Source organism: Ursus americanus, chromosome 8, assembly GCF_024610735.1.
Source record: "Ursus americanus isolate L20-20 chromosome 8, mUrsAme1.1.p, whole genome shotgun sequence".
Classification (NCBI taxonomy): Eukaryota; Metazoa; Chordata; class Mammalia; order Carnivora; family Ursidae; genus Ursus; species Ursus americanus.
This window is the reverse complement of record NC_142134.1, coordinates 12,853,402-12,925,490: the sequence shown is the minus strand read 5'-3', so window position 1 is coordinate 12,925,490 and position 72,089 is coordinate 12,853,402. Positions and strand designations below refer to the sequence as shown.

Here is a 72,089-nt window from a genome sequence, read left to right as displayed (position 1 = left end):
TATATATACACACACACATATACACACATTTTTAAGTGAATAGGTAGATATGTATATAAAAATATTTTTCTGATTTTCATAATTAGTAATTAGCTCCTGCAAAGTAAAATTTCAAAATTGACATGTGCCAAAGTAATATTTAATTTTTATAGCTTACAAATCATATACATGTTTAAGAAAATAATATTTTTCACACTGTTACCAAGGCGGAAAGGAATAATAGCAGATAATTCATGTTCTAGTAATTATGGAAGAAAAGTTGTTTCTTATAGAAAACATTAATTTTCGGCAATTAATCCAACCACATAGTGTTATTTATCCATTAAATAAAGATTTCAAACTTCTTCAAGTATTTATTAAACATGTACTATGCTCCAGGCATCTTGCTAGGGACTTGAAGACACAATATATGTCAATTAGATTTTGTTACATAATAAACTACACAAATACTTAATGGCCTCAAACAAGAAACCTTTATTCTTTCTCATGAATCTGTGGATCCGTTGGGCAGTTCTCCTGATATGAACCAGCTTGGGCAATCTCTTTGGTCAAGTAGTGTATCTGCTGGGGCTGGTTGGTCTAGGATGACCTCATGAACACGTCTGGTCACTGGCAGTGTGCTTGGCCTTAGGAACCACATCTGACAAAACTCCTTTTAGCTCTCTGTGGTCACATCCTTGAGAAGGCTAGCCTGGACTTCTTTATAGGGGCCGATCACAGTGATCCCCGGCGCAGCAAAAGAGGAAATCCCATAGTGCAAGTGCTTTTCAAGCCTCAGCTTAAGTCATATTTGCTACTGTATCGGCCAACACAAATCATATGGCCATGCCCAGAGTCAGGGTGAGAAGAGAGAATTGAGGGCCATTGCTGCAATAGGCCACCATAAATGGTGCGCATTATCAAAGGTGACAATTATAGTAGACTCTCTCACAGCAGTAGCAACTGGACATTTAATATTGCAATACACGTGAGTGACATTTTGAAGAAAAACCAAAATACAAATTAAACTTTATAAAATGGCTTTATTTCAAAGAAAGATATTTTTCAGATAAACATGCTATTAAGAGTAGCTTCTGTTTATTGGCTACCAGGTGCTTGGCATACATTTTGCAATTTCATATTTACAGAAAGTCTGCATGTAGCAATTATTACTACTTCTGCATAGAAAGTAATTTGAGGGTCAGGGGGTTAAGTTACTTGCCCGAAGTCACAAAGTTATGTTATGAAATTTGGATGTAAACCAAGGAGCTATAGTTTAAAGTCTGTGTTTTCCTTATCTCTTCCTCTGTAGTGGAAAGAGTTTGAGAAAGCCAGCAACTGGATGCATTTTTGACTACACAGACTTTCCTCATGTAATCGACATTTTACCTCCTAAATTTCTCTAGACTCATTCCTCTACTGTCCGTCTTGCCCACCAGCTGCTTAGTTCAAGCTGATATCTTTTACCCGGATTATTACAGCAAGGAACACCAGAGATGTTTTTTCAAAATTTAAATCTGCTCACGTTCCCTTTTTTACAACTCTTTAATGGCTCCTGCACCCCTCTTTCTTTCGCTGTATCTTAGTTACAGAAAATGCCACAAGACGCTGCAGTGTCTGGCCTCTCTAACCTATGTGCCCCAGACACAAGCCTTCCTTCAGCAATCAATAAATCCGTCAGTTCAACCAATAAACATTTTTGGAATGACCATTATGTATCTGTCCATGGGATTTGGTATACATCAGGAACCCAAACAGACAAAAATTGCTGCCATCAACAGAGCTTCTGTTCTCGCTGAGGAGTCAATCAATACACAATAAGCATTATATTTAAATAAATTACAAATAATATGAAAAAGTGATGTCTTACAGGGAAAATAAAAAAGAATAATAGAGCCAGATAAAGCTCTATTGAAAGATGGATTAGAACAGGATATAGTACTGTGGAAAATAGACTTCCCTGAAAATGGAGAGCTGATGTATGAAGGAGCTGGCTGAGGAGGTAGGTGGTGGAAGACGGCTGAAGGGTTACACAGGTAGCAAGGTCAGCATGTGCAGAGAATGGCAGAGGCGAGACAATGTGATTGACACTGTGTGGGTGAGGAGGAAATTGCTCAAGAAAGGTCAGAGGGGTAATGGGGGCTGCAGACCAGGCCCTTCCTTATGTGGTTAGTTTCTACCCCCATCCAGCTCTCTGCTCAAGGTGACTTCCGCTGGAAAATCATCTTGATTAAGTCGAGTATGTCACTGTACTGTAGGTTCTTACAGCACTATGTATTTCTATTTTGTATTGCAGTTTTGTTTTACATTTTTGGCATGCTTATTTTGTAATATTTTGACTTTCTACAAAGCTGTAAGCTCTATGAGGACTCGAGCTATTTCTGTTTGTGCTTGCCACAAACACCATAGTACAGAACACACTGTCAAAAACTCTTTGCACAAAAAAAAATATGTACGATAAATTGCACTGGGATAATCAGTAATGCTTAACATACTAAGCACCTGTTGTGGAGTGACACAACAGAGAGAATTTGAATGAATCACTACCATATGCCGGGCCTTCATTTCTTCCATGTTAAATGGGCAGATGGACTGAGCTCTCTCCAAGATCACGTGAGGGTATATAATCTGGTGATTCTGTGAGAAAGGTTTATTTTATTACCTTCTAATATATTAAAGATTTAAGATATCGCTACTTGTTTCAATGCATTTACAAAGAGATATTACTTATAAATACACTTGGTTATGGGCTGAATTTATCCCCTCCAAAATTCCTATGTTGAAGTCCTAACCGCCAGTACCTCAGAATGTGACTGTATTTGGAGACAGTCTTAAGGAGCTAATTAAGGTAAAATGGAGTAATATGGGTGAAGCTTAATCCAGTATGACTAGAGTCCTTATAAAAAGAAGAGATTAAGACACAGACAATACAGACCAAGGGATGACCATGTGAAGGCACAGCAAGAAGGCTACCATTTACAAGCCAAGAAAAAAGGCCTCAGAAGAAACCAATCCTGCCGGTACCTTCATCTGGGACTTGTAGCCTCCAGAACTGTGAGAAAATAAATTTCTGTTGTGTACATCATCCAGTCAATGGTATTTTTAATGCTAGCAAACTAATATGCACTTTAAAAAATGTTTTGTTAAGGGGTGCCTGGCTGGCTCATTCAGCAGAGAGTGTGACTCTTGATCTCAAGGTCATGAGTTCACTCCACACTTTGGGTGTGGAGCCTACTTAAAAAAAAATGTTTTGTTAAAGTTTATTCATCCTCACTTGTGATTTACAGTGACCTCTGACCTTCATTTGCCATACCCGTGTTCCAACTGTATTCTTATCTTAGGTACCAGCTAAAAGAGAATTTTTAGGGAACCAGCGTCCTTCCAGTGGGGAAAATGAAACCAGCAAAATTAGTGGTTTTCCTAAGACTTCTGAGTCAGCCAGATTTCTCTATGCATTACTACTGGCCAGGTGAACCAGCCAATCCCCTGACCCTAGTGGACAATATTTGGAACAGTAAGTTCACAGGTCCTTAATGCTTTATAAATATATTTTGTGCAAGAAACTTAAGAGAAATAAAAAGAAGTTCGGCTGCAACTATAATCATTTTATATTTTTAGTATCTTCGGTATGAGGTAATGCAAAGGTGGGATTCCATTCTCTTTATGAATCCAGCAATAATCCTCCTCAATGTAGTTTGTAACAATTCTGGTTATTTGAAATAATTTAAATCTTGTATTTTGAATTTCTCTTATAGTTGGAAATATCTTAACAGTAAAATTTGTTCAAAGTCAATTGTGGATTATTCTTTCACGGTCACTATTCTTGTTTCATATTTTTATCTGAAAATGTTGAATAGTATGAATTATTTTCAGCCCTAAAATGAAATGTAGTTCTTTTTGAGTTAATTTCATTCACAGATTATTATGAATAAACTACGTTTTTATTGACATTAAATGTGATTAGAAATCATTATTTGTTTTTGAAACAGTTTAAAACTTTCATTTTATTTCAATATCTGGCTACTGACTAAGAATCTCAGTACAAACTATGTCACTCTATTTGTGATTAAAACTCTAGATTTTACCAATATCACTAACTGTTAGCACATTAATAATAGCTTCTATTTAAAAGGAAATAATCACTTTTTCTCAGCTCCCTGAGAGGATTTGGAATGTGTTTGGGCTGAACTGCCTGGCAACTGTATGGAGTAGTAGTAACCTGTATCTGCTTATATGTTTTATAAAGGTAGAGTTTTCATCACTGCCCTTTAGAATAGTCCCTGATCAGTGTGTAAACTGTCATCCGGACCACTCCTCCAGGTTAGGGACTATGAAAACTAGCTTTTGCCACTCATCTCTTATCTTGCTGAAGCTGCGGTTCCTACTTTTAAGTATACTTAAATATATTTTATTCACATTGTTGTATTTCTAAGGATATCAGTAAAAGTCAAAAGATTTCTAATCTATATCATCCTTGTGTTTAATAGTGACATTACTAAAAAACACACACTTACATGGAAGATTAATTTCATTAGCCAATGGAAATGTATTGCTGCTGTACTTGTTATAGGTTAATATCTGTTTAGAGCAACAATTCACATTCATTTAATTCAAAACTATTATGATATCCTAGGTTGCATATTGATCTTGAGGGAAGAATATTTTATCCAGGTTTATCCTTAGGATACGTTTACTCTTTGCCATTTTGAGAAAGCTTTGATTGTGGTCAGGTCCCTTTAATACAAAAAAGAAATGATAAAATTCATGGTTTACCAACTAGAAAAGAATGAAATATATGCACTGAAGATGGAGAACATTTTCAACCATCCAAGTGATAAAGAAGAAAATGATTGGTGGGGCGCCTGGGTGGCACAGTGGTTAAGCGTCTGCCTTCGGCTCAGGGCGTGATCCTGGCGTTCCGGGATCGAGTCCCACATCGGGCTCCTCTGCTGGGAGCCTGCCTCTTCCTCTCCCACTCCCCCTGCTTGTGTTCCCTCTCTCGCTGGCTGTCTCTATCTCTGTCGAATAAATAAATAAAATCTTAAAAAAAAAAAGAAGAAGAAAATGATTGGATTGACTCAAGTTTAGCAGCCAGAAATTGAAACTGAAGGCATTTATGGGTTTGTTTTTGTTAGGTTTTCCCACCGTCTTTTCTCTCTTTTTCTAGTAAGAGCGCTAAGTTTCATTTCAGGACGTTGACACAACTGAATTGTGTGTGATCTTGGTAAGACTTTAAATCAAGCCAAAGCATGGCACTTAACCCAAGTAGGTGAATCCGACTGTCCGCTGGTTTGTGGAGTATCTCCAGCCATTAAATATCGAGAGGCAAACCTCAAGAACAGACAGGAAAACATATTTTGAAATCGAGATGCTGTGAAAAGAAGTTAATAGTAGTGGTAGTGCCATAGACTGAATGTATTGCCCCAAAATTCATATATGGAAACCTAATCTCCATGTGCTAGTATTGGGAAGTGGGACCTTTAGGGGGTGATAAGTCATGAAGGTAGAGACGTTATAAGGGATTAGTGCCCTTAAGAGACCCTTGAGGGGTGCCTGGGTGACTCAGTCGGTTAAGGATCTGCTTTCAGCTCAGGTCAAGTTCCCAGGGACCTATGATCCAGACCCACCTTGGGCTCTCTGCTGAGGGGGGAGCCTGCTTCTCCCTCTTCCTCTGCCTGCCATTCCCCCTGCTTCTGTGCACGCACGCGCTCTCTCTCTCTCTCTCTCTGGATCAAATAAATAAATAAATACTGCGTGTGTGTGTGTGTGTGTGTGTGTGTGTGTGTGTGTGTGTGTATACATTATCTTTATATATATTATATATGTATTATGTATATACATTATCTTTATATATATATATATATACGTATATATATTTATATATATATATAAAGAGAGAGAGAGACCCTTGACTCTGCAGACATGTGAGGACATAGTGAGAAGGTGGCCGCCTGTGTACCAGGAAGCAAGCCCTCACCAGGCATAAATTCTGCTGACATTGTGATCTTAGACTTCCCAGCCTCCAGAACTGTGAGAAATGTTTGTTAAGCCACCCAGCCTATGATATTTTTGTTTTAGTAGCCCAGACTAGGATAGGTGGGTTAATTATAACTGTAGAATTCATAATATACCTGATTAGAGTATTATGGATGAGAATGTAATTCTGTATGGACTTCATTTTGTTTCTTCTCAAGGGACTAAAGATATTCTTGAATTGCTGGGACTAGAGCCTCAAATTGAGAGCGGAAAGTTTGGGAGCGCCTCCAGCACTGTGCCCCTAGCGGCAGCCAGTTCCATCGTCCCAAGCCCATCCTCCTACTCACAGCTGTCCGCACGTGGTGAATAGAGACGGGCAGCTGTTAGGGAACAAGGTGGCGGGTGCGTGGATAAAGATGGAGCTATACTGGAAGGAATGTAATCAAATCACTGTTTGAAGACTGTGAAAGAAATACTGCAGGGAACAATGCAGGAACAAATTATTGGCTTTTAGAAGGTGCTGTTCATCAAAATCTACAGAACTTGGGTTCTAAAGTTCTCTAATATTAGAGTAATCTACCAAGGGGAAGTATACTGTAAAAATAGATCTGCCTGAATACACAGACTATGGTTTTTTTTTTTCCATTATATGTGGCTGCTTGGTAAAATTAATTTTTTAATTTTTTTAAAGATGTTATTTATTTATTTGACAGAGAGAGAGTACAAGCAGCAGGAGTGGCAGGCAGAGGGAGAGGGAGAAGCAGGCTTCCCGCTGAACAGGGAGCCCAGGGCTCGATGCCAGGATCCTGGAATCATAACCTGAGCTGAAGCAGACACCCAGCAGACTGAGCCACCCAGGCACCCCTAAAATTAATTTTTAAAAATTAAAAATCACCTCTGATTATAGAAGCTTACACTATGTGAACATTATCATCTATTTTTTAAGAAACATGAAAATCCACTAACAATGTGTATTATGGTAACTATCTACTCTGGACTACTGAATTTCATAAGAACCACAATAACCTAGATAATGAAAAGAAAATGGAAATAAAACCAGAATCCCTAATCTTAATAAAGCATGAAACTGTCTGTAATATTACAGTATTCCAATGGCCAGCTGTGGTTCCCAGAGCATTTCTTGGGTATTTAAAGTGAGATTGGGGCACCTGGGTGGTGCAGTTGTTAAGCGTCTGCCTTTGGCTTAGGGCGTGATCCCAGCGTTCTGGGATCGAGTCCTACATCAGGCTCCTCCACTAGGAGCCTGCTTCTTCCTCTCCCACTCCCCCCTGCTTGTGTTCCCTCTCTCGCTGACTGTCTCTCTCTGTCAAATAAATAAATAAAATCTTTAAAAAAAATAAAATAAAATAAAGTGAGATTAAAAAGCAGCCACAGGTCTTCACACAGCAAACTGGAGAAGGCACTCTAATGTTCAGCACTGGCAACATTTTCACTGGAGGTAAGACTTGTCAGCCTTCTCCTTCTGAAAGTATAGTACTACAGAGCATGCCTCCCCATCCAAAGTCCTCCTAAAGAAATGACTGTCCCAACAGGAAGCCTAACTATGTTCTAAAAACTTCAGCCCTGTATATGTTATTAAGTGGAAGGCTTATACCTGCGTTTTCGTTTTTCAGTTCCAAATAATAGCCATTGATTCCCCTTAGCTTAGTATTATTCAGATTTTTACCATGCGTTATGATTCATTGCAAACAGCATGGATGGTGTGTGAAGATCTGATCATGCTTCAGTTAGGCACTTCTGCAGTTAATAGGTTTCACACATAGTTTCAAATTTGACTTTCAGCCTTTCCAATATCTTCACAAAGACTGAATACCAAGAGTTACTGCTGTAGTTGTCTTTTTTTATGCTTTTATCACATAACACTAATTTGTCACCCCTTGGGTTCCCGTTCCTTTTATTTGGTTCGTAGCTTGACCATATTTTGTTATATTTATCAGAGCTCAGACTCCATCTGCACGGTCTATTTTCTGATCCAGTTGTGTTGTACCCCTTGCGGTACTTCCTCAACTCAAGACACTATTATATCTTGTAGCACGACCCTTTCATCTAGCAAATGATCCTTTATGATTTTATACTTATCAGTAATGACATGCTCCTTTGTTCTGGAGACTTTGTTTATTATGTGTGCATTTTCCACAGATATTAAAATAATTGCAAATTTCTTTAACATTACTTTTTGGAAGACAATTCTTTTTTCTTTTTTTTTTTTTAGGAAACAGAAACATGAAACCTGAATGGGTTGGTTGTCTGTTAAAGGTGCTAGGCCAAGGGTACCGGGGTGGCTCAGTCTGTTAAGCATCTGACTCTTGATTTCAGCTCAGGTCATGATCTCAGGGTCCTGAGACTGAGGCCCATGTCAGACTCCATTCTGGGTATGGAGCCTACTTGGAATTCTCTCTCTCTCCCTCTGCCCGTCCCCACCCTCTTTCTCCCTCAAAAAAAATTTTTTAGGGGCGCCTGGGTGGCACAGTGGTTAAGCGTTTGCCTTCGGCTCAGGGCGTGATCCCGGCGTTCTGGGATCGAGCCCCACATCAGGCTCCTCCGCTATGAGCCTGCTTCTTCCTCTCCCACTCTCCTGCTTGTGTTCCCTCTCTCACTGGCTGTCTCTATCTCTGTTAAATAAATAAATAAAATCTTTAAAAAAAAAAATTTTTTTAAAAAGGTGCTAGGCCAGTAAGGAACAAACCCGCTATTGAACATCAGTGCTACTGTCTCCTACACTCTGATTCGTTGACTACTAATATGGCTATATAGTAAACTCAATATATTTCTGTAAAATAGACTCCATTATTTTCTCTCAGAAAATTTCATCTAAAGTTCAAAATTTAACTACGGCTATAGCTGACAAGGACAAATATCCAATGCCATTAAGAAAACATGCAAATGAAGTGAAAATGAAAAAAAAAAGTTTTAATTAAAATATGAGAAATGGATCATCAACTAATTTCCCTTGATTTTTCAGACTATTAGACGCTGGACATTAAGTTGTTGAGGGTTTTTGTTTTTGTTTTTCTCTTTAAAAAGGGTGGGGAGAATGCTTTGGAATTAAGTCCCCTGTTCTTCAATCATATTGTTCTAGCCACAGTAAGGGAGAAGAGCCCGCTACTTTATTAAAGGCAATGGAAATAACTCAGACCTGGCTTCTATTTCCCCGCCATTTGCTAACTTTTAATCACACCATATAACTTCCCATTCCGGCTTGTGCATATTTAAGATGAAAGAATTAGAATATTTCATATTCTAGTCCTAAAACTCTGTGATGACATGACTTCACTACATTCACCTTTTCTGTTTCTTCTTCCTTAACCTTAACTCTCCAAATATTTCAATTTCTTTCCAACCCATTAGTTAGCTTTATGACTATTCTTCAAATTTATAAAGTTATATAATTTTAAATTAAAAGTAATGTATTATTGTGTGTGCCCCTCATTGGTAGAGAAAACCCACTTTCAGTAGGTGTGACACTTAATACTGCATTGTTCAAAAAAAACTAATAATGGAGGATGATCACCTAACTAACCTGCTTATATATCTAGAAGGTGGAGGTCAGATTCACTAAGCAACTGATCAAAGTTTTTAACTAATTGTTGGCAGCATAGAGAATAGAGTCCCTGATCTTTTATATACATTGATTACATTTTTGCTATACATTTTCCCTCCTTTAGAATCATCTTTAATTTGTTAATATTGTTAGGTTAGGTTTTTTTTAAAGAAAGTGTCCCTACTCTATTCTCAGACTAATGATTCATGGTCAGCTTGTTGTGAATTATGACCCTGAGCCATTTTCTGCCAGATGTATGGGATATTTTTGTTTTCCTCTCCACTGGAGAGTTCCACAATTGTCTTTAATGAACTACATTCTGTATTTGATTCTGTATCTGTATCTTGTCATTCAACTATAGTTTCTTCTAATCTTTTTACCTTACTTAATCTTTCTGGGCCTCAGTTTCCTCGTTTACAAAATAAGGGACTTTGGGTGGATTAACTCCTGAGGCACTCTTTACTTCCAAAACGCTCCCTTCCAAGTTGGGACTAAATCAATCTTTGACTCCTTAATGCCACTTTCAGGTTTAAAGAATATGTTCTGTATTTTATCATCCAGACACCTGATGAGAAGATAGACCAACACCAGGCCCCAAATCAACTTTTCCGGGACACCATTTGTCACATTCTCCTAAGTTGACACTAATGCATTGACTGCATCCCTATTGCTCATTTATTTTCTCTGCAAGTGTTTCCAGTTTGAGGAACATTTGTTGATGTTTTACAAAATTTCTGAGGTAGATTAATTTTATTTTCTGTACTTTTACTCATTAAAAGCTTGCTTCTTCAAATCGCTGAGGTTATACAGATTCATTATTTTCTGAGACTTTAAAAAGATGGAAATGTTAGGTTAGTTCAATTGTTAAAAAGATCAATATTCTATTAATTCTAAGAACACCAAATTTATCTAGTATTTAAGATTCAGAGACAAATGAACTATAATTATTGTCAGAGGTTTACAAAGCTTAAATTAATCTCATAAAGTAATTTAGTTTTATTTTGTCTTCTAGAACCTTAATAGAATTAAACAAGCTAGATGTTTAAGCTTCATTATTTTTCTACAAATAAACATTGTTATTTTCCAGTAACTTCATTCAGCCTTGCTATAGACTGCAATACCGCACTTGCCTCCAGTCCTTTCAAAACATTTCCTTAATTAATTCAAATCTGTTTTGTTCCTTCTGTAAAATCTCTTTGAATATAATGTGCTGTTCTGCTTCCAGGATTCTGTTTCTATTGTCTCTAGAAAGAGACTATGATCTTAACTTTGCCAGCAGAGGGCACATACACTTATCCTTCTTTGTTTCTTCTAATCTCCAAAAAAGGAATTTTAAAAAAAAGAAGAAGCAGCAGCCACATGTGAGGTTCTCTAATATCCACTTTATTTGAACTGAGTCTAATTTAAAAATAAAACACCACCACTACCACATTAAGATTTTTGTCTTAAAAGTCTGATGCTTGAATGAAAACCAAAAGACACTCAAGATACTGCTGTCACTGAACCAGAATGTTGGTTTAGTATCTCTGTTCTTGCTCTATAACATTTGGCCAGGAATTTCACTACTCCTTTTGTTCTGATCATATTTTGATCTGGCCTTTCTGCTTTTGGTATTCAATTCTGGTCCTAGAATTAGCAAAGAAGTAGTCAACTAATATTTATTTACATGTTTATTTATTTGTAGAATTAGCAAAAATTCTAACAACTGATTATCTTTTAGCCTGGTTAATATAAATACATTTCAGAATACTGAATTTAATTGGACAGCTAATTAAATGTTTCTGAGAGAACATTTTTAAAGACAAATAAGTTGGAGCGGAGTCAAAAAATTAGTCTGTTGACCATTTTGGTAAATGACTTAAGAATATTTGTGAACCTTTTAATCTTCTGGCTGCTTCCAATGAACTGATGGAATGGTAGCATTTTTTACACTGTCAGCTAAATGAGCACAGAGGAGCATCTATAATTTCAATATTATGCAAATGCATCATGTAATTATATAATTGCAGATATGTTGTGCCTGCACACATCAAAAGGTTGTGCTTTTAAAGTGGAAAAATGCTGTTGAAAAGCAGAAGTCAAAGACTGATGTGTTAATATCTATCTCTAGCAGCATAAATTTTAAGTATTTTATATAAGCCACTGTGTAGTCTGACTTATACCAAAACCAATCCGAAGAACTCACAAATGGAAGCTCAAATGTTATATCAGCTTTTTAAAATTCTAATGCCTGAGGTCAAGATGACTGATAATATTTACAGGTTTTTCCAAATGTTAATGTGTGGAACAATAGTTACCATGATAGACAAATACCACATGATATCACTCATATGTGGAATTTAAGAAACAAAACAAATGAACTTAGGGAGAAAGAAAAAAGAGAGGCAAACCAAGAAACAGACTCTTAAAACTCTAGAGAAGAAACCGACGGTTGCTGGAAAGGAGGTGGGCGGGAGGATGGGTTAGATGGGTGATGGGGATTAAGGAAGGCACTTGTGATGAGCACTGGATATTTTAAGTGATAAGTCACTAAACTCTACACCAGAAACTAATATTACACTACATGTTAACTAAGTGGAATTTAAATAAAATTCGGAGAAGAAAAAAAAGTCACCATGATATTTTATTATTGAGATGTATAAATCAGTACACTTTGGGGCTTATTTTAAAAACGTTATTTGAAACTTAAATATGAAAAAATAATAATATAAGTACAGGGTTCAGTTCAAGGCTAGATTTTGCTATTTTAAAAATATTTGAACATCAGATAATTAAAGTAATTATAGTAAGCGGAGAGACAAAGTTCTAGACAAAAGAAGTAAAAACACTCTGAGAATATGAGAGTATTTCAGTTCATAAGGAGTGTTTTTTTTTTCCCAAATAGTCTTTTCCAACTGCGAATAAACTCCAATACTCCTTCCATAATAAATTGTTTTTGTTTGTTTGTTTGTTTTTTCACACATAAAGTCTTTTCCAATTAAGTCCAATCCTTACTGCAACCCTAACGGTAAAGCCACTGAGATTACAACTGATGATAATGAACATTTTATCAAGTCTAAAAATCTTAAGCAATTAAAATTTTTGACAGTTTTTAAATTTACATATTTATGTATAGCTTTAGCTAACATCTGCATATATAATTATAGGTAATCATTATTAACTATTGATTTTTAAAAAGACATAATGCCCTGAAACGCTTAGTATTTTAATGCTTTTGTCTTTCTCTCTCTTTGATAAGCAAGAGACTTCAGACAGTCTTAAAACATTGAATCTGTCTCACATCCAGGATCTGCAATGCTGAATAGAAAAGAGAGAGAAATTGTAAGAACACAGAATAATCAGGAAGGTTGAGTACCTCACAAAGAAACAGATTGTGAACCCTGAGTACATATGTCATGCATGGTTTCCTACTTAGCTGACAAAGGTCAGGTTCAAACAATGCTTCTCCGGTACCAAAGCTTGCTTTTCTCTCTTTGACCTCCTCTCTTCTTTTTCTTTCTCCTTTCTCCTTTTCTTTTCTCTTTCTTCTTCTTTCGTCTTTCTTTGCTAAACTGGATTTTAGCATCACAGTTTGCTGAATTTATATCTAATGACAGCTATATTTCATTTTAGTCTAAAACCTCACCAGCATTATTGAATATTAATATGTTAGCACTATGGTATACATTGAGCAGCAAGGTCTAAAGGTGGAGATACAGGATCAGAACTCAGTGCTCCTAGTTTTTAGAAATTTATATGATGGAACTGGATAAAGCAATCACTCTTTTTTAAAAAACACTTTATTTATTTATTTATTTATTTATTTATTTATTTATTTGAGAGAGAGAGAGAGAGTGCATGCTCAGGAACAGGGGGAAGGGCAGAGGGAGAGAGAAAATCTTAAGGAGACTCTGTGCTGAGTGGGGAGCCCAATACTGTTTTCAATCTCAGGACCCTGAGATCATGACCTGAACCAAAATCAAGAGCCAGTAGCTCAACTGACTGAGCCACCCAGGAGCCCCAGTAATCACCCTTCTTTTAGTCTCAGTTTACTTCAGTTCCCAAAAACAAAACCTTGCTCCTATTTATATGGCTTAGTTTAAATTGGTTGTATAACATTTTTCTTTTTTAATTTATACTACTCTGACTTATACAGATATTTTCAAATGTGCAGCAATTGACTTCTCTCTTAGTAATAAGGAGGTAGAAAGAAACTTGTGGTTCCTTAAGGTATGAACCTACTGGGGTTTTTCCACCACGTGATTCATCCTGAAATAAAGAAAGGGAACTAGAATGTAAACATTGATTACTGCACCAATTAAATGAATGCATTTATCATTCTAACCATTAAATTTATTTTTTTTACAAACTGAGGGCTTCGGGGGGGGGTGGGGGAATGGGATAGGCTGGTGATGGGTAGTAAGGAGGGCACGTATTGCATGGTGCACTGGGTGTTATATATATGCAACTAATGAATCCTCGAACTTTACATCAAAAACCAGGGATGTACTGTATGGTGACTAACATAACATAATAAAAAACATTAAAAATAATTTTAAAAAATAAAAAAATTTTTTTTAATTATTTTTTTAAATTATTATTATTCACACTTTCTTTTCGACCTCTCAGGATGTGTGAACCAACAATTTGAAGTAGATAAATCAAGTCAATTAATACCTTTACCTTAGAAGAGCTTGAAAAAAGAATACTTTCTTTAGTTGCCTGGGTAACTTTTCTATTAAGCATATTATTCTGAAGTATTGCTCATCTTTGAAGGGAGTGAACAAAATGGAATATAGTTATTTTGTCCTGTGTCGAATCTGCCTTAGTGCTAACTAAGCCTGTTGTACTGAAATGCTTGTTTGGTAGCCTCTATGGGACGATTTTGTGCTCATGAGTTAACAGTACAATATATGTTATAATTACAATGTGATGAGAATCTTTACAAGAGATGACATGAATAAATGAGATCAGTTTATTACTTTCCTTCCTAAACAATGTCAAATAAGAAAAATGTGGGGGAGAATGGGATTGTGATAAATACATAAATAAATACCAAATTTCTTCCCTCAGAGTCATCCACTTAATGGCTTTCAGAGTCCGTTGCAAACACATGGAAGAAGGCAGAGGAAGTGCTATATCCACTGACAAGAATTTTTGTTTTTAAAAAACTTAATTTTTTCTAGTTAAAGAAATGGAACCGGCTGAAGGCAGAGCCAGGCATACTGGACGTCACCAGCTATAGATGAACATTCTGATGGCCGCGCATTCATGGAAGTCTGCCATTTAAAAGACAGAGTGTATATCTTGACCGAAGGGTGCTGTTGGTAGTGTTGGATGGGAGGTGTGATGATAGAATCTAATTAGGTGGTTGCTAGCAGGTTGGAAACAAAAGGAAGATCATATCTATTCAGCAGCTAAAATGTGCTAATACCAAATTAGATGCTTAGTCAATATAACCACTCTGCATGTGGTAAGTGCTTATACCTCGGAGAAGCAGTTAATTATCTCTCCTCAATGTACCAGCCTCCACTTGAAACCCAACTTTAGCCATAGAGTTAATGCCATATTTGAGGAAGATGTGAGTTTTTCCCCTTTATGAAACAGAATCAATCTATTTCTTCCCCAGAGAGTGATATTTAATCACTCCCGTGTTATTAGGCTTATGACTGGGATTATGATTATTATTCTCATTTGCCTTGGAGGCTTTGTGCTTTCAGAGCCTTGATAGCAAATCTCATACTCATGTAGAAAGGTTCACTGATCACCAGTTCTCCAGCACCCTTCATCACGTGGATTCTGAGGAAACTTTCCGGTATTTCTTATCAATGAATGGTCTTAAATTGTTTTTCTTCTGTACAGAGTAGATGCAGGCCACACATAAACACATTTCAATGTTTATATATCTGAGTCAAACTTATAAATTTGATATCTAAAAATGACACTGGTCAAGATTGTTGGTCATTTTTTATCCTGATTTGTTTAAATTTTAAAAACTGCTGGAAATTATTTTAAGAAAATGAGTAATATTGTCTGATGTCTAAGAATTTATGTATACTTTCTTTTAAGGAAATCCAAGTGCTTTATAGGCAATAAAAATGTCAATATTCTAAGGTCCATATTTGCTGAATCACTATTGAAAAAATAATTTGTTAAATGAAGTATATAGGAAAACGTATTATAAATTTTGTCAGTAAAAAGTTTTTCTTGGATATGTCTTGATATCTTTTTAGTTTTTTTTTAATTTAACAATTTAATTAATATTTATTTTAGCATCTATAAAACAATGTGCTGGTGAATTTAGGCATTTGGGGATATTAATATCTCAGTATTAATCACATTGTGCTAAGTGTTTTACATATATCTCATTTTTCCTCAAATAATCCTACAAGATAAATATTACTATTATCTGTTTTGTTGATGGGAAAATTGAGACAGAGGTTAACTAATTTACCAAAGTCACAGAGCTTACAAATGAATTATCCCAGATTTGAACAGAAGTATAACTCCAGAGGCATTACTCTTCGTAGTTTTAAAAATGAATCCACTCCACTCTGGGGATGCCTGGGTGGCTCGGTCGTTTAAACATCCAACTCTAGATTTTGTCTCTGGCCATAATCTCAGGGTGGTGGCACTGAGACCTGAGTCAGGCTCCGTGCTCAGCTCGGAGTCTGCTTGAGATTCTCCCTCTCCCTCTCCTTCTGCCCCTCCCCCAGTTCACCTGCACACAGGTGCATGCTCTCTCTCTAAATAGATAAATAAAATCTTAAAAAAAAATGAGTCTACTCTGGTCCCTTATCCATCCAGTGGAAAAGATTTCTATTCCTATTCCCATTTCCTATTGTTTCTTAAAAAGATAGAGAGCTGTAATAAACCAAAACCAAACCAAAACAAAACAAAACAAACAAAAAACTTGAAACATATTCACTGATGGTGTAACTTGTTTGTTACACTGTCTTTGGTAAGTAGTTTAAAAAAGTCATTGACTTATCCTAAAAGCGAACAAACAACAGCAACAAAACACATACACTTTTCATGTTATTTGGGAGATGTAATATAGAGCGGAAGTCTGCTTTAGCAAGAACCAGGACTGGCTACATGAATTCGTGGTACCCAGGGCAAAACAAGAACAAAAAAAAAAAAAAAAAAACTATGGAGTTCCTTATTCAAAAATTATTGACAATGTTAAGATAGAAACAGCTGAGTATTAAAGCAAGCAAGACTGCCTAGGTAACATGCTCAGTGAAGCCAGTCTTGGCAAGAAACCAGCATGGCTCATAGAACACCTTGTGCTGCATTATTTGCATTTGAATTTCCTTCCAATAACAGAGTGACCCGTGAGCCAAAAGAGATTCCTTGGAGATACAAGAGGCTGTGAAGAAAGACTTTTAAGGTTTGCCACTCCAAATAACCTTCATTTTCTTTTTTTTCTTCTCTTTGTTTATGTTTGTTTGCTTCAAAAATTTACCTGAAAATAGGGATTTCAAAGGGCAGTACAACTACTCTAAACACTAAATCTTATCTTGTGCTAACCCCTTCCAGCCCTGATGGGATCAAAAGTTGGTTTCTGATATCATAGCTAGAATGTTACACATTTCAGACAGTCAGAATTTTGCCAAGCTTCAAGGACTGTGACTTTATAAACAGCAAATGTGTTTCGGCTTTTCTTTTATATGGCAGTTTTGTAGGTAACATACACAAATTAGCTAATTAAAACAGATAAGGTGATATTTGTTAAATTATGCATTGCCAGGAAGACTAAACTAAATGACTTCTAAGATCCCCACTACAGTCATAAGATTCTGTGCCTCTGACAGTAGAACATTATCTGTCTGAGATGAGAACTGAAAATAGCACTCCTGTGACAAAAAGATGTTGAGTATGTGGTAATGTCCTTGATTCTAGAAAATGATTGGGCAGGTGACTATATCCCAATTTCCTCCAAATTAGGGACAAAAAGATGGAGATAAAAATATATTTATTGCTGGCAAAGTAGTAAATGTGCCTTGACCTGCTATTCACCCTTCCCACTCCCAACTAAACCAATACCCTCAGTTATACCCAGAGCAGGTGAACAAATGCTGCTTCCCCCAGGAGGACACCTTTAGGGAAAGAAGCAGGGCAAGATTTCATGCTTTTGCAGTGGAGCTGATCTGAAAGAGAAACTAGGAAGGGCTGGGAGGGCACTTGTTTTCCCTAGAAAAGTAAAGAAGGAATGGGGGGGGGGGGGATTACATTCTAATGATTCCAAAAGGGCAGAATTTCCATCTCATTAGTTTGTGGGAATTCTGGAAAAACAAACAAGAACATGGCCTTCCTTCTCATTCCCTGCTATACTAAGGTTTGAAAATCAATTTTTCATTGGAATTAGGATAGTTTGCATGGACCTAAACCCACAGTTACTTGGCACCAGCAAATACTGTGCTGCCTGAATACATGTGTTAGATGTAGGAGGTTGTGTGACATCGAGGGGGTGCAGCGGGGGGGGGGGGGGGGGGGTGGGATGCAAACTTTGGCATTAGACCTGGGTCTGAATCCTGGCTCTCTAATTGATCAGCTGCAGGGCGTTTTGCATTTTTATGTTCCGTGTCCTCCCTAGGCCTCAGTGTGTTTATTTTTAACAGTAGGGTAACATTTTATCCTTTATTAAATGTAACAAGGTTGGGTTTCTATACTTCTCCCTTCCTCACTCTTCAGTCTAGGTTCCCAGTTTGCAAAAATTTAGCTTATATTTTTGCCTATTGAGATTACTCTTCAAATTTATCACAAATATATTCCCAAGATAAATGGTAGAATTTCTAACGTCATAAATTATCTAGAAAATTAAGGAGGGGAAAATACTACATTATTTGAACCATCCATGAATCACTCACTTTTCAGGTGGAAGATGACAATGTTTTCAAACAAAAATGGATTAAAAACTTTCTTAAAAGGGCCGAATAGTAAATATGGCTTTGCCAGGGTTTTGGTCACTGTTAACTCTGCCAACGGTACATAAATGAATGGACACACCTGTGTTTCAATAAAACTTTATTTACAAATTCGTAATTGCCTGATCCAAGGTATATGCATTAAGTATATTGAAAATAAGATAAAATGTTAGTTGTATTAGCTTGCTTTTCTATCAGTGAAAATCTTCTTGAATACAGTGTATGTAAGATATGGACACAGAGAAAAATTGTTATATAGCTGCAAATACTGCACTGAGAGTATGTTCCAGAGTGTCTAGATTCATCTCTTGCATGTGTATGTCCAGTTTTTCCAGCTCCATTTGTTAAAGACTATCTTTCCTCTTTTGCATTGCCTTTGCTACTTTATCAAATATCAATTGACTACATTTCTGTGGGTCTCTTCCTTGAATCTCTAGTCTGTTCCATTGATCTATTTGTTTATTCTTTCCCCAATACCACACTAATTTTATAGTAAGTCATGATTGAATACTGTAGCTTTATATTTTAGGTTTGAAGTCCTCCATATTCATTCTTCTCCTTAAATATTGTGTGCTGTTCTGGGTCTTTTGACTCTTCATATAAACTTTAGAATCAGTTTATCAATATCCACAAAATAACTTGCTAAGGTTTTGATTGGGATCTTACTGAACCTGTAGATCAAGTGGGGAAGAACAAAACCTTAACAATACCAAGTCTTCCTATCCATGAATATAGAATATCTCTTCATTTATTTATTTCTTCTTTGATTTCATTTATCAGAATTTTGTAGTTTTCCTCATATAGATCTTATACATATTTTATTAGATTTATACCTAAGTATTTAACTTTTTGGTGTTAATATAAACAATATTGCATTTTTAATCTTAAATTCTATATGTACATTGTTGGTATATAGGATGATTGACCTTTTTAACCTGGTACACTGCAACCTTGCAATAATTGCTTATTATCTGCAGGAGTTTTTGATCAATTCTTTTGAATTTTCTTCACAGATGAGCATCTTTTTTTTTTCCTTCCCTATCTGTATATCTTTTATTTCATTTTCTTGTCTTATTGCACTAAGGTAGAATTTCCAGTACAATGTTAAAACGCAATGGTGAAAGGAGATATCCTTGCCTTTTTCCTGATCTTATAGGAAAGCTTCAAATTTCTTACTTTTAAGTATGATGTGAGCTGCAGAGTTGTTGTAGATATTCTTTATTGAGAAAGTTCTCTTTTATTCCTACTTTACCGAGAGCTTTTATTATGAATGGGTACCGGATTTGTCAAGTACTTTCTTCATCTATTGATATAATCATGTGATTATTCTTCTTTAGCCTGTTGATATGATAGATTACATTTATTGATTTTTTTTAATGTTTAACTAGCCTTACATAATTGGGATAAATCCTACTTGGTTTGGTTGATAATTTTTTATACATTTTGGATTTGATTGGCTCACATTTTGTTGAGGATTTTTGCATCTATGTTCATGGAAGATATTGGTCTGTGCTTTTCTTTACATGCAATGTCTTCGCCTCGTTTTGAGTTAGGAAATATTTCTTCTGTGTTTCCATCTTCTGAAAGAGATTGTAGAAAATTGGTATAATTTCTTCCTTTAATATTCGGTAGAATTCACAAATGAACCCATCTGAGTTTCGTGCTTTTTGCCTTAGGTTATTAGTTATTGATTCAATCTCTTTAATAAATGTAGGCCTATTTAGATTGTAATTCTTTTTGTCTGAGTTTTGGCAGATTTTCTCTTTCAAGAAATTGGTCCTTTTCATCTAGGTTATCAAATTTGTGAGCATAGCTTGCTCATAGTATTTCTTATTATGTCCATGAGATCTATAGTGATGTCCTCTCTTTCATTTCTCACATTAATAATGTGTGTCCTCTTTCTTTTTTTCTTAGCATGGCTAGATGCTTATTGTTTTTAGTGATCTTTCTTTTCAAAGAACCAGCTTTTGGTTTTTTTGATTTTCTTTACTGATTTCCTGTTTTCAATTTCATTGATTTCTGCTCTAATGTTTATTATTTATTTCCTCTGCTTACCCTAGATTTAATTTACTCTTCTAGTTTCCTATGTGAAAACTTAGATTATTAACTTAGATCTTTCTTCTTTTCTAGTGTACGGATACAATGCTATATATTTCCTTCTAAGAATTGCTCTTGCTCCATCCCACGAATTTTGAAAATTTGTGTTTTAGTTTTTATTTAATTTAAAATAATTTTTAACTTTTCTTAAGTGTTCTTATTTGATTCCTGTGTTATTTAGAAATATGCTATTAGTCTCTAAGTATTTGGGAATTTCCTAGCTATCCATGCAACTGACTGCTATTTTAATTCTACTGTGGTCTGAGAGCAGACATTGTATGAATTCTATTCCTTTAAATTTGTAAAGGTGTGTTTCTGTCCCAAAATGTAGTCTATTTTGGTGAATGTTCCATGTCAGCTTGGAAGGAATGTGTATTTTGTTGTTGTTGAATGAAGTAGTCTATAGATATCAATTATATCCAGTTGAATGATGGTGTTGTTAAGTTTGGTTATGTGCTTATTGAATTTCTACCTGCCATATCTGTCCATTTATGACAGAGGGGTGTTGAATTCTCCAATTATAATAGTGGATTCATCTATTTCTCCTTGCAATTTTATGTTTTTGCCTCACATATTTTAATGCTCTGTTGTTAGGTGCATACACATTGAAGACTGTCACATCTTCTTGGAGAATTGACCCCTTTATCCTTATGTGGATGTCCCTCTTTTTCCCTAAAACTTTTCCTTGATCTGAAGTCCGCTCCCTCTTAAATTAATATAGCTGCTTCAGCTTTTTTTGATTAGTGTTGTCAACATATGTCTTTCTCCATTCCTTATGCTTTTAATGTGTATGTGTCTTTATATTTAAAGTGGGTTCTTTGTAAACAACAGATAGTTGGGTCTTGTTTTCTGATCAACTCTGACAATCTGTCTTTTAATTGATGTATTTAGATCCTTAACATTTAAAATAATTATTGAAACACTTTGATTAATATCTACCATATTTCTTACTGTTTTCTATTCTTTGCCCTAGTTCTTTGTTCCAGTGTTTGTCTTCCCCTCTTTTTCTGTCTGTTTTATTTTAACTGAGCAATTTATATGATTCTATTTTCTCTCCCTTCCTAGCATGTCAGTTATACTGCTTTTCTTACTTTTTCCCAGTGGTTGCCCTAGAATTTGCAATATACATATGCAACTAATCCAAGTTTACTTTTAAATTTCACTATACTGTTTCACATGTAGTACATATACCTTATAATAACAAAATAATTCTAATACCTCATTCCTGTCCTTTATATCATTATTGCCATTCATTTCACTTATAGTACGCATACATAAACATATATTATATATAAGGTATGCACATACACATAAATAAACACACAAATAATCAAATATATTGTTGCTATTATTATTTTGAACAAACCAAATCTGTTAGGTCACTTATGAATAAGAAAAATAGAAGATTTTATTTTACTTTCATTTATAATTTCTTTAATGCTCCTTTTTTTATGTAGATCTGAGTTTCCAACCTATATTGTTTTCCTCTTCTCTGATGAACTTCTTTTAATATCTCTTACAATGTAGTTCTACTGGCAACAAATTCTGTCAACTTTTGTTTGACAACATTTTTATGTCTCTTTCACTTCTTTCCCTCTAGCTTTATTGACAAATAACATTGTATAAGTTTAAAGTGTATAATATGATTATTTGACATCCATATATATATATATATATATATAGTAATGTGATTACCATATTAAGATTAGTTAACACATCCATCATCTCACATGGTTACTTCCTTTTTTGTGTGTGTGTGGTGAGAATATTTAAGGTCTTTCTCTTTCACTTTTGAAAGAATTTTACAAGATATGAAATTCTTAACACTTTAAATATTTCACTCCACTCTCCTCATGCTTGCATGATTTTTGAAGAGAAGTCAGATGTTTTCTTATTTTTGCTCCTTTATAGATAAGGTGCTGGGGGGTGGGGGTTGTGGCTACTTTCAATTTTTTCTTTTTCTGTCTTGATTTTTCTCCACTTTGAATACCATATACTCAGGTGTAATTTATTTGGCATTTATCCTACTTGGCATGTTCTAGAATTCCTGAATCTGTGGTTTCATGTCTGACATTAATTTGGGGCAATTTTCCATTATTGTTTCAAATAATTCTTCTGTTCCTATCACTCATTTCCCTTTATGGCATTCCCATTATATGTGTCTTATACCTTTAATAGTTATGTCTCAGCTATTGAATGTTCTCTTCAATTATTTTCTGTCTTTTTTCCTCTTTGCTTGTCAGTTTTGGAAGTTTCTGTTTATTCTTAAGATCAGAGATTCTTTCCAGAGCCATGTTCAATATTCTAATAAGCCTGCCAAAGACATTCTTCTTTTCTGTTACCATGTTTTTTTTATCTCAAGCATTTCTTTTTGGCTCTTTCTTAGAATTTCTATCTTTCTACTTACATTACTTATCTGTTCTTGCATGTTGTCTACTTTATCTATGAAAAGCCTAAGAATATTAATCTGATTTTTAAAAATTCCTGGTCTGATAATTCAACATTTCTGCCACATCTGGTTTTCATTCTGATGTTTGTTCAGTTTCTTCAAACTGTGTTTTTTGTTTTGGTTTGGTTTGAGTTTTTTTTGTTGTCGTTTTTTGTTTTTTGGTTTTTTTTTTTTTTTGTCTTTTAGTATGTAATCTTTTTTTGCTAACTGGACATGATGTACCAGATAAAAGGAACTGAAGTAAATGGGCCTTTAGCGATGTGGTGGTCAGGAGTAGGGGAGAAGGACTATTCTTTAGTCCTATGATTCTTTTGCAGGATTTTAGTGATCTCGTGTCCCTGAAACTATGTTCTATGAGCTTCACAAGTACTCTCAGTATTGTTCACTCCCTTAGATAAGGGGGATGTCTAGAATTGGCTGGTGTTGGATATTTTCCATATTTTGGGTCAGTTGGTTTCTGATAAAATCCCAAGTTAGACTCTGGTAAAAATAGTGTCTTTAGGGAAGGCTTTGCTAAGAAGAACATAATGCTCTGATGTATTTCAAAATTTTGTCTTTCTCCTTCCCTTGCCGAAAGCAACAGGATTTTTTCTCTGATCGTCACTGTGAGAGCCCAAAAGAGCTATGGGTACTAAAACTCACAAGTGCGAGAACCCTCCTATGGCTGGGTCTCCTTGGAGTTTTTAACTCAAAGACTTGTCCACTCTGATCCTCTAGCAATTCATCAATTACAGTTTAGTTTTTCCTACCCCAGCACTGGTTCCTGCAAAGGATTTTACTCAGGGATTTCTGCTTCACTACACTGTGATTCTCTATATCCAGCCTGTCTGTTTCTCTAATTTGGGGGACAGTGGTTTCCCCTGTGACCTCGCTTCTCTGGCACATCTTAAGAAGACATGTTGATTTTTCAGTTTGTTGAGCTTTTACTTGTTAGGACAGAGTGACAACCTCCAACCTCTTTCCTTGTTGAACTGAAAAGCAGAAGTCTAAAAATAGTTTTAACTCACAAAGCAGGTTTATTATGACAAAATTTAAAATAAAAGAAATCTGAAAACAGATTTTTAAAACCAAATGGCTCAATGCCATCCCAACTTCAAAATCTTGAGATTTCATTTTCAGTTGAATGTCATCTGCATTTGTTAATTTGCTTTGTATCAGGCTTATTGTGGCAATATATAACTGTATTCCAACATGTAAATCTAAAATCTTCTCTCTCTAGTGATTTATTTTGCTGCTTTTCTTTAACCAAATAATTGATCAAATATATGATTCTAATTGATTCTAGAGTATATTGGTTAAAATAATTTTCAATATTTTTTATTAAAGACTATAACACTATAATTTCTAAAGTTTCTTTTTCTAAGAATTTAACAAACATTTTTACTTTATGCTCAGGTTACAATTAAATGTGCTAAAAACAAGAAACAATTTATATATGTATTACAATTTTTAAAAACCTAGAAATAATTTTAGTAAGTACTTATCAAAGCACATCTCTGAATTATACACTATAAAAACTATAATCTACATGATAGACTTTATATTCAAGTTTAAAAAGTATAACCTTATAATTTACATAAAACAAATTTTTAAAAATTGAAGTAACTTATACACAGTATCTTACACTGTCCCTTTCCCTTACCCCCATCTAGGGAACCAGAAAAAAAGTGGAAAAAAAAAATGCTTGCGGGAGACAGCAATGGTAAGGATCTTTTGTTCTTGTTTTATCGAAAAGAAGTCAAGACCATTTCCTGCCCTTGTTCATATATAACTATGCACATAAATACATACAGCCAATAAAGCAGCTGTGTTTTCTGTTTTCTCTATTTACTTATTATTAAATACTTCATCTTCTTTGAAAGATACTTTTTGTATTAAGAGGGTTGGGTCAAGCAGGTTTAGGTATTTTCAGTAATAGTCTTCAACAACACACAGTTCTTTGAAGGGAAGGAACATACACAACTGATAGAACAAGCATAAAACACATAAAGAAGAGAAGATGTGTCATCACCATCATGAAAAACCTCTTTGAATGGCAGTGATGAGTCTATAAAATATGAGAAAAGCAGAGTTCCTATTCTCTAGTAACATAGCAGTAAATAACAGAGGTTGTGCTTTAGAAAAATCCTTGATAGGTGACTTGGAATTCTTAATACAAATTCAAGTATGTCTGATGGCTCTTAAAGGCTCATGTGAAATAACGAGAAAACTATAATTCCATTATCTGGGAAAATCCTGTTTAAATTAAGTAGAACATTGTGCTTTGCTTTATAGTTTACTCAACAACTTTCAGCTTCTGAAGCGTGGGGGGAAGGGTTGGATGGCAAAAGAGGTATAAAAATACATAGGTCTTTTGTCCACCCCTCATTGATCCTTCAGGTTGCTCATGATAATGCATTTATATCTTTGTCCTTGGCTTCATATGCATCCACAAAAGCTCTAAATCTCCCTGATAATCTTAATTAGGGGCTCTTCAAAAATAATCCTCATTTTAACATCCATCCAACTGAAGCCTCTACTGATAAGTACTCAAACAAAAAACGTATGTAAGAAAATATTTTTATATTTGAAAGGAGAATAACAGTTTGTAAAAGGAAAGCTGAAAACTCCTTATTGACAAGGAAATGTTATACAATGTATATTAAGGCAGAAATTTTGATGTACTTTGAATCATTTAGAAAATTACTGCATGGAATGGTTTCAGGATGAGTTGAATAATGGACGTAAGCAAAGAAAAATAGAGCTGAAAAGTGTTTATTTTTGGAAAAGGCAAAGAAGAAACATAAAATTTTACAGGCAAATGTAAATTAAAAAGTCAGGTTTTCAACATATTCAGATTTATAATTTTGAGTAAGAAAAATTAATATATATAGCTAATAGAAGGATAAAAGATAGATGAGATAGATAGATAGATAGATAGATAGATAGATAGATAGATGATAGATAGATAGATAGTCAGCCAACATGGTCGGTCATAGCCAAATATCCTGCAATGATAAAAGAACAATGTAGGGATTGAAGTCTAAACAATGTAATATTTCTTTTTTTTTTTTTAAGATTTTATTTCTTTATTTGATAGAGATAGAGACAGCCAGCGAGAGAGGGAACACAGGCAGGGGGAGTGGGAGAGGAAGAAGCAGGCTCATAGCGGAGGAGCCTGATGTGGGGCTCGATCCCATAATGCCGGGATCATGCCCTGAGCCGAAGGCAGACGCCCAACCCCTGTGCCACCCAGGCGCCCCCAAACAATGTAATATTTCTTATCAATGCCCTAAACATACATTTATGTTAGGTTTCCAAGAAGAAAAGTAATTATTGGTTTTCAATACCTATAAAGTGAGGATATTAATAGTATAATCCCTAACTGGAATTAAAAAGTCTCTGCTTCTCTCTTTGATTTGAAACAATAGACAAATTACTAAGGCTTTTGGCCATACAATTTCTCCATTATGGAAGCTGATAATATTGACTTTCTTGCAGAAAATATGAAAATTAATGAGATAATAATCCTGATTCTAAGGTTGAGATAGATGTCAGAAAAATGTGACATTACTTACTATAATGAGGAGCAAAATGCTGGTTCTATAAAGGAAGCAAATCACCTTTGCTCAAGTGAATGAAAAACTACTGACCTATCATCTAAAAATTCCCTCCAATCTCCTACAACTGTGGAATTGTTATTTTTTAAGGGAAATTCTCTGTATAATTTATTTCCTTTTCTTAAAAGATAAAGTAAATTAGAACTAAAGCACATACAGAACTATTTAATGAGTAAGAACCACATATCTTCGGGGCGCCTGGGTGGCACAGCTGTTAAGCGTCTGCCTTCGGCTCAGGGCGTGATCCCGGCGTTCTGCGATCGAGCCCCACATCAGGCTCCTCCGCTATGAGCCTGCTTCTTCCTCTCCCACTCCCCCTGCTTGTGTTCCCTCTCTCGCTGGCTGTCTCTATCTCTGTCAAATAAATAGAATCTTTAAAAAAAAAAAAAGAAACACATATCTTCAACTAAGCATTCCTTATCACAAAAGACATTATTACATTATTACTTGTAGTCTCATGTGTGCCTAATTGCTCTAATACCATTTAATACACCACTGCCAGTGGTTATTGACAGGTAAATAACCATAGTGCATCACTTTCTTTTGAATAAACAAACAAATAAATAAGTGAATAATGATAAAACCCTAACACCTACCTGGGACATAGCAAACACTCTTAAAGTGATGGCTATTATACTTGCAAGGCACTGTTCTGAATAATCTGTTAAATGTTTTTTTAAGATTTTATTTATTTATTTGACAGACAGACAGAGAGAGCACAAGTAGGGGGAGTAGCAGAGGCAGAAGGAGAAGCAGGCTCTCCGCTGAGCAAGGACCCGATGCAGGGCTCGATCCCAGGACCCTGGGATCATGACCTGAGCCAAAGGCAGATGCTTAACTGACTGAGCCACTCAGGCGCCCCTAATCTGTTAAATTCTAAGAAATATTTACATATACTCTCTCATCTCTTTCATTGAACCTTCCAATAATCCTATTTGGGAAGTGTTTTATTATTGCCATTTTATAGATGAGCAAACTAAAACATGGGGAGGCCAAGTAACTTCACCAATGTATTAGAGTTCTTCAGAGTAACAGAAGCAATAGGAGATGTATGAAGAGAGAGAGAGAGATTTATTCTGAGGAATTGGGTCACATGATTATGGAGGCTCAGAAGTCCCAAGATCGGCTGCCTGTAAGCTGGAGACCTAGAAAAGCTGATATTATAACTCAGTCCAAGTCCAAAGGCCTGAGAACCAAGGAAACCCATAGTATAAGTACCATGTGAGGTCAAGAGAAGATGACATGGGATGTTCCAGCTCATCTGTGAGGCAAAAGAACAAGGGGCAAATTCCTTCTTCCTCCATCTTTTGTTCTTTTTCAGGCTCTCAACAGATTGGATGTTGCCCAGTCACACTGGGGGAGCAATTTTCTGAGTCCATGGATTCAAATCCTAACCTCATCTGAAAACCACTGTCACAGACACACCCAGAAAAACATTTAATCTTAGTATCCCATGGCCAGGCAAATTGACATATAAAATTAATCATCACAACCAAAGTCTCCCAAATAACTGGTAGAACTAGGATTTGAACCCAGGTACTCTTTACAAAGTCTGCACTCTTAACCCTCATGATCAACTGCCTTTGGCATGTATAACATATAGTTTGATTCAGCATCTTAATGTAATCTGTTAATTTCTGAGATTTAGCAAATGTTAAATATGTGAATTTAGAAAAACATTAATAATACATGAACCACATAATCTTTTCAGAAATATCAGGCTCACTTTGATGTCCATTAAATATTATTTAAAATGTTATTAAATATTTTGTTATATGTTTACAAACTGAATAATTCAAAATATCTTTACATATGTAAGAGAATTACAATTTACTATGAGAAGATTTGAATAACATTTTTACAGAAAGATAACCTCTGTGATTGGTTTAAAATACTAGTAGCAGGGACGCCTGGGTGGCACAGTCATTAAGCGTCTGCCTTCGGCTCAGGGCATGATCCCAGCGTTCTGGGATCGAGCCCCACATCAGGCTCCTCTGCTAGGAGCCTGCTTCTTCCTCTCCCACTCCCCCTGCCTGTGTTCCCTCTCTCACTGGCTGTCTCTCTCTGTCAAATAAATAAATAAAATCGTTAAAAATAAAATAAAATAAAATACTAGTAGCAAAATCATTTTCTACAAACTTTTTTTGGATATATTTCTATGTGGAAAATATTTGAAAAATATGGCATAGAACTTGATGTCCCTCCCCCAAACTGCCTTCTTGTATGTGTTCCCTTCTTCTAGACTCTAGATCTTTGAGGAACAGTTTAAAACCTAATTATAGGGGCACCTGGGTGGCTCAGTCAGTGGATTAAGCATCTGCCTTCAGCTCAGGTCATGATCCTGGAGTCCCGGGATCAAGCGCCACGTCTGGATCCCCACTCGGTGGAGAGCCTGCTACTCCCTCTGCCCCTCACCCCTCATCCCACTTGTTGCTCTCTCTCTCTTGTTCTCTCTCTCTCAAATAAATAAATAAAATCTTTAAAAAATTAAACCTAATTATAGACTAAACATATTATTTTATAATTTGCAAACTACCTTAAATGTTATAAATTATAAATTTACATTATAGAGAAAGGAAACAATTATACAGACATTATAACAGCATACAAAAATATTTGCCTTATAATTGCAAATATTGTTCTGTTATTCTGACAAATTGATTTTAAACTACCTCTGTTATCGACTATGGTGTACCATTTTGGTCAGTTTTCACTAAATATAGCATTTCAATTTTTTTTAGATTTTATTTATTTAGTTAGTTATTTGAGAGAGAGAGAAGGGAGAACAGCAGAGAGAGAGAGGGAGAGAATCTCAAGTTGAGCTCAGAGCCCAACACAGGAGTCGGGGTCTTAACTGACAGCCATCCAGGTGCCCTATAGTACCCCAATTTTGATGTGCTGGTTTCATTATATCTTCTCTTTTGCCCATATTTTTATCTTTTCTCTGTTAATACTGGAAAATGAGAAAAGTGCATCCACATAGTTTTTCTTTAACACAATTATCTAGATATGGGGGAAAAAATGACCCTTAAGTGCCAAATTAGCTCATCTTGCCTTACCCATAGTCTGGTTGAGGTGGGGCACCTGTAGCCTATAAACCATCCTACCACTGTGCACTGAGCATGTACTCTGAGCCAGGAAATGGAACAGTCAAGCCAATACCTTGTGATCTGCTTCTAGCAAGTTTTGTATTGCCATATAAATTCTAGGTTTCGCAGCTACTTCGGAGAGTTTGAGGAAGATCAGTTGTATGAAGGATCAGAGAGAAATTCCTGAATGGGATTATAAGAGGTGAATATGGACAGACAACACATCTGTACAGATGGGGGAAATGAAACACAAATAAGTGACACCTAGCATAGTAGCTATATAATTAAAATATTAAGGTCATGCCTATTATAATGCATTTATTAAGCAGCTACTAAGTGCCCTTTTTTTCCTCAGCAGGTGTTATGAGATATCAAGTGCGTACAATTTTGTTTGTGAAATGGTTTCCTTGGATACATACATTCCTGACAACTGATTTGAATTTAAATTCATGAACACAATCTAACCATATTCCCTTAACAAATTCTCTTTCCCAATCTTTATCTAGTTATTAGGTTTTTATAATCCAGTGCTTATGGAAACCTTAGCACAATTATTTTTATGGCAACCTAATTACAGTAAACAGCATGGCCTCATAGTCGGATAATACAGTCTCAAACTTAGCTTCTCCATTTTCTAGCTCTGTGATGATCTCAAAGAAGTAAAACAACCCTCATCTCAAAAATATTGCTAATAATAGGTACCGCATCTGGTTGTTATTAGAATTAATAAGAATGCACATGTAGTGAGCCCAGGAAGTATCAGTCCCTCCCCTACCTAAATATTTCAACACGGAATTCAAGATCCGCTGTTGGATATTTTATGTATTTTGAAATACATGTTTTCTTGGAGCAGCAGCCCAAGAAATAAAAGATGTGAGAAAAATCCAGAGGAAGATGCAGGGCAGTCAGAGAGCAGTCAGCTTTCTATTCTGGGACCAGCGAGAGGTGAGCAGTAATAGTCTCTTCCGCATTGTGTTTTTGCTGAAGAAATACTTAGCATAAAAATTGTCTGGATTAAGGCAGATACAGGGCTTCCCTTACGTTGCTCTTGGGCAGAACTGTTTGAGTGGACTTGGACGTCCCAGTTCTAAGGAGATTAAGCCAGTGGAAATAGACCTGATCAGGCACTGGTTATCTCCCTGTAACCAGTAGGACAAGCCTTATTCATTCAGTAATGCAATTTCTGACGACGTTCATTTTTTCCAGTTTTACTTTAAATTGATTTAAGTAACAAAGTGATAATCATGGGCATGAGCAGAGAGATCTTCGTATCCAGGAAAAAAAATGTAAAAGCTTAGCCACAGCTAATGTTGGGCATGGGGATTTAGGGAAAATCTGTGACCCAGGAATTCTGAGGATGACGTCCATCCCAAGGCAGCCAGCATCTGCATGATCACGTTTGAGCGCAAATACCTGTAAGATTTGGACGGTCTTTAACACCAGCTTCTAGTATAGAAGCTATTGAAATCAAGAGAACTCATGTTTTCCTTATCTTTCCAATTTAAGTCGTCCTTAAATGGGGGGGACGGGGGAAGGAATTGTTTACTCCTTAGCATCTGTTATTTTTTTCTGCCCTAAGCCTTACTCCCTAATAAACAAAGGGGATTTTATTGACCAGTTCATTTTCAAAGAAACTTTAAAAGGCATTAAGCAATCAATTCTCACATAGTGTCCTCTTTGGGTCTCTTAGTCACTCTTGTGTCTGAGAAGAGCTCGAACATACTCATTCAGGATATAGACAGTATTGCTTTATTTGCTGATATTTACCAATTCAGTAGGATTCAGGGATATTGTGTCCCATACAGGATGTTTTTTCTACTTTCCTTCCTCCTTTCTCTTTTTGGTTTTACTATTTTAAATTTTATAATGGTTAATGTTTACTTATGTTCATATATGTGTTGTCTTAAATTCTTTGGAGAAAAGGTAATTCAAAATCTCACAAAGAAATTAATATGCTTACAGAGATAGTAACAGAGGCAAGGGAATAATATTGTTTCTTTTGACCAATGTCTTCCTTTCAATGATAATGACATTTTTGACAGTCAAGGTCTTTCATTGTAAGCACCTGAGAGTAAAGTTTATATTGTTAAATTTCCTTCTTTTTGACGTGAAATGCATTATGTGAGGAAAACAATGGCTTTATTTCCATTGCCTTTCTAGTTGAGGTTATAAACCACTTATTTCAAGGTATCTGTGTGATGAAATACACTTAATCATTTATTAAAGACTCACTTCAAATTCTAATTCCTATGTTTCAATAAAAGTACATCATATTCTCGAATTTTCTCACTTTATGACAAACTATGAAATCTTAATCAAGGAAATTATTATAAATACAAGTTGTATTACTAACTTATTTTAAAATAAAATGAGTCAATCACAGAAATACAATTATCGTATGGTTTTACTCTTATGAGGAATATAAGAAACGGGAAGGGAGGGGAAAACAGATTGGGATGTAATCAGAGAGGGAGACAAAAAAATGAGAGACTTTTTTTTAAGATTTTATTTTTATTTATTTATTTATTTATTTATTTATTTATTTATTTATTTGACAGTGAGAGAGAGAGCACAATCAGGGGTGCGGCAGAGGGAGAAACAGCCTCCCTGCTGAGTATGTGGGACTTGATCCCAGGACCCCAGGATCATGACCTGAGCCAAAGGCAGATGCTTAACCGACTGAGACACCTAGGCACCCCCATGAGGAGCTCTTAACTATGGGAAAGAAACTGAGGGTTGCTGGAGGGGTGGTGCATGGGGAGATGGGGTGACGGGCTTAAGGGAAAAAAAACTAAACACACAGAAAAAAATTAAAAAAGAATAAAACACAATTTTATTCGGGAAGCTATTGATAATTAAAACAGCAAGTGGCCTGATGTGCTTAGCTATCTATATCTCGTTTTCTATACTTGTATATTTATATTCTGTATTTTTATTTTACCAAAATATCTTTTTCTCTAGATCCCCAAAAAGCCAACAAACTGCATATTACAATTCTTATCTGTAGAGAAAGAAACTATATCCACAAAAGAATGAATAATTTTGCTGTTATATGTGAAAAGCGACTACTATATTACTGAAGGAACCAATTACATATCTCTGGCTTTCTTATAGTTACAATTTACCTCTTTCAAAAAAATGATGACTTACCATCTTCTTGAAATAGAAAAGGAGAAATGCCAAAGACAGTGCTAGAGTAAATCATCTTTACTGACTTCACTTCTAATAACAAATAAATTGGATTTGAAAGTGATTTTTCAACATGGCATAACATGAGAACTTCTGATAATGTTGGAATAAATTCATCTTAAATACAATTAAAAAGAAAATGTAAAAGGAAAGAAATTGTTCCAGGTTAACACACCAAGGTTGAGATTAGGTGGTCATGAAGGAGGTAAAATAAGCATCAGGAGAGGAAGAACTCAAGTTGGGACCTATGGCTCTGGTTCTGTTTAATAAGCATGTGCACCTTTGCAAAAGTATTTAATCCCTCTAAGCCTTTAGCGTCCCCATCTGTAAATCTCTATCAGAGTTGTTTTGGGATAAATACTTCTATATAATAAAAGTCTTGAAAATTATACCTATGGAAATACAAATTACTGATTTATTTATTCATGATAATGTTCTCTTTTTACCTTTGTATTTTTTTAGAAGTAAAATTGAAGTTTTAGTACTGCAGTGAAGTTATTAGGTGCAATTTCCTTAGAACAATTGACTAGTTCATATCATTATGTTGTTTTATCTGCTGTCTTTCTGTAATGTTCCTTTACAAAATTTAATTCCGTTACTGCTCTCTGATATTGCTACTCTATTATCATAGTCCTCATTAATGCATAATTGCCCTTACTCCTTCTCCATATTTCTTTTTTGCTGGAGACTAATGTAAAATTGCAGTTCATTAATTATACCATTATAAAAATCCTTGTTAATTTGATTACTTCTTGCATTTATCTATGGACCTCCCTTTTCTTGATTTTCTCCCCTGATCTAGTTAAGTTTATTCCTTACTGTCTTCATCTTTTTATCTTATAATTTTTATGCAACCAAAATCAATTAATTTTAAAAAGAACTGGGTATATCTGTACCTAAATATATCATAAAAATCTTGTATGCTGCAGGTGTTTATATCAGGAGTAATCATATTAAATAGCATCCATAAGATTCCAAAGGGGATTTAAGAATGTAGGGGAGTAAAAAGGAAGATTTTAGAACATGACATGTACCTAAAATTCAGATTGAAACTGAAATAACATGTGGACAAGACAAAAGAGAGAAAAATCATCAGGAGAGGGAAAATACACAATAAACTGTCTGTACTGGGTCAAGAAGACCTTCCAGCTAGAATATTAGCCAGATATTTTCCTTTCAACCAGATTTTTGTTGCTGCTGTTGCATAGTCTGTAGGACTTGGCACTACTTTCATGACATGTACCAAAAGTGAAGAGAAAGTCCGCCTAGAAAAATGACTCATTTTGACCCCCTACTTCAATTCTCCCTCCCTCCACCCTCTGCCTCTGGTAACCACAAGTCTGATCTATTTTTCTATAAGTTTGTTTTTTGTTTTTGTTTTTGTCTTTAGCTCCCATATATAAGTGAGAATATACCATATTTGTCTTTCTCTAACTTATTTCACTTAACACGGTGTCTTTAAGGTCCATCCATATTGTCATAAATGGTAGAGTTTACTTATTTTTATGGCTGAATAATATTCCATTGTGTGGAATATTCTTTATCCATTCATCCATTCATGGACACCTAAGCTATTTCTAGGTCTTGGCTATTGTAAATAAGGCTGCTATAAACATGGGAGTGCAGGTATCTTTTCAAGTTAGTTTTTCATTTCCTGTAGGTATTTTCCCAGAAGTGGAATTTCTAGATCATAGTAGTTCCATTTTTAATTTATTAAGGATTTTCCATATTGTTTTCCATTGTGGCTATACCAATTTACAACCCTACCAACAGTGCACAAAAGTTCCGTCTTCTCCACACCCTTACCAGTATTGGTTATCTCCTATATTTTTGATGATGGCCATTGTAATAGGCTTGAGGTGATATCTCATCGTGATTTTAATTACTGTTTCCCTTACAAGTAGTGATGTTGAGCATCCTTCATGTATCTGTTGGCATTTTGTGTATCTCCTTTGGAGAAATGTCTAGTTAGGCTCTTCACCAATTTTTTAATTGAGCTAGTTTTTTGCTATTGAGTTGTATGAATTGTTTATATTTGTATACTAACCCCTTATCAGATACGTGGTTCACAAATATTTTTCTTCCCATTCCATAGGTTGTCTTTTCACTTTATTGATGGTTCCTGTTGCTATGCAGAAGCTTTTTAGTTTAATGTATCCCACTTATTTTGTATTTTGTTGCTTGTGCTTTAGATGTCATATCAGAAAATCATTACCAAGATCTATGCCAAGGAACTCATTCCTATGTTTTTTTATGAAACATTTGATTGTTTGTTTAGGAAAATAAAAGATCATTGAAATCGGTCCTTAGGACTGTTTCACCATACTTAGCCGTATACCTTGACTTTTGGAGATTCCCAGTAGATGGAAGACTGCAGCATGCATTGACAATTCTTCTTCCTGACACTTCTGTGAATTTCTTGACAAACTTCCACTCCTGAGCTTTCTGTCTTTCCTACCAGCCTCTTACCAATTGCCCTGCCAGATGGTTTGGGGGCAAATTTGAAGGTTTGGGGATAAATATTTGCTCACTTCCCACACCCACTTATTTTTCCCCTTCTTTATTTTATTTCATTTTTTTGAAGAGTTTGTTCATTTGTTTGTTTGTTTTAGAGAAAGCAAGAGAGAGAGAGCACACTGCACATCAGGAGGAGGGGCAGAGGGAGAAGGAAAGAATCTCAAGCTGACTGCACACTGAGTGTGGAGTCCAATACCAGGCTCGGTCTCATGACTCTGAGATCATGACCTGAGCTTAATCAAGAACCTGAGGCTTAACCAACTGAGCCATCCTCGTGCCCCTCCCCTTCTTTATTTTAAAGATAATACAGGCGGGGTTTTTTTTTTCTGAAAATGTAATAAAAATGTGTCTGCCACTGTAAATTCTGTGAAATAACTTGGTTTAAATGAATTATGGCAACTAGTTCTTTAATATAAGCTTACAGTAAATCTTCTCATCGTTGGAATAGCCATTTTATGGTTTGTTTATGCTTGTATCTTTACATAAGAGTATCTTCCTAGATTTAGAAAACCCTTTTAAATGGCTATCATCCATGCATGCCTACTGTACTTCATTTTTCTATCAAAACTAGGCTTTTAGTAGGCTGTTTTCTGATTAGGTTTTAGTGGATAAAGTCACAGTTCATGACATTTATGCTTTGTATTAGCTTCTGGAGGGTATGGTAACAGAGAAGAAGAGAGTGTTGCTGCTATTATTATTATTGTAAATAATAACCAATATTTACCTAACATTGCATAGTTTCGCTGGCACACGAATTATCTCATTAAATGAGACAAATGAGGAAATTCACAGTTAATAATTTCAACTCATGAATGAGATAGTTTAATTTTTTTTCTCATTACCAGACTTGAAGAACATGTCTATTAAGTTCATGTTCATTATCTGTGAGGATTCCAAATGCAGTTGGAATGAGGTATTGAAGTGAAGAAGAATGACATACCGTCACGCTGTGTGATTAGAAAACAGAAAATGATTTTGGCAACAACATTTAGTCATGAGAGATTGCAGGACAGCAATAGATAACCGAAGTAAGAAGCTAGGGAAAAAAAAAAAAAAAACCCTAAACTTTATAAAGCAGAAAAGCATTAGAGCATTAGAATAATAAATTAAGGTATTAAAACCTCTTTAGAACTTGCTTAATATAAAAACATGTCTTGAAAACGTTTACACAGATAGATATGAAGATTTGATTTGAGCTGCTTAAGGAAAGATATATGATGGAAAAAGTCAGTCTTTATCAACCAATATTAACTAAAATTAATTTGATGCTTCCTGTAATATAAATCTATAGTTATACATTTTCCTCTTAACTCTCTAATTTGAAATATCTGCTATGTCACCACGCAATATAATTTGTGTTATTTCAATATCAATAACTGGGAGATAAATATACCTTTATGTAATTGGAAGCAACGATATCCTTTTTGAATCTTTTTATACCATCCTCAGACCCCACACCCCAGTCCCCCCGCCAAGTATCAAAGAATATAAGATGGAGAGCTTGGAATTCCTTAGATAAGTCCTTCGAATAGGTAAACAGTCTGCTGGAATTTGGGGGTAGGAACCAAAGATATATATTATGTAAGAAAATGGAGGATTTATTGTTAGCGGGATTTTTTTTGGTTGTTTTTCTTGTTTCTTTGGGGGGCGTGATCTGAGGGAGACAGAGAAAAAAAGGGAAAGAATGTTGAAGAAAAGAGGAGGGAAAAATACATATGAATAAGACAAGGAAGAGAAAAAGATAGAAAGAGAAACAGTATAATAGCAAGAGTACAGAAAGGTACCAAACAGACTGGTGGAAGGATAAAGCATGGGTTTTGAAAATATCTAAGGAGATTTGAAGAAATGATATCTCAGATTCAATTTAGTTTGTGTTACAGCCATGTACATTTCCAAGCCCCAAAACTTCAGTGGTCTGTTGTGCACCCAAAGACTTCCCATGCGTGTACCTGTGCAAGCATTTGTGTACGTGTGTAAAATCAGAGAGAGAGAAACGGGTAGATGTATTTTGGAAGATGACTTTAGAATATTAGTAAAAATAAGAAGAATACCAAGACAATTGAACAAAGTGATGAACATTATGTAATTTAATGCTTTCCTAGTCTGGTCCCTTATGGAAGAAGCCAGCATTAGATTTTGGGTTTTGATTCATAAGGGAAAACTAGATACTATCCTAGTGTAACTTTGCCCATTAAACACTAGATAAGGTTGGCTGATAAGTGAGTTTTATCATGTTTAGAACGCTCAATAACTTTACCAGAACTTTTCCGCATTTCCCGGGACCAGGGGTTGTGGCTGTGTATGTGTGTGTGCATCTGTTTTAGGCTGAGGCAGGTGGGGTTTAATAAATTCTTATGGCTACTTTTGGTACCAAAGTTCACTTTCAGTGATTTAGTTCAGATCTCTCTCGATCCAGAAATGGAATTTAGCTCTTTTCTTCTATACTTTTACTATGGGACATGAATAAAAAGTGGTCAATTCTATCTGGGTAGTTTCTAATTTGAAATGCATTTTGGCAGAAAGGCCTGAAAAAGCCAAATAGATCATTCCTTAATAATGGGATTTCTCTGACAGCTTGAAGTAGAGAGAAAATAAAGAAAAGGGAAGTTATCAAGATGAAAACTAATTTATCTATAATTCTAACCCCACTGATACGCAAATAATTCTTTTTATTTTTGCCTGAATGGTCACTAGGTTTCTATCGAGAAAAATATTAAGCACCTATTAATAGTTTTTGTGTTCTCTGCATGGATATAGGAATAATCACCTTTGAGTTAACTTGATTCTACACATAAAAGCAAACAAATAAACACACAAAAATCCCATGGGTTTACTCTTGATTATTTAGTTCTAATTGTATTCTGTATTGAGGGGAATTTCATTGCAGAGTGCAGACTCCTTGCTAACTAGTTTGAATATAAGGGGATTTATTCCTGGCTCTTAAGTGGCCTACAAAATTTGGGGGAATGCTAAAGAAATTGACTCACGGCTCAACTTTGAGGAATGAGTCATAAAGTCATAGAGCTTCCAGGATAGGGTCCTAAGGCTATACAGCAGAATTGATCCATTCAGGAGACTATTGACCTTGAAATGATGGGAACCTGCGGAAATAGGAAGTCGATGAGTACATGAGGCAGCTATTGCTACAGTTTCTGTCTGCAAAATATATCGCTATTACTATAGTATGTATGAATAAAATGGATGCCTCCTGCTGTTCCCCTTTCTTCCAATTCCACTTCTTGCAGGTAGGTCTATTGGTAGAAATTAAACATACAGGGAAACCTCAGGAAGTTGGTAAGGGTGCCCTTAACTTTTCACCCTCTGCACGCTTAAAGGTGGTTGGAATACTGCATGAGCCAGTTCATGGTACCAGCCACATATTCTTCTTGATTGTGGCCTCAGGGAGTTATTGGGTAATATATTCTATAAATTAAAATATTTAGAATAACCAGCACTTATGAATAAAACATGAGAATAAAATTTGAAAATCCTTACTAATATTAGGGAAGAATAGCATGTAAACTTGAATAACATGGATTTATAGTTCTCAATTAGTGTTGTTGATTCTCTACAGGGACATTTGGGAATGTATGGGAGTGTTGTTGGCTATCACAATGACTGGGGAATGGTATGGGCATTTGGTGAACAAGGGCTACAAATACTACATGGAACACTTCATAAAATTTCATAAAATAAAGAACTACCCTACCTTGAGTTCCAGTGGCCCCCCTCTTCAGAAATATTGGCATAGGTAGTCTCCAAGTAATTTTAATAGTGTACATTATCATCGGAAAAATTTGCTGATTTGAATTCATCTCTTTTGGTTTTTTCTACTCGTATGAAAGGGGCATGTACCCAGATGAATGTTTCTTGTTGTTTTTGTTTGCTTGTTTGTTTTTCCCAGATAAATATTATTATGAAAATAGATTCCCAAAAAAGGGGCTATGAATGAACGGGATTAACATTTTATGAAGAAAAGAATTATTTGATTTTACCAAATAGTGTTCCTCAAATTATGTTACCCTTATCAGCAGCATAGCATCACCTGGGAACTTGATAGAAATGAAAATCTCTGGCCCCAGACTACTGAATCAGAAATTCTGGGGTTGGGAGCCAGCAATGTGTGTAATCACAAGCCTTCTAGGTCGTTTTGATATACTCCAAATTTTGACAACTGCTAGCATAAAAACATCAAAGAGTGAATGTTGTAAAAGTTTGGCATATTTAGGGAATTTGGGTTTTCAACTGCAATGAGTGTGATCAAAGGAGAAAAACATCTTACATGAAATTGGCCAGAAATTTATATAACTGGTCCCTCTAATAATGATTCTTCCTAGGCATGATGTCCAAGAAGATATAGAAAAGAAAAGATTTAAGACATGACCCACACTAGGGAATTACACCAAAGAAAACCCAAAAATGGTACGTATTAGTCTTCTGTGGCTGCTGTAAAAAATAACCACAAGCTTAAGGGCTTGGCTTTATTATCTCACAGTTTCTATAAATCTGAATTCTGACTTGGGTCCCCCCAGACTAAAATCAAGATGTCAGAAGGGCAGCAGTCCTTACTGAGGGCTCTAGACCGGAATATACTTCCAAGGTCATTCCTGCTGTTGGCCAGATTCATTTCCTTGAGGTTGTAGGACTGAGATCTTCACTTCCTTGCTGGTTGTCAGGAGTAGGCCACCCTTCACTCCCAGAGCCTCCCAAAAGTCCACGCATACAGCCACCTACATCAAAATCCTTCTCACTCTTGGACTCTGCCTTCTCCTATTGATATTCCTATTCTGCCTTCCTCTCCCACTGTCTCTATCTGACTCTAGCCAGAGGAAATTCTCTGCTTTTAAGGGATGATATGATTAGATTGGTACCTCCTAGATAATCTAGGTTAATCTCTTTAAGGTCCATAACTTTAAATACATCTGAAAAGTCCTTTTTGCCATGTAACATAACATATTCACACGTTCCAGGGATTAGGGCCTGGACAACTCTGGAGAGCCATAATTCAGCCATTACATGGAGGAGTTCATTCATTCATTCCTTCAGCTACAGCATTATCTGTGCCAGGCTCTGGAGTGCGAAAAACAATTAATTCCATAGTTACCTATTTCAAGGATATTACCATCTAGACTGTATAGAAGTAGATGAGTGAATCCGAGAGTGGCACTATATCCTACTGATGAGAAAATGGTCATAGTGATATCAAATAGTAACAAGAATCTCAAGCAGCAGAACTTCAACAGTAGGCATTTTCCATTTAGAAAATCTTTCCCCTTACAAGGTTCCAGGTAGGAGATTTAGTAGCAACTAAGTCTCCAGAACGGGTGAGGAACAGAAGGCAGTGACTCCCATCATTAAATCAGAATAGAGTTCTAGTCCCTCAAGCAGGACTGAGGCATCATGAGTAAAACTTCTGAGAACATAGAAATAGAGACCAAAGTCAAAAAAGTGGTAGAATCCAACGCTATGGTAGTAAAAAGAAGAAGCACACCGGAATTTAGGGGAATCATGCATATACACAGGATAATTCTGGGTGTTTGGTCTCACCGGGACCAAGGAGACTTGGGCAAACACCTGAGGAGAACAGTGGTCATCAATGGGCCACTATAAACCCTATCTGTTTAGGGGCAATATAAGCTCATATCGAAACACTGCCACAGGGTTCTAGAGCGGGAAAGGGCTGGAGATTGTGTTAGGAGGCCATGAACTCGCAGAACTTGGACAGTCCCTGATTATATTCTATGCAGATTCGGTGATTCTCCGTCAAACTGGAAGTTGTTCTCCATATTTTAGATAACAGATACAAAGATTACTAAAACAATATGTCGGGTGGTAATGGGAACTAAGAATTTAAGGTTTGGAATATAGAAGACATTTTTGGAAACAGATTCATGTCACATGGGCCAATAGCAATTAGTTGAATTCAGCATTCTTTAAGATGTTATGTTTTTAAATATGTTATATTAACTTATTTTCCTTCCTTCTTTTCCATTTTAATATGGATCGTATTAATATTTTTTTACAATAATCCCTTGGAGAGAAAATTATTAGGATAGTTGGGATCTTTAAAGGCTTTTAATCTTCACTGAGTTGAGTAGAGGGTGATATAAGATGTGTCAAGTCCAGACACCTTACTTTTTGTCCTGCTCAGCACATTTTGCCTCCTAAATAGAGCAAATGTATCCCCCTCCCCCAAGAAATGGAGCATTTTGCATGAAAACAAAGAGAGACTAAGTGATTTTCAAAAGATGACTTTTTCAGTGAGGAAATAACAGCTAGAATGCCACTGTACAATTCCTCCCCTCTTAATGTTCCTCTCTCATTAAAGTAAAACACAGAGGAAAGAGATGAAAGATTTATCATATTTATATAGGCAAATTTTTACTACTGGTATAAAGTGAGAGAAAGGAGACAGCCAAAGCAGGCCTTTGGGGAGAGCCGCTGATTCAGGAAACATTGAGCATTTTGGCTGCTTCTGAAAAGTGAAAATGAAAGAGATGAGTTGATAAGGGAGACCGAAAAGTTCTTTGTGTAGAAATGACTTGCCTTCAAGACTTTTAAAAGTCACATTTATCAGAGTTTTGAGAATTTTTTTCTAATGAGTGAGATTGACTTTTAAAGAGCCATTGTTAGATAGATAGATAGATAGATAGATAGATAGATAGATGATAGATAGATAGATAGATGATAGATAGATGATAGATAGATGATAGATAGATGATAGATAGATGATAGATAGACAGACAGATATGTTGGTTATTGCTTCTATTTTAATTTTTTATTAGGAATCCAACCACAGTAGCAGTGTGGAGCTTGTAACAATCTAAGCTGATTCAGGTAATTGGAAGTCAACCCTCAGCAGGGTATTAGCCAACCCTGAAGCTGAGGCTCAGGTTTCCATGGCTTTGGGGATCAGATCTCACTTCCAGTTGTGTTCATGGTCACCATGCATTATGCAAAGCTAGTGGTATCTGGCTGTTCCGATGGTATGTTTAATTGTGTATGTTCACATTATGGTTTTATTGCCAATTAGCTTCTGAATCATTACGATATTATTGGGGAGCTCAAGATCATGGATAATGGGGACAGAGGTTTATACATGGATCTTGGGCTCACTCCAGATGTTACCTTGCATAAATTACATTCCCTTTGATTCAGCAAGAACTGCAAATGTGTTGGCTTGTGGCAAAGCTAACTGCAGGTGGCTTCAACATGAGATATAGGATCCGTATAATTTGTATTTTTCTGTGAATCTAAAGTAGATTAACTTTACCTCATAAGACCACAGAGAAGAGAAACCTCTAAAAATTATTACAAAACACTTGTGCTAAAAAGCTATGTTGCTATGGAAATGCTAACTAATGATAACTATTGGAATAGAGCTTATTTGAGGGACTAAAGAAACCTCACTGCTGGCAAAATCCAGCATGTTCTTTTAATTGTGCTAATATTATACAGAAGAAGTAAGCAAAGACTTTAAGATGATATGTTTTATTTAACAGGCTCACTGACATGATTCTCTTGGGTCTTCTCATTTGAGATTGCCTCTGCTAATTGCTTTAACATTTTCCAAGTATGTTACTGAGACAAGAATGCCCAGTGCCCAACCCATTGATGCTTTGTGGCAGGTGAGCCAAAGCTGCATGAGACATAAAATCACAGCTGGAATATATTGCTCTTCTTTGTCTAACTCTAATTATTTTATCTTAAAATATAATGTTCGAACATGAAAATATGACAGTGTTAGTCTCTAGGAAAAACCATCCAACATTTCCTATTTTTCTACACGTTTAAATGAAAATCTGAGAAGTTGCATTATAGTTTTGCTATTACTAATGATCATTATTAATTCTGCAACATACAAATTATGGGAATTCTACCTTTCTTTTAAATTTATTTAATTCATTTGGTTGATCTCCAGTCATATAAGTCCACTATGTTGTAAACCAGAATACAATAATGCTGGCAAAGGTAATCTATGGGGAATAGATGGGCCTTAAGATCTTGTAAAGACTGTGCTACCAGTAATGCGTGGAGGAGATAGATAATCCACTGAGAAATATTGTTTAGAAAAATTAAAAAGCAAGCTTAGATATTTCAAAATATTAATGAGTGCCCTTTACATGGTACAGTTGATACAAATTTGTGAATCGCCTATTTACTAAATCATCTTACCATTTTTTCTGCCAAATATAACATACATATATAATTAGCATCACCTGCCATTACATTGGTACCGATAAGTACAAATTATTTGCAAATAGAATTATTCTCCATTATAAAAGGCAAAGATCCATCTTTCAATCTCTCTCTCTTTCTCTTAAATGACATGTGTCTTTTATTCAACCAATTCCTTGGAATATATCACTGTTATGGGCAGAATGTGCCTCCCAAAATTTATATATTGAAACCCTAACCCCCTATATGATGGTATTTGGAGATGGGGCCTTCGGAAGGTAATTAGAGTTAGATTGAGGTCATGAAGGCAGGGCCTTCATGATGGAATTAATGGCCTTATGAGAAAAGACACACGAAAGCTATATTTCATCCCCCACACCCCTTAGGCCCGCACTGTCTGCCATGTGACGAGCAGCTTGCAAGCCAGGAAGAGAATTCTCACGAGAAGCTGACCATGCTGACACCCTGATCTTGGACTTCTAGACTCCAGAAGTGTGAAAAATAAATGATTTTGTTCATAAGCTTCCCAGTCTATGGTGCAGTCCAAAGGACCTAGATACAGCTCAAGCTAAAACAATAATAGTGTTCATTTCTTACTGCATATAGATGGGACAAGAACCTATTCAATCCAAGCAGTTTTTTTGACTATACTTCCCCTGCTAAGGGCATATTTACAACCATAATTCAATGACTCAGTGCTTTCATTCTTCCATGTATTTACTCAGCATTAATGTTTTACCATGAGACAGTGTACCTTGCAAATATTGCAGATATTTTAATACTGTAATATTCAACAAGACACAGACTCCTGCACAGGTATTTTGAAAGGTGGCAAAGGGCAAAATTTCTAAGGAGTCTAGCTATAGGAAATACCGGAACTCGAAATTTGCTTATTTTTAGATGACAAAAGATACCACGCAAAACAATATTTTAAAAAAATTATAGCCATGTGCTTTTCACTACTATTATAAAACTGTTAATTACTTTGCAAATTGACTACAATATCATGACTAAGTGGAATAATAAAAAGAAACAATGAAACAAACAAGTTGCCTAATAAGGATAATTTATGTGCATCTAGACAATTTATTATACTTCCATGCATTGCCATTCTTGAATTGAGCAGCATTTACCTCCCCAGAGCTGAGACAAGCTTGCGATTTTTTAATCAGAGGAAACTAGCAATTTTACTATTTCAACTAGCTTATAATATATAGTCATGGGCTTTTTGTTTTGTTTTTGTTTTTGTTTTTTTGCCACAAAGACCTGACTCCTAAACTGTGTTATCTGTCATGGGCATGATCACGTGGTGGCAAAAAATAACAACGCTTTCATATATGTGCAGCTCTTTCTGCATTTTTTAGAAATTGCAAAGAATTTCAGGTTATTATCTATGAGAAATTTAACTAGGCTAATTGGCTACACAGAACAAATTAGTGTGAACCTCATTTATTTTATACAGTCACGCAAAATTGAAAATGTCTTTTTTAATGATCTGACACAGAAAGGAGGAAAAGTATTACTAGGGAATTTTTAATGTGACATATAACCCACTGATATTTTAATTAATATTAAATCTGTATATCATATATATACATATTTTATATATATGCACATACGTTAAAATAGAATGTTGGCTAATAGCGAATGCTATGAAAAAATACTAGTTTATTCATTATAATTTGATATAAATAATTTAATTCTAAATATATCTGGTTTATTGAATTTTATGCTTCAAAGAAGTGTTTTCATAGAAAACCCTTTATCAAGCTTCTGTTTAAATGCAACAATTTGTTGGGGCGCCTGGGTGGCACAGCGGTTAAGCGTCTGCCTTCGGCTCAGGGCATGATCCCGGCGTTATGGGATCGAGCCCCACATCAGGCTCTTCTGCTATGAGCCTGCTTCTTCCTCTCCCACTCCCCCTGCTTGTGTTCCCTCTCTCGCTGACTGTCTCTATCTCTGTCGAATAAATAAATAAAATCTTTTAAAAAATAAAAAATAAAAAAAATAAATGCAACAATTTGTCAATAATCTGATCATTGGAAATAATTTTCCTTTCTTAATAGTTATTATTGTCTTTAATAATGCCGTGATCTAATAAATACAGAGAACAAATAATCATTATTGTTTTGTCCTTAATTAATAGTAAAATTACAGTGAAATATGAAGAGCAGTAAATTGCTGGAATTCTGTATCATAAGACATATTTTTAAAGAATTACGGTTTTATCGTTTTCACATGGATATCAAGGGTGGGTTAACAAAGTCCTGAGAATAAATGTCCTGAGAAAAACTCACTTAACAGATAAGAGAGAATGATTTATACAGTATCCAATTTATCATTGCTTAGTAATTGTTAGTACTATCTTTAGATTTTATTTTCTTAAACAGGTTAGATGTGCTTCTGGCTAACACTACTACCAAGTCTTTTTTTTTTTTTTTTAAGCTAGCTGTGTTGCCAGAGGTTAGAAATAAGTTCCAAGGGAAGAAAAATAGATGCTTTAAATTCCACTCTCAAAACCAGCTCCTTCTGACAGCATAAATGAGAACATATTATTCTTGCTTCCCTAGGAATAAAAGAAATTTTCTGGCAACTAAAGTCAGGAGCTTAAAAGGTGTATACTTGATATAGGTAAAAGCTATAATTTAAGTAATATGTACAATTTCTAGTCAAATCCTAGGAAAGTTATTGTGGTTAATTTAAATATTGCCTAGAATATATAAATGGCATCTAACTTAACACTTACAAGATCCATTTCTTTAATCCTTCCTTAGAATTTTGAGATTGACAAAAGGAGGTCTATTATAAGGCTTACCGCTGCCTACCACATATTTTCTCCCTAAGACTTGGGTGAGAGATGCATTCATTCATTCTTTTTTTTTTTAAGACTTATTTATTTATTTCAGAAGGAGAGAAAGTGCATGAGTGGGAGGGACACAGGGAAAGGGAGAGAGACTCTCAAGCAGACTCCATGCTGAGTGTGGACCCTGACGCAGGGCTTATAAAACCCTGAGATCAAGACCTGAGACGAAACCAAGAGTCGGTCGTTTGACTGGCTAGGCACTCAGGTGCCCCTCAGTCATTATTTTAATAAAGCTTTAATGAATACATGCTTTATGCCAGGCATGAAGCTAGGTGCTAAGTAGACAATTCAAAACAGACACAGTCTAGAGCTAAACGGAAGAGCTGGATACTAAACAATTCACAATACAAATACTTAACCGCAGTTATTATAATGCTAAGAAGGAAAAAATACAGCATGAGAAAAATGGCAGGGAGATGACTGGTAGTCAGTGGGATGGGTTTCAGGAATACTTTGTCCCTTCGCTTAAACCTTTGGTCGTATTTCATACCGCCATTAACTGCTACCTCTTTTCTCTCTGTCCAGATTTCTCTATCATTCCCAAACTTTACCCTAATTTTAGTTCTAATTTTAACCCTAAATCTCTCTACCTGGCCCACTGCCATGGCCTTCTAACTGGTCTTCCATTTTCCACCTCCTATCCTTCTACCATCTTTTCTTCACACAAAAGCCGGGTCATCTCAACCCTCTTGATTAAAATCCCTCAGGGGCTTTTGGTTAAATTTAGAAAAAAACTTCTAAATCCTGGGCATATGATGCCTCAGGTGCACTTCCAGTATTTTGTTTTGTTTTGTTTACCTGAGGATGGGCTTATATGCCATAAAATAAAACGGCTCAAATGTGGTTAAGAAACGTGCCCTCATCTAAAAACCATCATCCTGTACGAATATAGACACTCCGCCCTTTCTCCCTTCAGGTTACCAGTCATCAAGTCAGACATTTAGCCAAAGATGGAAGAAAATTTGTAGGTCACTGACAGACTTTATTTGGCTTTCCAAATAAATTGCTACTATTTTCTTTCTTTAGGCCCCCAATTAATTTTAACTCATGAACACCTAGGCAAATACTTATCGTCGTGGGGGCATATATTTGTTCAATACAAGTTTCTATTTTTCTCTTTATCTACCTACATATCTATCTCTTATTCTGGCTGTCTCTCCAGTTAATATGTCCCAACACAGATAGATACCTATCCATATGGATAGCGTCTGTAATTAAAGGAACAACGGGATGCTTAATTTGGACATTGTAGTATAGGAATCCTAGAATTAAAATACATTTTCAAAACTAGACATGCAAGAATCAATAAAAGGAAAAATTTTAGAATTCCGTTTAGTACCATACCTGCCAACAAATTTCTATATGCCCTCAGTCAATTCATATAACTTCTCTAGCTTAATTTGCTTTTTTATAAAGGAAAGGAATAAAAGTAAGGTCCCCTTCCATCCCTAAATTCCTGACTCCAGGAAGTGGTTTTCAAACTTATAAAATGTAATTCTTTTAAGTGAAAGAGTATTTTCATGAATGCTGATAGTATATTTAAATTATTTTAATGTTGACTAAATGCGTGTAAATAAAAATATGGACTAAAACTCCTTTTTCATGTAGAACTTACACATATTAAAAGTGAAAATAATTAATAAATTAAATATAGATAAAACTACAACTTTTACAAAATTAGATATAAGAACTTCTTCTTCTTTTTTTTTTTTTTTAGTAGGCTCCACACCCAGTGTGCAGCCCAATGCAGGGCTTGAATTCATGACCCTGAGAGCTCAAGACCTGAATTGAGATCAAGAGTCAGATGTTTAACTGATCGAGGCACCCAGGTGTCCCAAGAACATAAATTTAATAGGCTACATAACATTATTTTATTATATTTATATTGTTGGGTTTAATCATGGAAAGACATATTTACTTGTCTTATATCTCACTTTTTATTTTTATGATTTTTGATCATGATGTACTGTGATATACTAACCTGGTTTTTATTCTTTTTTTAATTGAAATTATATAATTGCATATGGTAAAAATGACTGAATTAAACACAATTGGGATCAATTGTATTACAATTTTTATGAAAGAATGAGTTAGAATTGAAATGGAACCCAGAAAGAAGAATCTGCCAAGGTTTGGTCATGTTTTTTCATCCAGTAACGTTCAGAATAAAGAAATCTTAAATCAAAAGGACATCAGTAAGCTAGTCACTAGAGAGTACACTTGTTTTAGAGTACAAATAATTCTCCAGGCTTTACCTGTGACTTAAATGAAATGAATCCTAATGCCATCCATCCGTCTTTTTCTCTGATCATATTCACAAAACAATATTTTGATTACTAACTTAAAATTCCTGGTACCTTTACACTGAGGAGGAAATGCTCTAGACAGCACACGCAAATATTTTAGTCCCTGAGAAAATATATTCCATAATAAAATGTAATCTATGAGGGCAGGAAATTGTTCTTTTTTTCCTTCAGCTTTATTGAGATATAATTGACATATAACATGTAGGTATATACTATGATGACTTGACACATACACACTGCAGAATGATTATTATAATAAGGTTAGCGAACACATCACCTCACAAAATTACCTTTTGTGTGTATGTGTTGTGATAACATTTAAGTTTTATTCTCTTAGCAACTTTAAAACATCTGTTATGGTGGTTTAACTACAATCACTATGCTGTACATTAGAGCCCTAGAATTTCTTAATCTTTTTTTATTTTTTTAAAGATTGTGTTTATTTATTTATTCGACAGAGATAGAGACAGCCAGTGAGAGAGGGAACACAGCAGGGGGAGTGGGAGAGGAAGAAGCAGGCTCCCAACAGAGGAGCCCGATGTGGGGCTCGATCCCGTAACGCCGGGATCACGCCCTGAGCCGAAGGCAGACGCTTAACCGCTGTGCCACCCAGGCGCCCCCAGAATTTCTTAATCTTATAAATGGAAGTTGTGCCTTTTACCAACATATCTCCAGCCCCTGGCAACCACCATCCTACTCTCTATTTCTGTGAGTTTGGATTTTTAGATTCCACATGTAAGTGAGAACATTTAGGCTTTGTCTTTTTCCTACTTATTTTACTTAGTATAATGCCCTCAAGGTCCATCCACATTGTCATAAAAGGCAGGATTTCTTTCCCCTTTATGGCTAGACAATATATATTATATATATATAATATATATAAAGACTGCTAAATGAACAATATTTTTAAAAGAAAACAGTGAAAGAAAAAAGAAAGTTTATTTTAAACCAGAAAAAAAAACCCACTTTATATGAACCATCTGGTTAAATAATAATATATATGTTGTGTATATATAAAAGTGTATGTATGTATACATACAACCATTCATCCACTGATGGACATTTAGGCTGTTCTTATATTTAATTTTGTAAAAGTTATAGTTTTATCTATAATTAATTTATTATTTTCACTTTTAATATGTATAAGTTCCACATGAAAAAGGAGTTTTAGTCCATATTTTTATTTACACACATTAAGTCAACATTAAAACAAAATAATTTAAATACACTATCAACAGTCATGAAAATACTCTTTCACTTAAAGGAATTACATTTTTTAAATTTGAAAACTACTTCCTGAAGTCATAGAAATTTAGGGATCTGGCAAATAGCAAGATTTCATTCTTAATGGCTGAGTAATATTCTGTTGTGTATTTATACCGCATTTTCTTTATCCATTCATCTATCAATGGACACTTGGGTTGCTTCCATACTTTGGCTATTGTAAATAATGCCACAATAAACATAGGGGTGAATATATCTTTTGAATTAGTGTTTTCACTTTGTTTGGGTAAGTACATGAGGGTTTTCCTTTTTACAAACTTTTTGGCATTGTGTTAATTTAGAAAGACAGTTAAGAGATTTGAAATTTGGTTATAAATAATTAAACAGATGTATCTTGATTAGAAGGACAGTTTCATTAATTTTAAAATGCTCAATATCTTCTCTTATGTTTTAAGAGCAAATATATATATATTTGCCCAAACTATTAGCTATGGGTAAAGCTAGACTGAAAAAAAAGCTAAAAGTAGATACCTTGTTTATTTTGCTGTTCAGAAACAGAAACACATCTTTTTAAAATTTTTCTTTTGTCTCTTACATATGTTCATTCAACCATATTTGTCTCACACACACAAAATCTAACCATCCACATATCACATATTGTTATATAACTTGTTAACTTTTGCCTTCACTTGTACTGAGATCCTGTGGACTCTTAAATTATTATGTGATAAGCTATTAGAGGGCTGGAGACCACTGTCTTGGTTACTAATCACCTGCCATTGCTTTCATGGAAATAGGGGACTTCGCTCATATTATATATTCTTGGGGAGAAAAAAATAGTCAATCTTCATCTCAAACAACTTTTCACAAATGTTTTTGTTTAGTCTGGTTTGTTTTATGTTGGCTTTTGAAAAAATCACAAAAGTTTAAAAAGTGTGAAAGAGGGTTATTATTATGGAGCAAACTGTTATATGCTCTTTGCCTTTTCCAAAATAACTTCCAAATGAACAATATTTTTAAAAGAAAGCAGTGAAAGAAAAAAGAAAGTTTCTCTTAAAACAGAAAAAAAAAAGCCACTTTATATGAACCATGTGCTTAAATAATAGCTAGAACAGCAGTAGGGAAATGAGATCAGTAACTTTGTTCTATTTTACCTGCACATTATATTATGTTGAATCAGTATTTGAATTGACTCCCTGAAATATCAACCTCTGAGCTCCAAGTCTTAGTGATGGTACCCCCACCACTTCCCAATGACGGCGAGGGTACCTTAAATGATGAAGGGAATTAAGTACTTCTAGTCCAACTTTGTGTTTCATAAAAGAGGTCAAACTATTTGTTGTGACCCGAACTGTGAAGGGGAAACTTACCTGCTTAAAAATTTCTTTTTCAGGAGTAGCAAATAAAATTCCAAGGTTCTGAAAAATAGAAAAAGAGAGTAAGGATTCATTGATGGATTTCTGCAGATTTTGTCATTGTTGCTGTTTAAGACCCATTTGTGTTTTTTTTGTTGTTGTTGTTTTTGGTAAAGATTTTATTTATTTATTTGACAGAGAGAGAGGCAGCAAGAGAGGGAACACAAGCATGGCGAGTGGGAGAGGAAGAAACAGGCTCCCAGTGGAGAAGCCTGATGTGGGGCTCGATCCCAGAACGCTGGGATCACGCCCTGAGCTGAAGGCAGACACTTAACGACTGCACCACCCAGGCGCCCCTAAGACCCATTTGTTAAAATGGAAATGACTTTTAAGAAATAAAGTATCTTCATCTCCTCTAATCCTGTATGTGTGTGCGTGTGTATATACATTATTACAATGCTGAATTTTATTAATAAATATTTAAATTGTAAAAAGAAAATGATGTACAGTTTAAATAGCTGAAAGGCAGAGTACCCAGAAGAAGGATGTAGGATTAAGTTCTATAAATTGGGGATCTGAGATCGTGTTTAGAGGTAAAAATTCCTGCTTTCCATCGCCCAGGCTCCTTGCAGGATAACATTTCCTGTGGCCCTAATAGTTGGGTGAACTCTTCCTAGTTCTAGGCAAGCAATATGAATGGGAATAATGGGTGCCACTTCTATGTCACAGCATAAAAGGCCCTCTGTTGTCCACTTTCTTTTTGACATGATAATATGATGTCCCAGAAGGTGGCTTCCCTGCTCTGACTCTCCCAGACAATTCTCAAAGGGCATTTACTTTGAACGAAAAGTAAGTCTTTTGTTTTCAGCCACTGTGATTTTGAATTTATTATGCAGCATAACATAGTCCAACCTGATTAATATATTAACCATTTCAACAGTTCATAATTTTAAGACCTAACTCTCCTGTAAGATGTGAATGTTTAGTCTAACTGTATGCACTTACAGAAATAATAGAATGATGAAGCTACTTTATATTTATACAACCTTTAACAATTTAAAAAGTATTTTTACATATATTACCTTTATTATTTTATAAAATAGTCCTCTTAAAAAACACGACAGCATGTTGTTATGAATAAACCCTGTTTATGAATTAAATAATTGAAGTTAAGAATGGTTACAATAATTTGCTATTTAATAGTAGAGCCAAGACTTAGATACTTGAATATGGTGTAATTTGTTCTTTCTTTCCCTCCACCACTCTCCTACAAAATCATAAACAGTGTGAATACCCAAAAAGCCTAAGTCACATGCAGTCAAAAAGTCGATAGGCCAGATCTTATAATAAGAAGTTATATTAACTAAAAGAGAAACATCTTCCATTAGGATGAAATGCATGGCCACTGAGGACCTTAATTACAGAGCTAGGATCTCTACATGTAGTAAAGATACATAGTCATTGATCTTGTGCAGGAGGGAACTAGTAGCAAATAATGCATATTTTTGAATAGCTTCTTTATTAAACAGTTACAGAAAAACCATTAAAAATATTGGTTAAATAGTCCCCTCAAAACGAAGCAATGTATTTTCTTAAAATTAGAAGTATAGAGATCAGTCTACTGCAATAAAATTGAGGAAGCTAGTTTTATCATTTTTATTGGAACAACTAATATTTACAGAAACTCTTTGCATTTCTGTGAATCCAAAGAGAATGCTTGAAAACTAGTAAATAATTACTGAGTAGAAAGGAGCAGAAGATGAATAAGAAAAGCATAATGTACTTATTATAAAAAAGGAAAAAAAAGACACAAATATAATGAATCCTGGTCATTCCTTAACATTTGTCATGCTCTCAATATCATATAAATTTTGCCAAAATCAATGCTTAAGACTTGGTGTTCAAAGGAAATGCTTCTACCTTTTGTCTTCAGAGGGAGTCTTTTAAGTGTTTGTAGAAATCCAGTGCCACTCCAGTAGGCAAATCTCTCACTGTCTTCACATCCGAGCCAGGTGTGAATCACAAAACCTGCCTGTGTGACTTCCATCACAATGGAAATGAGGAATAAATGAGCTTATTAAATGTACACTCTCTTCAGTGAACCACTTTCACTTTCTTCCCTTCAAAGACAATCTTAGTTTTTTTATTGGCCAACCTTATTTTTTTAAGTGGTACTTCTATAGAATATCTCAATTTGAATATAAATTTAAGACTCGAGATAAACTGCTATCTCATTCACCAGATTTTTGGAGGAAACATGAATTATGCACGCAAACCATTCAAATGTCTGTGTTTCCTCATAGAATTTAGAGTCTTGTATAATTAAAAAGCTACTCAAAAATATTCAATTTAATTGTTCCATGCCATCAATTACCTGTGTATACATGTATACAGAGTAAGAAGCCTTTCTCTCTGAAGGGACTAAGAAAGATTTTATTCACATTAGAGATGCATACTATAGGAACTGAGGGAGTGCCCCATCCCCATGCCTGTTTCTTAGGACTCAGAAGAGGAATAGCTAATACTTTCAGGTTTTAGGGGGTAAAGAATAGATTTTTCCCAACCTCAGCAGGAACAAGCTGTAAGAATATGTAACTCTGATATTAGCCATATGTTCCATTTCCCAGCTATGAAGGTCTCCTCAGTACAGCTGATTAATTAGATTTTTTTTTTAAGTCAGACATTTAACACCTGTGATATCATATATCCCTTGAGGCCGATGGGCCCCAAATCCTCAGGATGTTAGAGATCCTCAAGGGTCCGGCCAGGAGGGAGACAGAACACCTCCATAACCTGGTGTGGTAGCACTTTTTAATAATATGTATGGTTTACTTAAATGTTCCATTAAGGGCCAGAGGCTCACAGAATACGATTTATAAAAGACAAAATTTCTGAAAGCTTTGCTCTGAAGAAAGCTTCAGCCAGCCTGTATAGAATTTTTATTCCATCCTGTGAAAACAATTGGTGGACACTAGTGAGGATAGAGTGTGCCTGCATACTAACCTACAGCCCATACGGATAGGTTTAAAGAATTGAGCTAAGTATATTAGTGTCTCAATAGGAATTCTAGCTTTCCTCACATAGTGCCAACTGTTGAGGAGGAGAACCAGGAGGAGGTTGTGGCCTGGGACCCATAAAGGATGAGTAAGAACCTTGAGTAAAGAGAACGTATCTTTACAAGTTAAATAATCTGCTTGATTGAAGTATTGCAAATTCCCTTACTCATTTCATTGTAATAGCTCTAAGACATTTATGTTCATTATATACCAATGGGTTGGGGAATGTTGAAGATAATTTAAAAATTTGAACAAATATTTCAGAAATTGTTAGGTTTCATAGATATTCTGAGATTAAATTTGAAATGGTAACCAGTTTCTCAAACTTCTAATTTACCTTTCTTCCCAGGAGGTGATAACACCTCAAGTATAGTAATGAAATCCATGAATTCTTAGTTTTTCTTCTCACAATAGATGTGGGTTTTGTCTTCCTTTGCTGACACAGTTATTAGAAGCAATAAAATACCGTCAGCATCCAAAACTTCGCCACGGTCATCATTGGCAAAGCTACCATAAACTTTCTCATAATAAAAATCGATTGTTCAATTTTCCATATCAGTGAACAAGAACACTCACCCAGAAAATGAAATTTATGTATAATCTATCCATCTAGATGAGATGGCATCTCAGTCATAAGGAAAGCAAAGAGCTCTGGATAAAGAATATGAAGATCTGGGTTTTGGCTCTTCTCTGCCGTTTACATTAAGCCTGGGACCCTGGGGAAATGTTGAATCAAGTCTCTTTGTCCATAATGTTAGAACCAAGGTCTTTTCTGTTCCCATAAACTATGAAGTTCTGTGAGCTATGGGTGCTATAGGGCTTTTTCTCCATAGAGTTAATGTCATAAAGGTTCTAAAGCCTTTCATTTGATTCATTTAGCAGAATATCACTTAGACTGAAGGGGAAATAACTATATCAATTGGAAGCTTCCAAATAATGAGCTCGGAAGCCACATTCCTCAGAAGGAAGTACTATGCAAAGTGTCAGGAGTAACATTGGTAACGTGCACCTTCTCTGCTATCTTCCCCTTGCAATAATCTCAATTGGTTCAGCTAGTCAAGGAAATAAAGCTATAATTTTGATCTAAAAGTTTGGAGAATGCTAGATAATTGTCATCTTCTGGAACACTTGTTACTTCCAGATAAATCCCTTTTTCTTATGAGAAAGGAATGACATCATTTGGGATCCTAGCCTTCTTATTATATTACCACATTTTTAAAGAACATCTTGAAATTGAGGAATGGAAAAAAGACACTGGAATTTATGGGTAGAGACATAAAAACACATTTTCTTTTAAAAAAGCAAAACTTTTGTTGATGCTTAGAGACACCGATCAGTTTGCATTATAACCAGTGTATTTATAATTGGTAAGAAACACCATCTACCCACTACTTTGTCAGGAAACACTAGCTGCATTTAATCCTATTAACTTTATGGGGCAACTGTCATTACCACTACCCCCAATTTTGAAAATGAAGAAATGGAGAGAGTTTAGAGAGCCTGCCAAAGGTCACAGAGTTCATAAGTGCTGGAGGAAGAATAAAAATTTCTATCAGATGCCAAAGCTACCATAGTACCAACCTACTTTTTGGAAGGTGAGTATAATTTTTAATACCACAATATATGTTTTTTTATTTCTATACTTTTGTTGACATTTGCAAATTAAAATAAGTTTCTGCCCATTCATATTGCTATTAGGATAAAAGAGGTTATGGTGAGACGCTCCCAACATTTATAAGATTCCCCTCAGGAGAGTTCAGTTCATCAAATCCAAAAACAAAAACAAAAAAACCAGCCTGTTATGATCAGCCATCTGCATTAGAAAATCAAAATACTGTCAGTAAATCATGAGATAATATTAAGAACATAGAAGTTCTTACAAATCACTCCGGAGACAATAATGTTTCTGCAGATATTCTACCACAGCAAGATGGAACCCATTGGAACTATTTGGAGAAAGACTGTGGGAAAGACCATCTTATTTTTCGCATTTTAAAAGACCTCTACAATTTTTGCATGTTATATAACTATGTTGTGGGTACAAAAACCATTTAGTAGCAGTTGCCTGCTCGCATATTCTGGGCTCTTCATCTTGGCCTAAGTCATCTCTTCGTTCATTCTAAGGGATTTTCTCTTATCCTCTTATCAGACCCACCCAAGGTATGTGTCAACCAGGGATTCAACTGAATTTGTGATTCTCAAATTCATTTTAAAATTCTGTTAGTATTAGTGATTATACCCCTTTACATGGTATGGTCAAGCAAATACGTTTGGTCATCACTCTCTTGGAATGATAGAAGAACTCCAGGTTTTGGGGAGCGGCAGGACTCTGCTTACACTATTTGCGCTTCTCTGCACAGACAGAGAAGCTTCTTTGCGCTTTCTGCTAGCCCTCTCTGCGGAGGAAGCTAATCAAAGCTCTGCACGCTGGAACCTAAGGGACTGAGACTGGGAGCAGAGGCCTCCTTTGAGGGCTGCCTAAGGTGTTGCGTCCTTACTCTTTTGTCATGTGGTTGCCCCCTCCTCCAGCTCCACCCACCCCTCCCTTTCTGCATCGCTCGGCTCACTTACAAGAACCACAGATGGAAAAGGCACGGCTCGCCGATGCTCCGCAGTCGTTAGCTCAAGTATGCCACATTCAAAGGGACCCTTCGTTCTAGCCTGCTAACAATGTGCTTCATTTAAAACCTGCTGTGACTAGCGGTAGCCTACTGCTTCCTCTCCCATTCCCCACCACCTTATTCTCTATTTGTTGCTCACTGTTCAGCCAGGCAATTCAACATCAACGTCGGTGTGTTCCTACAGGCGCAGAATATGTTACGCTATTCCGTAGTAAATTAGCCCTACTATCCACTGGTAGCTATTTATTTTATTGAAGAGAAAAATGATACGGACACATACACACAGGCAAAGATGCACCCTTGTGGAACCTCTGAGGGAAATAAAATCAAAAAAGAGGAAGAGAAACGAGAGCAGTTCTAGAAGTGGCACTTGATAAAGAAAGTGAAGTGTCAGTTCCACAAAGTAAAATACTCAATAGGGAGGAAGATGGCTTATTTCAGAATTCTTAAAGCCACGGAATCCCCAATTAGCTTGGTGCTTTGCTGATCAGTGAAGAAAATGACTAGAAATGCACTTGAGTTTGACTAAAACCGATTTCCTGCGAGAATCTGGAAGTTAAGAAGTTTCCTGCTGGGTAACACATCGTGATATTCCCTATACTTTCTTTGTCTGGTTTGAATCAATTGCAATCAATAATTCTATATTGAAAACAAATGTGATTTGGTGATTTACAGGTATTATTCAAACCAAAGGCATATATAAAATATTCATTTTTAAAAATATTTTTTTTTGCATTTTCCTATTTGGTATCAATAACATGCAATCAGTAGAACACATTAAAGAACACATTATCTCAAAACATTTCTACCTTTTTTTTTTTAATTTAGAAATGTTATTTGATTTTTGTTACTTTGGAATTTTTTTTCACATTTATGTCACAGTGCCTGACCTCTCTTATATGTTGTCTCTTGCATAAAAGCCAAGAAACAAATGAAGAATAAAAAGTGAGGGATTGTATCTATAATCTATATTTTGACTCCCAGGTGGCTCTGTACCAGCAAAAACAAACAAACAAAAAACCCACCCTGGATTTGTAACATAGTTTAAAGATGTTTAGATTTATTATTGCATTTTAATCTCATACAGGTGCAAACTTTTATTAATTCACTGTGCAAAATTTCACTGTGAAGAAGCTAGGCAGGAAAAGAAAGTGGCTTGGCCATTGCCATGGGGCTACTCAATGGATGACTGTACACAGACCCATAGAAAAGCAAATTCCTTGCAGTATACTAAGTCCTTTTTGTCTCCCCTTCTCTTCCTGGGATGTGGAAAACCTGCAATTCTGGTAGCTGATCATAAAAGAGAAGGAGATAAGTTAATATGTTTCCTCAGTAAATAGAACTGTGTGCTCACATCACTAAAGATGAAGCTTTTCATAAAGAATGAAAGATCTAAGTCTCTTAATTCCATCCGGAGGTTCAGATTAATTACCCTTTCAGTCAAGGTCATTGACAGTGTAAAGAATTTCCAGGCCCCCTAGAGCCAAGTGTTATCTTTCTCATACAGCAACCATGGTTGCTTAAGTAAATCAATACATGGCAATTAGCAGGTAATAGGCATGATTTCTAAGTAGAAATAAGATATGATGATCCGGCTGTAGTACGCATCTGGCTAGGCATGAGCGAACAACTGCTGCTATCTCGTTTTAGTAATAAAAGACCCATTTCAGTATATACAGAAGGGGGTATCAAAAAAAGGGGGAAAAATCAAGATATGAAATTTTCAAATTATGCTACTTTAAAAAATATTTGTGGGATTTTATATATTCTTGGAATGACATACTTCTAGAGAAGAGCAATTCCATAATATTGTACTTTTTATTTTTTATAATACACTTTACTTTTAGAACAGTTTAAAGTTTACAGAAAAATTGAGCAAAAAGTGTAGAGAGTTCCCATACACTCTACCCCCTATACACCCAGGCACACACACATACACACCTACAGTTCTCCCATTATTAACCTCTCCCGTTAGTGTTATGTTTGTTACAATTGATGAACCTATGTTGATACAATTGCTAATTAAGGTTCGTGGTTTACATTAATGCTTTCTCTGTGTTGTACAATTCTATAGATTTTGACAAATGCATACTGTCATATATTTTCCATTACAGTGTCATACAGAACACTTTCACTGCCTTAAAAATCCCCTGTGCTCCACCCTGTACCTCTAGATAAAATTCTCTAATATTGTATTTATATGTATGAATCCCTAATGTGATTGTATTTTAACCATAAAATTCTATATTATAGGTATTTCAAGATTGATTTAGTAGCTAGAATAGTGTAATTTTTCTTCTTAAGACATCTTTGACATTTTTTCACTATATATCATTTCTATAAATTTTTGTGGATACTACTATAAGAAAGTAAGAATTTAAGAACTTGTCCTTAACTCAAAGAATTTGTAATTTAATTCAAATTAATAAATGAATGGATGAAAGTTAAAGAATACAAGGCAATGGACAGCAGGCTAGAAAGCAGTAGGATTAAGTGCTGAATGAGTGACACGGATAAAATTGGGGAATATTCAATAGAGTGATCATGGACAAGGGCATGAGGTTAAGAGAAAGGCTTAGTGGGTTTGGAGGGACTTAAAGAAGAGTAAGATACGGGCAGTCAAATGCAGGGAAGGGCTTTCAGGATAGGTGAAAAAGCTTGGTCAAAGGTTTTGTGAAAGGCAACTTTGTGTGTTGTGCCTCTAGGCTGATCTTAGCATGCAGGCAGTTTGTGAGGCTATATTTGGTCCCATCTGCAAAATGCCTTTGCCCACATTTCTCACTGGGAGCTTGACAATTTCCTGGTGGCATTTCAGGGCAGCAAGACCCATCTGCTCCGCTTCCAGGACTTACAGTCTTTGTCTTCTCAGCTCTCTTATTTCAGCCCTGGAAAGCATCTTCCTGGTTTAGACAAAGACTTTTCACTTTCTACTACTAAGCTCAGGAATTCTAACATGAGCTAAAGTTTTCAGTGGAGAATAAATGTTAAAAGGAGAAGTAAATGTCTTTTTTCCCCCTAGCCTGACTCAAATGCACTCTAAGGCAAAGACGTGCAACAATCTCCATATTTGGAGTGGGTAAGAATGAAAGGAAGAAAGGGAGAACAGAGGAAGAAAATTAAAGCACAACTTTGGTTAGTATTTCAAAATCCAAATAAATAACCTAACCTTACAAGTAAAGGAGCTAGAAAAAGAGAAACAAACAAAACCTGAACCCTGCAAAAGGGAAATAACAAAATATCAAGGAATAAATTTAACCAAAGATGTGAAAAGCCTGTACTCCGCAAAATATAAAACACTGATGAAAGAAACTCAAGGTGTTGCAAGGAAATAGAAAGACATTCCATGTTCATTGGTTGGAAGAACAAATATTATTTAAATGTCTATACTGTCAAAAGCAATTTGATACACATTTAATCTACACATTTAATCTCTATCAAAATACCAATAACATTTTTCACAGAAGTAGAACCATCTTAAAATTTGTAGGGAACCACAAAAGACATTTAATAGCCAAAGCAATCCTGAAAAATAAAAACAAAACTGGAGGCATAATAGTTCCAGACTTCAAGTTATATTACAAAGCAGAAGTAATTAAAACAGTATGGTACCAGCACAAAAATAGACACACAGATCAATGGAATAGAATAGAAAACCCAGAAACAAACCCACACTATATGGTCAATTAATCTTCAACAAAGGAGGAATGTATATACATGGGGAAAAGACAGTTTCTTCATAAATGATGCTGGAAAACCTGGACAGCAACATGCAAAAGAATGAAATTGGACCCTTTCTTTCACGATACACAAAAAATAAATTCAAAAAAGATTAAAGATCTAAATGCGAGACCTGGAACCATAAAAATCCCAAAAAAGAAGTCAGGTAGTAACCTCTTTGACATCAATGGTAGCAATATTTTTCTAGATATGTCTCCTCATGCAAGGGAAATAGAAACAGAAATGAACTATTGAAACTACATCAAAGTAAAAAGTTTCTGCACAGTGACGGAAATAACAAAACTAAATGGAAAACTACTGAATGGCAGAAGATATTTGCAAATGACATATCCAATAAAGGGTAGTATATCCAAAATATCTAAAGAAGTGAGAAAACTCAATGCCCCAAAAACAAATAATCCAATTAAAAAAATGGGCAGAAAACATGAACAGAGATTTCTCCAAAAAAGACATACAGATGGCCTACAGACACGTTGAAAGATGCTCGACATCACTTATCAGGGAAATGCAAATCAAAACCACAGTACGATATCATCTCGCACCTGTCAGAATAGTGTATATCAAGAACATAAACAGTTTGTTGTGGAGGATGTGGAGAACAAGGAACCCTTTTGTGCTGTTGGTGAAAATGTAAACTGGTGCAGCCACTATAGAAGACAGTTCCTCAAAAAATTAAAAATAGAACTACCTTATGATCCGCTAATCACACTACTGGGTATTTACCCCAAATATACAAAAACACTAAATCAAAGGGATATACGCACCCCTAGGATTATAGCAGCATTATTTATTATAGCCGAACTATGGAAGCAGCCCAAGTGTCCATCAATAGATGAATGGATAAGGAAGATGTGGTGTGTATATATACATATATATTTCAATATGTATATATATATATATATATATGCATTATATAATGCAATATTATTCAGCCATAAAAAGAATGAAACCTTGTCATTTGCAACAATATAGTTAAAGCTCAATAGTGCTAAACAAAATAAGTTAGTCAGAGAAAGACAAATACCATATGATCTCACTAGTATGTGGAAATTAAGAAACAAAGGAGCAAAGGGGAAAGAGAGAGAGAAACCAAAAAACAGACTCTTAACTCTATAGAACAAACTGGTGGTGACCAGAAGGGAGGTGGGTTAGGGGATGGGTGAAATAGGTGATGGGGATTAAGGAGGGCATATGTGGTGATGAGCACTGGGTGGTGTATTGTCACTATAATTTACACCTGAAACTAATATAACACTGTATGTTAACTATACTGGAATTAAAACTTGTTTCAAAATTAGTTTCAGAACCAGAATATCTGATATTACTAAGATAAATCTGGTTTCCATCTCCTAGAGATGTTGAGAGCAATATCTAATGACAAGAGCCGAGGACTGAGGAATGAATGGATGATATCAATAGCCTTCAACCATGACGCAGGATAAGAAGCAATAGGACAGGTTTAACAAGGAGGCCCCAGGACTGGCAAGTTGGCTTCAGAGGAATTCAGCTAGTAAGATTTGCTGTTTAGGGAGAACAATTGGACTTTATGGGGAAGTCTGGGGCCATTAGTTTGAAGAAGCGAGTTTTAAGTCAGAGAGATAGCTTGAATTAGGGTAAAAACAAGTATCTTAGGTCTAAACATGAGGAATTCGTAGCATGTAGAACTTTAAGGTTTGGTTAAAATATAAAGAGGTAGTAAAAAAGTCTGTGTTGTGATCCAGGACACAAGCTCTGCCCTTTGATAAAAATATTCCCTACGCAATGTAATTGAGTCAGAGTAAGAGACCTTCAGAAGTTGGCATTCACCATTCCAGGGCAGAAAATTCAGATGTGCTGGGTATGAGGTTGGTGTGTAAAAGCAGAGATTAGGGAGAGGCGAATTAAAGGGAAAATATCTTTCTACTCACAGCACTTTTGACACCACATGTGTGTATTCCACATCAAAAAATTCCCCAACTCTCTGTAAACACAGACTGGGTATTCTACAATTTAATTCATCCTGACACTACCTAGAGTTTGCACAGACCCCACGTATTAAGGGCTCAGGCCCACAAAACTGCCCCCTACTGCAAACAATTCCCAGTAGTGGGTCCTCAGTTTACCCACACATCTGTCCAACCTGACTACAAATCATGTGTTCCCCAGACCCCTTCCTCTTTGACAGTTTGCTTACAAAATGATTCAGAAACTCAGGGCAACACTTACTTGTGTTTAAATGAGTTGTTATAAAGGATAGATGAATAGCCAGGTGAAGAGGTATGTTGGGTGAGGTCCAGAAGGGTGCCAACCACAAGAGCCTCTGTTCCCGTGAAGCTGGAATGCAGAATGCATCCCAGTACATGGATGTGTTCACCAACCTGGAAGCTCTCTGGATCCTGTCATTTAGGGATTTTTATGGAGACTTCATCATGTAGGCATGATGGATTATTAACTCAATCTCCCTCTTCTCTACCTTTCTCAAAAGATTGGTGGGTGTGGGGGAGCGAGGTTGAAAATTACAAACTTCTAATTATGGCTTGGTCCTTCCCGTGACCAGCCCCCATCCAGGAGCCCACCAAGAGTCACCTCATTAGAGTAAAAGATCCTATTATTCAGGAAATACCAAGGGATTTAGGAGCTCTGTGTCAGGAATTGAATCAGGGCCAAAGACCAAATATTAAAACAAAAGAGGTTCCTAGCACCCCTATCATGCAGGAAATTACAAAACTGGGGGCAGAGATCAAATATAGATCTCTCTTATTATGTCACAGTGCTATGCTTATACCGTGTTTGTCTGAATTAGAAAACAAATGCTCATTGCTTAATTTAATAGGTTCATTTACACTCCAAAATGTGGTCTTCAGTGCCTAGCACACTGCCTGAAACAGTGGCCACTTCATAAATACCTGATAATTAAATCCATTAAATCCAGGATTTTAACATGGGTGTAACTAATAAGGGAGCCACGGTTCATTGATTAGTTTTTTTGCTATTGTTTTGTTGTTCTGGGGTTTGGGTTTTTTAGTAGATTTAAAAAACATATATATTTTTTCTCACAGTTTCTGTGGGTCAGAGTCCAAGCATGGCTTAGCTGGGTCCTTTGCTGTGGGTGTCACAAGGTGACAGACGAGGTATGAGTGGGCAACATTCTTTGCCGGTCCTCAGGGTCTTCTTCCAAGCTCAGGAGGCTGTAGGCAGAATTCAGTTCCTTGCAGTTGTGGGACTGAGGTGCTTTTGTTCTTGTCAGTTGGCGTCCCCTCTCGTCTCCTAAAGGCTGCCTGCGGGCCCTTCCATAACATGGCAATTTATTTCCTCAAGGCTCTCAGGATAATTTTTCTTTAAGGCTGTTGTCTGATTAAGTCATGCTTGCTTAGGATAATCACCCTTCTGATTAACTCAAAATCAACTAATTTGGGACCTTAATTACATCTACAAAATCCTTTCACCTTTGTCATATTCTCATCATGGCATTTTAGAATTTCAGCCTGGACAGAAGAAAAATCAATTGTCCAAAGTTCCTCTCTTATGTCAACTTGTAGAAAATAATACAGTATTATCATCATTTCTAATCTTTTATCTAAATTGAGATGTCACAAACATAAAACATTTGCAAATTTTAATCATATGACCAGGTATCATAGAATCCTTGAATACTAGAGAATAAGTAGAAAAATACATTAGCCCAATTCCTCCCATCTACAAATACAATTTGTTCTCCATTGTCTAAATGATTTTTTCAGAAGTATAAGCATTCAGTATTAAATGGAAATATTTACAAATGCTTGAAACTAGAGATTAATTGAGCGTTATTGACATTATCAGAGAAACTCAAAGTCAGGTCAATTGAATGATTTTACTCATATCGCAGCCTCTTTTTTCAGATCTGAGGAGAACATGATAAATATAGCATAATTCAGATCACAGATACTCATTTATTTATTTATTTTTTACAAATACTACTTGAATGAACATTTTGATCTGTGAAAATGCAAGGCTAGCTCTTTTCTTGATTTTATTTTTATTTTTTGAAGTGTTTACATACTAGGTAGAATATATTTCCTGGAAACACTTTTCAACCATTCTAAAGGTGGGGTACTTTATTTTTCTATGGGAGGGGGGAGTGATTTATATTGGTTTTAATACTGTCTTTAAATTTTTATATGCTCAACCTGCAAAGAATGAACTTTCAGCAAATAAAAGCATGTCAGTGGGAGAACTCACGGTGATTGTTCTCTGCTGGAAGGATTAAATAAATGTAGAGTTCCAAGCAGGCTTAGGCAATGAACTGTAAAATACTAAGAGAATGTGAGAGTGAAATAATCTATCTTCAATCACCAACTGATTGTGTCACTAGTGCCATACTCTGGAAATAGCAATGAGGTTACCTTTCTCTCCCTCTGCCTCTCTAGCAACTGAGAGTTGGAGCCCTCTGTATCAACCCCTACTGACAAATCAGGGCACTGCTCACTGTTAGTAACAGGATAAGGCATGTAACCTAAGACTTGGCCACTGCTGGTTAGCACTCTCAACCATGAGGGGTGCCTTACGACCTGTAAGACCTGCCTCACGGGTTTGTTACTGAGAATCTAACAGACAGAATATTCACACAAGTATTTTGTAAACAATTTTTAAGTGTTAGTTATGTATAATATTGTCTTGGAAAGCACACAAACGTATATGTGTATAGTGTACACACACACTCATACTTACATATGCACACACACATAATAAGAATCTAAATCAATTCCTTCTTTTCACGGCAAAATCATTTTTAAAAACTGTTGCCTGATAATAGTTTTGTGAACTTGTATAGTGTCTTTCTTTTTATGGACTCTGAAAATTCTTATAATAAAATTAACTTAAATTAAATATGTAACACTCCAGAAACTGAACTAAGGTCTTTAATAAGTTAATGCCTCTTTTATTTCTCAAAATAACCATAAGACACAGGTATCATTATCTTAATTAACAAATGAGAAAATTAAATGCCAGAGGCTTTTATTAAATTTTTAATAATCATAGTCTTGATTTAGACATGAGAGGAGAAACACTACATGAAGGATCTACATCTCTGGATTGACAATCGTCAAAATCACAGCTGATGACTGAGATAAGTGTTAAGAATTTAATCAGTATGCAGGTGTTATTATCCTCATCAGTAGATGAGAAAATTGAAGGTTAGGAGTTTTAATAATTTGTCCAAGTTGAAGATGAAAACCAAGATTCGAATCCAGATAGGTTTCAACTAAAATTTGTAGTATTTCTAGTCATTTATTTATTCAAAAGATTTCTAGAGGACCCTCTCCGATAAAGAATTTCTGAGAAAAATTGCCCAAGTCACTGGTATTGTGGGGTTTACAGCTGAGTAGGAGAAACAGAAATTTATCTAGTAATCAAACAAGGAAATGTAACTGACATCATTCAAGTCTCTACAAAATATCTCCCTAGAGAACACTCCCCATCTCCACTAATGGTGTGGGCTCCTCCCCCTGACAGTCTCTAGAACACTACCCTGTTAGAACTTCCTCATAGCACTTATTTGTTTGTTGACTGTGTTTATTTATTGCATATATCCCACTAGAACAGAAGCTCCTGATAGTGGGGATCTTATCAAATTGACTGTTGTTCCTTCAGTGCCTGGAATCATGCCTGCCTCTTTTAAAATGTAGTTATCCATTAAATGCTTGCTAAAAGAAGAGAAGAAGAAGGAAAGGCTCCTGAGGAGAAGTAGAGTATTAGGAGAATATATTTTACCTGACAGGGAGAAATCAGAAATATTGGAGAAGTTATACTTGAATTACAAATCTGAAGAATGAATGAGGCTCTAAAGGAATAGAGAGAGAGAGTGTGTGTGTGTGGTGGGGCAGGGAGCAGCAGGGAGTTTCAAGTAGAGGTAGGTAGAGTATGCAAAGGCCTGTGGTAGGACAAGACATGCCAGATATGACAGGAAAGAAGGCCAAGAGGACAACTTAAGTGCAGCATTTTGGGCCAAGAGCCTTGCAGCAATTTTGACTTTGAAGAGCAATGAAGAGCCATTGAAGTATTTTAACCAAAAAGGAAGTATAATGATGTTTGCATGGGATGAGAAAAAGAGAAAAGAGACAGAGTGGATGCAGAGATCCCAGTTTGGAGTCTCTGCAATAATCTAGAAATTAGGTCAAAGAGTTGGATGACCTTTAATGATGGTAATGAGAAGAAAAGTTGTTGAAATCATGAGCTCCTTAGAAGAGAGAACTATGTAGAGCCTGTGGTAGAGGGGAAGTAAGGGGCAGAGAGGATGAGGATGGAAGGGTTGGCTCCAGGTATCTGGCCTGTGCAGTAGAATGGATAGTGATGTCATCTCCGGTAGGGGTTACAGCAGAAGAGCAGGGTGGGGATGGCATGTACCTCTACCTCCCCTTTACATCAGGCATCTCCTCAGTCTTGAAAGTCTGGTAGAGGATAGACATTATTTATGTCTAAAAGCCTGAGGGTTTTCAGAAGTGAAGGGCAGAGCCCACAACAGAAACCAGACACCTTTTGTCCTCTCTGCACATGAACCATCATACTACTTATTTAAAATAACTATTGTGTTTTGAACTAGAAAAGGTTACATCCATATGACTATAAATCTTGAACTAATTTCTGAATATTATTATGTTATTAAGTAAATTCCTACGTAGATCTCAAGTTCCAGATTGTATTTTTAACTAAACTAATCCTAAAGATAAAAAGATATACACCCTCATGAGATTTTTTTTCCTTTTCCTTTTATTTTTTTAAAGGTTTTATTTATTTATTTATTTGAAACAGAGAGCACGATCTGGGGGCAGGAGCAGAGGGAGAGGGAGAATCAGATTCCCCGCTGAGTAGGGAGCCTGTTGTGGGGCTTAATGTGGGGCTCAATCCTGGGACCCTGGGATCATGACCTGAGCCGAAGGCAGACTGAGCTACCCAGGTGCCCTTTTCTTTTTATTTTAGAATCAAGAATAATATCCCCCCAAAATATAATTTGATATTTTCATTTTAATACACCTATCTGAACATTCCCAAAAATTTCAAAGAATGAAGAAGGAAAACTAGAAATGGGTAAATATTGGAATAAGAACATTCAGTAACTAAAATGTGAAAGTACAATTGGATCTCATTATATAATATGAAAAGGATTACAAAACCCACAGCACAAAGGAGGTCTGTGTCTTTTCTTTTGATGTGCCTGTGTAGTGAGACTGCAATTAGTGGTAATAGGAGTTGCATGTGTAGCTCAAAGGGACTTGATGCAAGTTTGCAGCAGGGTACAAAATGGTACAAGTAAAACCCAGTTCTCATTATGAACATTTAATTTTACTGTCTCCTTTAGATAGCATAACTTTTCCATTATCAGAATTCCTCCAACCCATTACATTGTCAATGCAATTATAAATGCATTGTACATTCATCCAAACTGATAAAAAAAATCAAATGCAGCAAATTGATTTGAATTGAAGGAGGGGTTTGGAAAGCAAATGGTGGTCAGGTTGTATATGAATTGTTACCTACACTCTTATTCTTGTGGTTCCAAAGAATATATGCTTACCCTTAAAGACAAATACTCCGTTCTGATACAGAAGCATCTTTTTTTTTTTAGGTTCTGATTTTAAAATGCTAGATTTTTCTCAGGCAATAAGCAATCCCTTAAATTTTGTAAACTGGCATTCATTCATCCGTTCTATAATAATTTCTCCAGCATATTACTAGAATTAACTTGCTTTTAACACTCTTGCTTAGCTTTGTGTAGAACTTGCATACATACAAACATGCATTGCACACATTTGAAGATTTGTAACCATTTAAATTGCTATGCATATCATATGTGCATATAATAGATGTATAAATGCATTACTAAACCAGATGGTTCTCCACACTGAGCATTTATTTATATACACACAATATCAGAGTACACAAATAAAGCTTTTTAGTTATAAGCAAATTTGTTAAGCATATCACAGTATTTATGCTATTTCTCTTCCTTAAAAACTATTCGATCATTTAACATTTTATGTTAAATTTCCTTCATTGATTCTGTTTCTATTCTCTTCTGCATCTTAATTTCTATTTTTCAGAATAAAGTAATACATGTGTTTCCAACATCTATAAGATTTTTCTGTTCCTTATATAATGCACAATAAGCTTGAGTTCACATTAATAATTTTCCTGAGACTATCGTGGTGAAGATGGGCATTAACTCGCACATTGCATCTCCTCTATTCCCTCTAACTTACTAAGTTACTTGCTTACATATTCAAAGTAGTGCCACAGATTTACTCACCGCACGGTTTAAACTTCAGCCAAAAACGTAGTCCCTTTATTTTGTGTACTAACAGTCTGAACTTAAAAGCCCTGACTCTCTGGGTGGTAGGGCGAACATCTGCCCAACGCTTTTTAAATTTAATTTGATCAAATATCTAATAATTTTTTTACATAATGCTTACTCTCCTTAGATAAAAATTTTCATGTTTTCAGTGGCTCAACTGACCTCCTCGCACCCCTCTAAGACAGCGCTTCGTTAAAAGAGAAATATGTTTGTTTTTATATTCTTATCAGAAAACAGGTAAAATTTCAGGGGCGCCTGGGTGGCACAGCGGTTAAGCATCTGCCTTTGGCTCAGGGCGTGATCCCGGAGTTCTGGGATCGAGCCCCACATCAGGCTCCTCCGCTAGGAGCCTGCTTCTTCCTCTCCCACTCCCCGTGCTTGTGTTCCCCCTCTCGCTGGCTGTCTCTATCTTTGTTGAATAAATAAATAAAATCTTAAAAAAAAAAAAAAGAAAACAGGTAAAATTTCAACCAGTAATATTTTATAACCGATTTAGTGCCTAAATTTTATTTTTAAAATGAACTTGGTTTATTCATATGCTATACTAGCATACTGTAGAATAGGCTTCATAAGAAAAGAAGGGATTCTATGAAATAATGTCGAGGTCAGATGAAAAAAGGATTTGATCATAAAGTTGTTCAGGGAATGTGTTGTAACTTCCTACAGAAAAGAAAAGCTATACTAGACATTATTTAGGTGGTTTCATATAAAAATATGTCAGAAGCCCATTTTCATTTAAAAAGTAAGAAATGGTTGCATTAGATATGATAAACTTTTAAGATCTGCTATAATTATTTTTGGGCACCTGGAATCCATTGTACTGCCTTCTCTTTTACCTTAATACCCAAATACTAAACTTCAGTGGGAAGTTGCCTTGTATCTCTCAGTTCTATTAGAACAAATAAAGGGCATATTTAGGTAACAATATTTTGAGAATCCACTTAATATCTATGCCAGTGATGAAGTGCTACTCATGCTTGAATTCTATTCTGCAACCAATGATAAGATGAAAATCAAAACTTGTTTTTATGTGGATATTAGAAGTCTTTTAGGCAGTAATTACTTCTAGGTGCTATCATTGAGGCTCAGTGAACTAACGATGCTCTTGACCGATGCTCTCACACAACTTACACTCTCTCCTCTACACTTTAAATGGCTTGAATTATTCCAGGAAGGTTGTTGGGATTTTTGCGGGACATTTAATTATGAAGAAAGAATAATCTTTATTACTGTATTTATGACTTTACTACAAGTTGGAGAATATATTCAGCGTAAGGGCTGAATGAGCTCGCTAACTAAATCCCAAATTTGAACAGACCTAAACACCTGGTTCTGGATAAGACTTATGGGTTCGAAGTATTGAGGAAAATCTGTGCTATCAACAGACACCTGTCTCCCAAAGGAAAAAAGGCTGAGTTGATTTAAGCAGTTCATTTAAGCTGCTCAATTTGGTTTTCTCAGATTGACCAATCATGTGAATTTCACTCTTTCCTTTGGGACCGAATGAATTCAGTTTTCTCAATGTGGAAAGAGACAGGAAGAGTGTGAATGAACTATTCTCCCCTAACAAAGTTATTTGAATGATATTCATGGAGGCAACTGCAATGTCATTGAATATACATCAACTTATGAATCAAGAGACCCTGGTGAGATTTTGGTTCTAACCATTGAGAGGCTGTTTTATCTTCAAGAAAAAAATTGAGGGTTGCAGGAGGGAGGGGGTTGGGGGGATAGGGTAAGTGGGTGATGGGCATTAAGGAGGGCACCTGATCAGATGAGCACTGGGTGTTATATGCAACAAATGAATCGTTGAATACTACATCAAAAACTGATAATGTGCTATATGTTGGCTAATTGAACTTAATAATAAAAAAAAGAAACTATCCAACCTCCAGTTTTCTTATTTGTAAATTAATAATAATATACCTAACTTTTAAGGTTATTTCAAAGGTTAAAACAAATAATGCACATGAAAGAATGAAACTGGGAAAATATAAAATATTATTATATTATTAAATGGTTAGGTTGATCAAGAGTTATTAAGCAGTGGGCTAAGCATTGGAGATGTAAAGATGAATAAGATATAGTCTCTGCCATTGAGTCTCAAGTAAGAAACAAAAATATAAGCAGATCATTTCAGGGAAAAGGGTGGGAATGAGAAATAGCCTCAGTATTTATGGGTGCGTTGAAGTCTCATTCATTAAAAGCTCATGGGAATATTTAAGTTCCAAGTTTTAATATAGATCACATGAATCCATGGAATAAAGAGCAGCTAAGTTTATGCCCTTGGCTTTCTTTCTATATTTACTTTGTTCTTCTGACATTTACATGAACATAAATTCTATGAAGCCAAACACTGTCCTATTTAGGTCATGTCATATGGTGGTAACATTGGATTTATCAACATCGGGCTGTATATTGTGAAAAACTAGGGAGCATGTCACAAGATCAGCAAGCTTATAGAATAGGATTGTCATCTAAGATAAAAGCTAAAGCCAAGAGATTGTTCTCGGTACAGAGCTTCAAAAAGGCAAAAGGAAAAATCTGCGCAATAGTCCAGGGTCAAAACCAAATAGGGATTAAAAATCACACACACACAAAACACAGGAACTATAGATTTACACAGAAGGCTAATTTCTCGAACTGAGATAGTCTAATCCCTCTCACTTCCTAAACAGAGAGCTGTCTTACGCAGGCAGCCGAAAGTACTCTATGTACCGCCTACTTTTTTCAAAATTCTCTTATTTTTAAAAAGTGCGATAAAATATACATAACATGAAGTTTACCACTTTAACCATTTTAAAGAGTGCAATTTAGTGACGTTAAATACACTCATGATGTTGTGCAATAATTACCGCTATCCATTTTTAGAACTGTTTCATTATCCTAAACAAGAAGTCTGTACCCATTAAATAATAATTCCCTGTTCTTCCCTTCCTTCAGCCCCTGGTTACTTTTCTTCTACTTTATCCCTGTGAATTTATCTATTCTAAATACCTAGCATAGTGGAATCATGATTTTTGTGTTTGGCATATTTCACTTGTAGTTTTTTTGATGTTCATCCGCCTGGT

At 35.6% G+C, this 72,089-nt stretch overlaps 1 long non-coding RNA gene across 1 annotated transcript; it reads left to right on the top strand.

Annotated features, from left to right (window-relative positions):
• Window positions 1-16,831: 16,831 nt before the first annotated feature.
• LOC148109519 (uncharacterized) lies at window positions 16,832-51,697 on the top strand. Its single transcript, XR_015725394.1, has 3 exons — window positions 16,832-16,889; window positions 24,625-24,674; window positions 51,491-51,697. It is a non-coding gene; the product is annotated as an uncharacterized LOC148109519 (long non-coding RNA).
• The last annotated feature ends 20,392 nt before the right edge of the window (window positions 51,698-72,089 follow it).